We start from the raw sequence: 71,603 nt of genomic DNA on the forward strand, positions 1-71,603 counted from the left end.
ACAATAACGGTGATCACACCAGGCTAGGGCCGCTGAGATCCATGAACTTCAGCTCTTCAGACCTGCCCCCGACAGGAGGGTGGCCGCAGTATCAGCATCACCTGAGCGCTTGTTTGCCATGCAAATTCTCGGACTCTGCCCTAGTCCCACGGAATTGCAATCTGTGTTTTCACAAGCCTTCCAGATGATTCCAATGCCCCTTACGCCTTAGAACCTGAGGGCTCCTCTGTGTGGACGATTCCGGCCTGTGTGTGTCTTTACAACAAACCCCACTGCTAAAGCTAGCATAAGCTCTCCAGCAGATCTTGTTTCCCACACCAAAGCTGCCCAATACAACCTTACCCCACTGGGCAAGCTACCTCCTACTTTTACTTGGAACCTCAGCTCAAGGGCCACCTCCTCCAAGAAGCTTTCCTTGCAGATCTTACCCAGCCTAAGTTAGGTGTTGCTTCATTGTGCAGCCACCCCCGAAACCTCCAGCATAACACTTATCACCATGTCCTATAATCAAAGATCTATTTGTTCCTCTCCCACTCGAGTGGGACTATGTCTTCACCAGCACAGGATTAATATCAGGTATTAATAGCTATTATTATTAAGCACCCAAACAAATAAACATATATATACAGAGAGAGAATGACTATTATTTTCCTTGGATCATAGCAGCTAACTCCTCTCTTGTGAAGTTTCCCAGGAGGGCAAGCCTGCTCAGCCAAGTGGTAATTGTTACTAATGAGCTGTGACAACCCAAGCTGAATTAAAACCCTTTTATCCTTTGCAGGGAATTCCAAGTAGTTGGCAGGTAATCACCAGACAGAAGCAACAGAAGATGGCCAGGAGGCATGGCTGGCTGACTGGGTCCATGCTTGAGGTACATATAAAAGGTCCCTTTCAGGGATCCTGCCTAACAGGGATCATTGCAACACAAACAAAAACTCTCCAAAGATGATATAACAATAAGATAATAAAGAGACAGGAAGAAGGAAGAAAACAAGAAAATAGACAGTATATATACATAACATGTATGAGTGAGCTAACACTGTGAGTGGAAAAGTAAGGATGAGTATGCATAGTTTGCACAGCTGTTACTGCCCTCGTTTCTTTAACGTCACGACTAGAGTTGCTATTTACGGCTTGCTTCTTCCACAGCCCCATTCTATGTTCCACCTGCCCTCAGCCCTTATCTCAGCTACCCGAATTTTTTACTTGGTGAGCTGACCCCAAGTCTTTATTCTGAAAAAATCAGAATCCTCCGTAGGCTTGCCTTTTTAGTGGCTATATTTTCACATTAACTTCTATTTTTGGACATGGAAGTACTAAGACACCCCAGAGAATGCCCAGAGTCCCAGACATAGTCCTCTTTGCCCCAGCTGTGTGGCAGCAACCAAATTCCCCCAGGTAATGGGATCAGCCACTTCAGCGGTAGCTCATAACCAGGTGGCACTCTGGTCTTCCAATTCAGTGGAACCATTATGGGGTCTCCCGGGGGAACCGTTCCTCTCTGTGGGAACCAAGACCTCCACACCAACAGATCCAAAGGTACAAGAACAGCGGGCAAACATTCTGTGAAAGGGTTAGGTGTAATAAGTAGTGGAGCCACTCCCAGTCTACCTCTTGATTCCTAGACCCTACATCCTGTCTGTGGGAAAAGCAGCACCATGTTTTGGCCACTGATTCAAAGCGTGTTCCACACCCTGTAAGCCAAGACCTCAGCACTCAGGTTGTTAATCCCAATTAGTACTGTATCTGCCTTCTGTTCCACCGCTCAGGACAAAAGGGGCCACATGGTAAGAACAGTGATTGCCATGGGCTTGAGCCCATGTTGGTTGCTGAAGTGAGTTCCCCGGCCAACAGCAAGGTTGTATGGGATACGTTACACATCTAAAGCATTCTATAAATTCATAGACGGCAAGGGTGTTGCATGTCAAGACTGGAGAAGGCAAATCCAAATTCCATTCAGAATGCTACCTATTTCAGTGGAACAAAACATTATTCCCCTCCTAATGAAAGGAGCCCAATGTAATCAATCTGCCACCATGTGGCTGGTTGACTCCACCCCCACCCCAGAGAAAAATGCTCCACTGGGGACTTAGTTGGTCCCTGTTGTTAGTAGGTTTGACTCTCAGTAAAAGCAGTATCCATATTAGTTTTGGTGAAGGGAAGACCTTCTCAGAAGTCTGAGCACCAAATTAGCAAAGCCTGCCCTCCAGTCATGAGGTCCCAGAAGGAGCTGGGAAGCCCCCCCTTGTCAGAAGTCTCCATGGGCCCCTCCACTGATACTCTAATCCTGATGCCCCCCACCTCATCTGCTTGGCTCTCACTTCCACCTACTTTCTGCGCTTACAATCTCTGTATTACTCCCATGTTTCCATCTTTGCTCTCTCAGCCAATGGCCAGTGAGCCGTGGGAGAAAGGAAGAAGGCAGGATGGTGGTCCCCCTGCCTCTCTGTCTCTGGTGCTTCTCCAGGGGAGGCAATGTCTCCGCCACAGCTCTAACTGCTGTCCATCAGACCCGCTGTGGTTCCAGTCTCCCTTGGGAGACGCTGGCCCCTGGCTCTGACAACACTACCTCCTTCCTTTGATCTTGGGGTGGTCAGAAGGCGCTTCCTTCTGTTACCAGTCTCCTGACACCTCATCAGCCCCTATCTGGCACCTCAGCTCCTCCATCATCTCTGTAACCAATACCCAGATTAAATTCCTTCTGCTTCACAGACTTCAGTGGTTTCTCTTAAACTGGTTAGCCCCTGACTGATAAAGACATATTGAATTGGTTTTTGAAGGCACTTTCACACCCCCACCATTGCTTACCTGGAAAAGTCTTATTTCATATCTCAATGTTCAGCTTGAAAATTCTTCCCTTTCTAAAGACTTTCTTGTCGCCCTCCTCCCCCTCATCGCATCTCACCCTTGCCCTGAATTCATTGCTCTGCCTCTGGACAATCTCAGCACTTGGATTCTACCATTTGTTCCAGATTATTGTTCCTGTGTCTGTCTTTGACTAGGGTGGGAGTTTTTTGACGGCAGAAACTAAATTTTATGCACCTATTTATATGTTTGAAACATGATAGGCATGGAATAAATGTTTACAGAATGAATGATGGAGTAATAGTGACTTCCTCTACTTAAAACAAGAACAAGAGGCTGGAGGGAGGGGTTAGAGAGGAGTTAGAGTTTCCTTGGGAGAAGATGACAAAGTTTGGGAGAAGGATGGTGGTGATGATGGTTGCACAACAATGTGAATGCACTTAATGCCACTGAACCGCACACTTAAAACTGGTTAAAATGTGTAAATTTTATGCCATGTATATTTTACCACAATTTTAAAAACTAAACTAACAACTAAAATACCCTGTATTCTCAACAATAAAATGAAGTTCTGCACCCTACTTCTGAAATCGACCTCCAAGATCAGTACCTGGGGAATATTTCCACAAGGGAGGAAGCAAATCCACAGAATTTCACTGCAGCCCCACTTACAATAGCTAAAGCAAGGCAGGGAGGATGGACAACTCAAATGTCCAGTTAGGAAAATGGATAAGTAAATTGTACCATTTCATATGATGAGGTACTACATGATAATGAAAATGACTCAATGAGAACTTCATTGATCAACACAGATCAATCTCAGAACCATAGCAAAAAACAAAGGCTGCAAATTTTATCTACAGACTGATTTAGTTAATCTGAAAAAGAAACAAAACAATATAGCACATTGTTTATGGCCACATTCATGTACATAGTAAAAGTATAAAAAGATGCAATTTCAGGTGAGTGATTAACTGGAAGAAAGGGAGCCAGAAGGGATGAGATTATCAGACTTTGATACTATATTTCCTACAAAAGGAGAGAATGCTAAAGTAAATAAGGGAAAATATCACACATTTGTTCAATCAAGTGAATGGACTATGTGGAGGTCAATTCTATTTTTCTGTGCTTTCCTGAATTCTTGAAATATCTCATAATTTTAAAATCTAAAAATCAAATTAAGTTGATAACATAAAGTCAGATTCCTTGGTGACACACACTTGGATTAACCAAATCCTCAGTACACAACCATTTGCAAACCCAGGCATGTGCCCCTTTACTGAAGCATGAGGCAGTGTCAGGAGGTTTGAGTTTGAGGAAACAATTGCAATAGGGGCACATGCACACATGGATGCACACACACACACATACACACACAAGACAACTGGCTGTGGAGTACTAAATGAAAAACCCAGAGTATCCACAGTGGGACGGAAATAGAACAGAAATAGAATGTCCTCTATTTTGTATTAAGAAAGGAACCAATTAGGTCACTGCTTGAAAGTAGAAGGTTCCGCTAATGACAGCCAATGCAAGTTAAGCCAGCTACCCAGAGGCTGGTGACAATGCAGACAGAGGACTATGAACTCATCTACAAAACAGAAACAGACTCACAGACATAGTAAACAATCTTAAGGTTACGGGGGGGAAAGGGGGTAGAAAGGGATAAATTTGGGAGTTTGAGATTTACAAATGTTAGCCACTATATATAAAAATAGGTTTAAATAAAAGTTTATTCTGTATAGCACAAGGAACCATTTTTAATACCTTGTAATAACCTTTAATGAAGAATATGAAAACAAATATATGTATGTATATACATGACTGGAACATTGCACTGTACACCAGAAATTGACACATTGTAACTGTACTTCAAATTTAAAAATATATATTTCCTTGCTCAAAAAAAAAAAAATGCAGGCAGAGGAGCAGGGAAGAATGCTGATTTCTTGTCGGCAGGCCTAACTGGGCCTCCAGGGGGAGCCAGGCTGTCTCAAGGAGGGCAAGCCAGGAAGCGAGGGAGTCAGTGGCCACCTGCCCAAGATCCCAGCGAATCTACTGAACAGAATCCTTAAAAATCTTCTAGACTAACTGCTCACTTACTGCAGAAATCTCTTCTATAGCACCCTGTCCAACCTCTGCTTAAACACCTCCGGAGTTGGGGCACCATGGTTTTTGAGGCAGCCAATTCCATCACCGGATCATTTTGGTTGTTGGAAGATTCTTTTTTGTTTAGTTTTTTTTTGTGTTTTTTTTTTAATTGAAGTATAGTTGATTTACATTGTGTTAATTTCTGGTATAGCATAGTGGTTCATGTATACATATATATATTCCTTTTCATATTCTTTTTCATTATAGGCCATTACAAGGTATTGAATATAGTCCCCTGTGCTATGCAGTAGGACCTTGTAGTTTGTCTATTTTATACATAGTAGATTAAAGAAATTAAATATGATTTAAAGAAACAGAAAGATAGTCTATGCTCCTGGATTGGAAGAATTAATATTGTTAACATGGCCACACTACCCAAAGCAATCTATAGATTTAATGTGATCCCTATCAAATTACCAAGGACATTTTTCACAGAACTAGAACAAATAATCCCAAAATTTATATGAAATCACAAAAGACCCAGAACTGCCAAAGCAATACTGACAAAAATGAATGAAGCTGGAAGAATAATCCTCAGACTTCCGACAGTACTACAAAAACAACAGTAATCAAAACAGCCTGGTATTGGTACAAAAACAGATATATGGATCAGAATAGGGAGCCCAGAAATAAACCCACACACCTACAGTCAATTAATCATCGACAAAGGAGGCAAGAATACACAATGGAGAAAAGACAGTCTCTTTGACAAGTGGTGTTGGGAAAACTGGACAGCTGCATGTAAATTAGAACAGTCTCTCACATCATACACAAAAATGAACTCAAAATGGCTTCAAGATTGTTGGAATATTCTTGTATTTTTAAAGAGGAGTCATCAGAACTGAAGCAGGAGGCATAAGAGTCCAATCACAGTGTGTAAAATGTATGTGGGTGAGATCATATATCAAAATATAAAATATTAACACTCTGATTAAATACTCTGAATGTTGGAATTCTTAGTGATTTTTATTTTATTTATTTGTCTTTATTTTCAAAAGTGAACAAGTTTTACTTTGGTAAAGTGAGAAGAGACAATATTGCATATATTTTAAGTTTGGTGGGGACATACTGTTCTTTCTCACAGAAGTGAAATAGGCCCTTTCCCGTCTTGCACGTATCGGTCCCCATTCTGGGATCTACTCTCAGATGGGCAAATGGGTCCAGGCTGGGCCAGCTGGAGAGAGGCCAGATCAAAACTTGTAGTGTGGCTGGTTCACACTTGGCCCTTGCCATTCAACCTGAAGAGAATGAAGCTTTCCAGTAACTACGGTAAATTTAAGCACATCCACTCTTCAGATCAGTGAGTTGGGAAAACCAATTTCCTCTCAGGAAAGGAGGCTGTACACAGCCCTCACAGTCTAGCCAGCATCTTCCAGAAATGCAATGATTTTAAAGCTAGCCCAGCTAAAGACAGGTTAGTGGAGAAATGTTCTGATCTGAGCACTCCTGGAAAAGACAGTAATGCCTGGCCTTTGTATAGTACCTTGAGAGAAAAAGTTTCTCAGGCATCACCTTAGTTGACTCTTAACTCTGAATACCCTCTTCCTCTACCACTCCAGCCAAAACACACTGTATCCACAATTCTGTGTGTCTATGCATATGTCCACTTTCCTGGGAAGAAGAGCTCAAGCTTTCATCAAATTCTCCAAGGAATTCGTTGACCTCAGGTGTAGGACCACTGGGATAAAGGATGCAGCCCAGAGCTGGTTTTTCGGAGGGCTGACTTTGGGTCCTCGTGTTATAAGGGTTGGGCTGCATGATTTCTGTAATCTCTTCCAGCTCCTACTGCACACTGTCCAGCCCTTTGTGGGCCAGAACATTTCCAGGGCTGGAGGTAGCCTGACCTTCACTGTCTATTGGGGCCTACCACGGGACTGCTTGGGAGCCATAAGGATGTCTGCCTGCCTGGTGACAGGATTTGCAGCCAACAAAATCCTCCGCCAGGCAGGAGGATTGTGCAGCCTGTCTGGCTACTATTTATTCTCCTCGGTCACTTTGACTGCAGCCAAGTGTCAGAAGAAATTTGAATATGAATGCTGCTGCCTCTGAAATAAGCTTAGAAAATATACAGGCTCTCTTCAACAAAGAGCAAGCCTAGCTGAATCTGAAGCACCCATTTGGGGTGGGATAAAGGCATGCAGGCAGACACCGTCCAACTGAGTCGAGTCCCAGGAAACCAGAGGGAGATTAACTTCTTCCTGGAGGAGAGAGCTTGAGCCTGCAGGAGATGCAGTGGCTTTACATACAAAGCTTCATGAAGGCAGGGTGTGACCTGGAGAGATGGGGATATATCAGAAAAACTTGACTGAGCTCACCTGAAAGATGCATTGGGGAAATCATGAGGGGTTTGTAAGGAAAAGGCTACTTCAAGGACAGATGTGCAAGGATGTTTGTTGTAATGTGGTGGCAATAGCAACAGGTTGGAGACATCCTGCATGAGCATCACTAGGAGACCAGGTAAATGCACTAGGGAATATCATCTGGCCCTTAAAAAGAATGTAGTGGGTCAATGCAAGCTGATGTAGGAAAAATTCTGATTTTTCTTGTTAAGTGAAGAAAAAAACAAGGTGGAGATGTGAAGTGTGTACAGTATGTAACTCTATGGGAATATGCTTCTATAGTCATATAATATCTCTGAAAGGATTCTCAAGAAACAGCTTAGAAAGGGGAAGTAGGCTCATTTTTCCCTAGCTACCTTTCTAGGCCTTTCAGATTGTTTTCCATCTGCCTGTATTTCTGTTTGAAAATATAAATAAATACATAAAGTTTTGAAAGAAAAAAAGAAAGAAGCAACAGCCACTTCCCTCCAAAATCAGCTCTTGCCATGAAACCAAATTCCCTTCCCAGGTGTATGGGTTAATTTTATGTGTCAACTGATTGGGCCAAGGTACCCAAAGAACTGGTCAAATATTATTCTAGCTGTTTCTGTGAAGTTTTTTTTCTTTTTAGCTGAGATTAACATTTAAATCAATAAACTTTTAGGAAAGCAGATGACCCTCCACAATGTGGGTGGGCCTCATCCAATCAGGTGAAGTCACTTAGAAGAAAAAAGACTGCGATCCCTGAAGGAAGAGTCAGTTCTGCCAGGAGACTGCTTTCAGACTGCAACTTTTCACTGGATCACCAGCCTGCCAGCCTACCTTGCAGATTTTGGACTTGCCAGCCTCCACAATCACATGAGCCAATTCCTTGAAGTAAATCTCTCCTATATATATCCATGGATGCGGAACCTGTGCATATGAAAGGCAGAGTATATGTGCATATATATATATTACACAATATTATATATTACATTATACATATGTCTGTGTGTATATATATATATATATATATATACACACACACAAACACACACACATATAGTCTGCCTTTCATATGCACAGGTTCTGCATCCATGGATTCAACCAACCACAGATCAAAATTATTTGTTTAAAAAAAAAAAACCCAGAGAGTTCCAAAAAATAAAACTGGAATTTGCCATGTGCCAGCAACTACTTACACATTTACACTGAATTTACCACTATTTACATAGATTTCCTTTCCATTAGGTATTATAAGTAATCTAGAGATGAAACGTATACAGGAGGATGTGTGTAGGTTATATGCAAAATACCATGTTGTTTTGTATAAGGGACTTGAGCATCCTCCGATTTTGGTATCCATGGGGTGGGGGGGGTCCTAGAGCCAATCCCCTGTGAATACTGAAGGACCACTGTGTGGTAGGTTCTGTTCTTCTGGAGTACCCTGACTTGAGGGCTTGAGGGGATCTCTGAGCCCAGACCCCCCTGAAAGGCAGAGGTAAGGGGAAATTTGTTGCCTGCTGGGGAAATGGCGGGTGTGAGAATCATTCAGGCTGGAGATGGCCACTGACATCACCCTGCGGGGCACAGCTGGGAGGAAGGCAACCTAGCTCGTCCTCTGTCAGCATGTGGGGCAAGCCCTGCTGTGATCTTCCCACGGACACTTTGGTTACTCCCTGAGTGTTAACTGGTTGGTTCCTTTGTGTCCTCTTGGCCCTTCCTCACGATCTGACTTTCTTTTCTTTTTCCTCTCCCACTCTCTAAGTCTTTTCTCTTCCATGTCTTCTTTGTGAGCAAGGTTACACCAACAAGGCAAAAATAAAGATGTTGCCAGGTTGCTGTTCCCTCCCTGCTGTGACCCTATTAGCCTCAGTTCAGTTTCTGGCCATGGCTCCGAGACCCGCAAATTCTGCTGAACAGAAAAGACAGTCAATCAGCCAGTTACTTTGTCTCAAAGAATCAAGCGATAAGTTTGACCATTTTCCCCCAGCATTTATTGTTTGACCATATACGACCAGGCAATTCAAATCAAGATGATTGAAAATGACATGTATAGATATTCCCTTTTTTTCTCCCTTTCCAACTCACGACACACTGCATTATTCATTAAGACTGTGTTATTCAGTCTTCATTCCACCATGAAAGGGGCATAAAATGATCTCAAACCTAAGGTTCTTGCATTGGGTGGTCCCTTGAAAATAAATCTCCTTCTGTGGATCACAGCTTCAATTAAGCAGTCAATCTACAGAGACTAAACCAGTTATGACTGGGCATCACATTAGGTATTGAAAGGACCCAAAGGAGCAGAAAAAGAGCTTATGTACAAGAGGAGTAGGTAAAGCACACACATAAACAGATCACAAATTAGCTAAGCAGTACAGGGCTAAATAAGTGACAAATGAGATCAGTCACTGTGGGCTGGAGTCGCTCTGAAGGCTCCGGCTGGGACATCAATGGATAGAAGTCCAGAAAGAATTCTGCTCTCACTTTCTTTTTTTTGAAATAAAATTACTCTTCCTTTTTTTTTGTGGGTGGGGGCAGGGGGTAATTTGGTTTATTTATTTTATTTATTTATTTATTTATTTGTTTTAATGGTGGTACTGGGGATTGAACCCAGGACCTCATGCATGCTAAGCATGCACTTTACCTTCATTACTGAGCTATACCTTCACCCTTGACCCCCAACTTTCTTTATGCCATTTAATCCCTACAGCTACCCAGTAGGTTAGGTGGTTCCCACTGTCCAGGTCTTCCCACTGTCCAGGTGGGTTCAGTCTGAGTCAATAAGTATTTCCTGCCACACATGAGGAATGAATGTCCAAAGAGGTCAAGAGCTCTGAATGACGTTACCCGGCACAGCCACGCCAGACTCCCCAGCACCCTCGGTGGTGCTCCGGTGACTAAATGAGAGAAACAGACAAGCCTTTCCAGGTGAGTGAGGACACAAAGGCCCAGAGACACAAGAAGGGCATGAACAAGCCAGGCTGGCTGGTACAGTGGGAGGAAAGCTGAGCAAGTGGGGCTCCACTCCCAATCTCCATGGGACACACACACTCCCTGTTTTCCTCAAATTACACTTCTGCCTGAGAGAATATGTACAACAAGCAAAGAATTAATTATGCATCCATTGAACCAGGATTCGAAAGGATAGCTTTGACCTATAGGCCCTTGTCCCCCACAGGAACCCAGCTCCAAATCCTTTCAGCAGGACCAACATGATGATAGAAAAGCTTGCACTTGGGTCTATCTGCCTTTATGTCAGAAACTCATAGGGGAAGTAATAGCAATTCTATTCAGCAAGACAAAGAAATAAATGGAAAGAGTTTTATTCCCTATGCAAAGTTATGCATGTTGTCCCAGAACTGATAAACTTTGGCACAATTTCACAAAAGAAGTATCAGCCAGAAAAGGAATTTGCACAAGGGGCAGTAGAGAGTGGGGTGAGGTATTTACTTCAGCTCATTGGTCCAGGACTTCCAGACGGACAAGACTCTGCCCTCGAGTGACCAGTTCAGGTACACTCGAACTGGGAGCTATTGCAACCCCAGCTGATGTGAGCAGGAAAGAACTGAGTGTGACCTGCCAAGAGATATGGCCTGTGGCTCCCACTTTCTCTTCCTGGTTGGTCAATCTTCTTATCAGCATAGTCAGGATAATAAAACCCAGAGAAAAGTTTCTTTGAAACCCACAGAGGGCACTTACACGTGGGAACAACCCCTGCCATCATCTTGACCTTCACTCCCAGGCAGACTGTCAGCAGGAGAAGGGAGAGAAGTCCAGGGGCCTCCTCAAGGTGGCTTCAGACCTGGACAGATTCACAAGCAAGGTGAAATTTAACTTCCCCCAGGATATTTCCTCCACCTGGCTGCTGGGTTCTTCAGTGTCCATCTTTTTTTTTTTTAACACAAATAACTCTAAATTTATTTTAATTTCCACTGAATTATCTTTACTTTCCATGTATCATTTTTACATATGTGCTTTCTCTTTTTTAAATTGATTTGGCTAGCTAATAGTTTATTTTATTGATTTTGTTTTCTACTGGCATTTCTTTTTTTCTATTGAAGTATAGTCAGTTTACAATGCTGTGTTAGTCTCTGGTATGCAGTATGGTGATTCAGTTATACACATATACATATATTCTTTGTCATATTCTTTTTTTTAATTGAAGTATAGTCAGTTTACAAGGTTGTGTCAATTTCTGGTGTTCAGCATAATGTTTCAGTCATACATATACACACATATATTCACTTGCATATTCTTTTTCATTATAAATTATTATAAGATATTGAATATAGTTCCCTGTGCTATGCAGTAGGACCTTGCTGGTTATCTATTTTATATGTAGTAGTCTGTGTCTGCTAATCTCAAACTTCTAGTTTATCTCTCCACCTCTTTTTCTCCCCAGTAACCATAAGTTTCTTTTCTATGCCTGTGAATCTGTTTCTGTTTTGTAAATAAGTTTGTGTCATTTTTTTTAGATTTCACATATAGTATTTCTCTTTCTGGTTTACTTCACTAAGTATGATAATCTCTAGGTCCATCCACTGCAGTGTCCACCTTTGATATCCTCTAAGAAATACAGACTCTCTACTTCTGAGATCTTAAACCCCATCCAGCAGCTCCCCATCCCGTGATAGGACCCCATTCAGCGTCCTAGACAGGGTTCATCCTGCCATGGTTGCTGGTTGAGCCCAGGTGATAAAAGGAAGAGGCCACTTCAGGACGTTCATTCTATTCAGGTCACTGTAAATGCTAGAAGCCCTTTATTTGAGGTTACCTCTATGCCTGACAATTCCCAGTTATTGATTTTAGTTCTGTCCATGCCCTCATCCATGTGGTGACCCAGGTTCCAGAAGACTGTCAACAGGACTCCCACCCCTGAGTCTGCTCTGATCCAGGCCAAACACCCCCAGGTTACCTTAGTGGGACACAATGAGCTTCAGATCTGACAGGCCATGTCTGGAGTCCCTACTTTCCACCTAAGCGCCCTTGGACAAGTTACTTACTATTCCAATCTTCCTTTTCTTCACCTGTAGAGTGAGCCTAGAAATGCCCACTTCAGAGATGGTGATGCAGACTCGAAGACAGCCCTATGATACCCACCCCTGGTCTCAGGACCTTGGGTAATCTCCTCCTCTGAGTATGGGCAAGACTCGTGACAAGCTTCCAACCCACAGAATACATCAAAGGTGACAGGACATCACTGCCATGATTATGTTACATAAGATTCTAATATCCATCTTGCTACCAGACCCTATCCTTCTTGGCTTTGATGAAGTCAGCAACCATGTTGGTGAGGCCCACATGGCAAGGGCCTGAGGGCAGCCTCTGGGCAACAACTGAGTAGGAACTGATCATGGCCTCTCAGCCAGAGGGGAGATGAGGCCCTCAGTCTGACAGCCAGCAAAGACTTGAATCTTGCCAACAACTGTGCAAACTTGGAAGCAGATTCTTTCCCAGTCAAGCCTTCGGATGAGAGCCCAACTCTTGATTGCAATCTTGCAGAGAATCCAACCTTGCCTGGACTCCTGACACACAGAAACTCTAAGATAACACACATGTGTTGTTTTAAGCCACCAGGTTTGTGGTGGTATTATCACACAGCATGAGAAAACTAATATCCTGAGACAATATAAGCAAAATTCTCAGGCAATGCTTGTCAAATGATGAGTCAGTGTCCAATCACTGGTAGATTTCTTTTCTCATTTTATGGCTCCTCATATGACATTTCACCAGCACCAACACCTCCATCCATTGGTCTGCCCTCCTCAGAGCTTTTCTGGTTTGTCACTAAGCTTCAAAACCTATTTGTGACCAAGAATCCTTCATGTTAAGGAATTGCCTTTCCAGATCACTATCAAAACGCACCTGTGTCACTTAGCTGGGATGGGCCCTTCAGGAAAACAGTATTATCTTCACATGCGTGAGCCACCACCCTGGAAAACAAACACAGGGCTCCGGGGGAAGGTGCACAGGTTCGTTTTTGAGGGGTGAAGGGGGTTTGGAGGAGGGAGCAGTACCTGAGAAGGCCAGATCTGGAAATGGCCCTGACTTGGAGGGCTTTAGAGAGGAATGGCACCTAAACAGGTGGCAGGAAGCAGAGGACTAAAGAAAGGGGGGACCAAATTACCCCAGGGGACCTGTTTGAGGAAGCAGCATCAGGATCTTAACATCCCAAGCTCCAGCACCTGGAGGCCCGGCAGTGGTGACTGAGATCCTCGTCTCTAGGAATCACAGCTCCCGCTCTGTGCTCAGCCCAGTGAGACCACAGCTGTATTACTACATGTATCCCAGCGTGTTTCACTTAATTAGGTCTGAGCCACAGAGCCTCAGTGGCAGGGACCACATCTTTTTCTATCTTTGTATCTTCCTCATCTAGCACATAACTCACAGGTCATAAGTGCTCATTCAATTTCAGTGAACTGAACTAACTGGTGAAGAAATCTCAGTGACCAGTCTTTAGAGAACTTTGCTGGGAAAAGGGGGCAAAAAGGGACAGAAACAAAGAGTTGAGAGAAGATAAGGAAGAGTGGGAGGTGTCTGAAGGCAGAGCCAGAGCCCCAGGAATGCTGAGAGCTGGAGCCCTTGGAAGGAGCTGGGTAAGGGGAGGTGGAGGAGCTCTGAAGCGAGGAGGCAGGCTTAGCGTCTCCTGGAGGACACGTGGAGTCAGAAACTAAGCCTTCCTCCAGGAATGAGAGAGCGAGCATCTGGGGACTTGGGAAAGACCAGGAGCGCTGACTAGGTGCGACGACAAGGGCTCCCACGGTTTCCAGGACAGGAGCACCATCTGGGTACAGTTAACTGGTATTTGTCAGTACCACGTCTCAATCTTTTTTATTCCAATAAAGTGTGACCACTAGAGAAATCACCCCTAAAGATAAGTGGGAATGAAAGGGCATCTGGCAGCCAGGGACCAACAGTGGAGAATCCTTTCCCCTAAAGACATAAATAAAAACCTTTCCATTTTTGCACTTGATTGTATTTGCATTAAGAAACTCGAGAAGACTCGAGAAGCAATAAAAATGATGGCTACTCGTGGGTTGAGGAAAGGGAGGATGAGAGAGATGCGGAAAGGGATACAAGTCAGACTTTTTACTGGCTGCCTTTTTATATTGTTTTGATTTTTGAACCAGATGAATGTATTCCCTGGTTTTGTTTTCCATTTAAGTGATAAATGTAAAGACAAAACTTTAAATTTTTGTCTAGAGAATTTCAAATGGACAAAAAGAAAAGAAGTCCCTTCAGAAACAAAGAGAGGGGAGCAAAAGTTGCACCCTTTATCTAGTTGCCTTACAGAGTCAGGAAGGTCCCAAGGCACAAGATGTTAGGCCAACATATATATATATATATATATTTTTTTTTTTTTTTTTTTTTTTTTTTTAGTTAGAGCAGTTGGGTAAGTTAGGGATCACTTGCACAGAAAGAGACAGAAGAATGCCCCTTCGTCTGCATAATGACAGGGTTGTGCTAGAAGACTTCATCAGGCCCTTCCACCTCTCATGCTTCCCTGGCCTTTGAATGACTATCTTACGTGGTTTGGTGTCACAGGTAGGGTACTGCTTCCACCCCACTAACCCTTTGTGAGGCTGCAGCTGCATCATTCCTGAGGCTACATGAGTCTCCCCTCTTCCCCGTTATGCCTCATTCATATTCTCACCTTTCAAAACCTCGAAAAGTCAGCCCAGTTTGGAGGAAACACATAGTTCATTACACTCAAAGTCGTATTTTCAAGTCAAGGCAAACAGAACTTTTTCTAGACACGCCCTTTGCCCACAGAAATGTTACGGGAAAAAGCTTTACCCAGTGCTGAACTGGTGCCATCTAGTGGCCCTTGGTGTTACTGCTTAACAGGAACATGTCCTTTAAGAGAAGTTTTGGTGAACAGTATTGGGGTTTCTTTCCAAGCTAGCCCTTGGCAAAATTGTGACAAAAGCAAATTTCCCCATAGTTCCAGCTTCCCCTTTCTGGAATTCTGCCCCATGACAGCTGGGTGTAATGACAGGAAAGAGCAAATGTTGGAGTTAGGACAACCTAGCTCTATGTCAAATGCATGCAGTGCTGCCTGTTAGCTGCAAGATCAGGGCAAGTTACCGAACTCCCCTGAGCCTCAGGTCCACCCTCCGTGAAGTGTTGGGGGGTACAATCTTCCTCTCAAAGTCGTTGTGTAACAAAGTGTACGTAGCGCTCAACATACAGTAGATATACCCTAAATATAAGTTCCATTCTCAAATACATCATTGTTTTAAGTCAGAGTGAAAAGATAAATATTGAGCTCCAGTCTCCGGAAGTATTCAGAGGGTGGATGATTTTCTGCTTGGATGCCAGCAGTAAATAATTCCATGCAGAGAGTTCATCAGAAGAGGCTTTAAGGAACTCAAGAGATATGGGCAAATATAACAGAACTAACAAGAGACATTGAGGCACCTAGAGAGCAGCAACCACAGAAAGATGCTTCCGTGCCTGCGACTGACTGAATTAGGAGGTACTGAAAGGAAGCCCAGAGAGATCTGAGCTTGGGAGGACAGGCAATCTGGCAGGGGCTGTAGTCTTGAAGAGATGCAGCCACTCAGAACCCAGTGCCAAGGCAGCAAGGGAGCTAGGAAGAAACAGCCCAGCCTTTCTCCTTGACCTTCCAGCTCCTTCTCATGCTCACCATGGGCCACACCCAAAGGGAGGTCTGGGTGGCAGTGGGTAGTCTCAGCCTTACAAGGCACAGACGTCAGAGAATGGATCTGGAAGAGGGTAGCCAGTGCAGGATGTCATAGAGGAAATCCCTGCTTTGGGAAAAGAATCAGATTAAGTGATGTCCAAGAATAAACTCTAAGGAGAAGGAGGGAGAAAGTAGGAATGAGCCAGTATTACTGAATATTTACATTGTGCTGTTCATTGCATCTTTTAACTTTCTCTTATAACATTCCTAGCAACCCAGCACAATTGGTTTATCTTTTTTTTTTTTTTAAAGAAACGAAGGAGCAAAGCTCAGCAAAACCAAAGAGACCCAACTGGGGAAGTAGTGGAATTCCATCCCAGTTACCAGATGTCAGTATCCCGCTACACAACCCTGGCCCCCAGTGCTAGCTCTGGGAGGTTGGGGAAAGACAGACCGGGAGGCAGGAAGGAGATGGCAGCAGTGCACCTGCCTGAGAGGCAAAGAAAAGGACTCTACCTCTGGTGTAAGGAATTACATTTTTCTTATTGTCATGTAAAGAATTCCCCTTTCCTGGTAAAGAAGGCCAATTTCTAAGGAAGACTCAAAGAGCACTGTATGGGAAGCTCAGACTGAGGAGAGCCAAGGAAATCCCTGTTAAAGGATTAAGACTTCCCTCCCCTGGCTCTCCTGGAGACCCAGGAGCCAACTGTCTCAAAAGTATTATAGGAATGGACAGAGGAGGTGGATGATAAAAGCAGAAGATTGAATATTCAGTCATCAGAAAACCCCCAAAGATATTCTTTTCCAAGGACGTGGTCAGACTAATTCATATTGGCCAACTGATTGAACAAACCAGGCAGACAAACCTTTTCCTAAGAGATTTATATCCTCAATGGAAAACAGTTGTTTGGACAAATTGCCAAACTCTTGCAGGGACAACTTGACATCTGTGTTTGTCAGGTCAGCAAGGAGAATGGCTTTGACTCTGAAAGGCTAAGGTTTTGTTGTTCCCTGCTGCTCCCTGGAGATCTATAGTGCAAATGAACCCCCGTGGTCGCCATCAAAGGGAAGCCAAAAGAAGAAGGTCCCAGGGGAGCCCAAAGGCGTTTGCTGTTCTGTTCCTACCTTCTTTGCCCTTGCCAAACTTGTCTTACCTCCTCTGCTACAGCTTTTCTGGTATTTTCCAGAATTTAATCTGACATTGCTGGCTTCACCAATCCACCTAGTGCCTCAGAGCCAGAATAATCCTCCTCACATTGCTTTTATTACATTGATCTTGATGAATGCAGGTAGCCATGGGCTGAGGAAGTGGGACTGTGGACCAGGTAAAAGCTGGAGGGAAGCACCATAGCCAATCAAGAGACGGAGGGCCCCGAGGCAGGGTGGGGAAGTCAGGATAGCCATGGTGAGCTGAGGTTGGAAACGTGGAGGTCACCGGCAAACAGGGAGGCAGGAATGTGCAGAACTGGCAGACAGGATGCTGGGAAAGAATGCAGGCATTGACAGTAAACCTAGGTTCAAACCCTAGCTCTGTCCCTTCTGAACCTTGGTTCTCTTGTCTGTAAAATGAAACAATAATATCTACTGTAGGGGACACTGGGATGTGCTTCCCAGATCCCTCTTCAGGAACAAAGGACTTACTCTCCCTCCATTAAGAATGTTGTCATTCCCCAGCTGTCAGTCCTCTTTAAGGACTGGCTGAAGAACCCCGCTTCACCCAAGGTCACACCCGCTTCCCGGGCAGCCCACCTCCAGTGACTGATCAATGGGCTTATAAGGCCCAGCCCCCTTACCCCTCAACTTGGAACAACTCTAAGGAGCATCCAGCCCCAGGGTTCCCCTGGGTGGGGGCAGGGTACAGGCTGAAGCCTTCATTGGGGACTGCATCCCAGCCTGACTAGGCCTCCTGATCAGTCCTGCTACCTGACCTACCTTTCCACAGCGCTTGTTCACCTGTGTCTCAGACTTTGCTTCCAGGGGAAGCCCAACCTGACTACCCCCTCCTCCTGTCATGAGACTCTATGAACTAGCAAATGTGGAGCATCCAGCCACAATGCCTGTGTAATAAGCGCCAGACCCTTCCCCTTCTCCAAGTTGAGCTCAGCTGACCCAGCATGTGGTCAGCGCAACCCTTAAAGGTTATTGTCGGATTTATTCAATCCGTATTGGCATGTGGTCCCTTCCATGACACCAAACGTTCATTACGCCATAGAAAGCAGTCACCAAAATTACTTAAGATCTGCACAACTCTTCTGGGTGTGAATCCTGTGTTGTTTTATGGCATCACTTGCATTCTTTATAAAATCTTTGCTTCTTTATATAATCTGTCTGTATATGGCTAGTAGATTACCCCTTAGAATTTACTGTACATGGACCCTGAATAGCCCACCTAGTACATGTAATGGCTTCTTAGTTGAATGGATTAGTGATTCAGCGACAAAGAAAGAAAGAAATTGCATGAAATCTGTTGTTTGAGCCAGTCTGTGGTACTTTGTCATGGCAGCCCTAGCAAACTAATGAACATACTGTTACTTAAAAATATCAAAAATTCATATAAATAAAGAATAATACTGAATAATATATATGCGTAACAGAGAGAGAGACAAACACGCAGCATATGTGTACAACTCCATGAATTTCCACAAGCTGGACAAACTTGCAGGCTAAGGAACTGTGAAACCAGCATCGTGATGAAGAAACAGAACATTATCAGCATCTGGAAGCCACCTCGTACCTCCTTCCAGTCATCCTGCTCCCCTCCGAGGGCAACCACCATCCTGACTTCTTATAGAAAAGATTAGTTTTTGTCTTTAGCATAAATGAAATCATATAAATATGGTCACAGTCTTTAATGTGTGACTGCTTTTACCCAAATCTACGTTTGTGAACCCATAAGTGATTTTAGTGATTACAGTGTTGTTCACCGTTATGACTCAGAAGAGTATTTTCTGTATCCTAAAACAAGGTCTTCCACCTAAGAGAGGGTGCCAACACTACTGCTGGAAATGTATCCAAAAATATCGATAACTTTGCAACCGAATTTAGATGTGATGAAATGTTAGAAAAAGGTTTTTGAAAGAAAGAAATTCATGATCTGCCATGCTGTTAATTTAAGAAATCCTTCTCTGAAACACAGTTAATAATTTTTAGTTTAACAAATACTTAATAGCACTTTCTGGGTACCAGGCACCATTCTAAGTGCTCTGTAAGTATTAACTCACTTAATTCTCATAATACCCCTACTGTCGTCATTGTCTTCACTTTACAGACGAGAGAAGATAAGATAAGGAAACTGAGACACAGGTCGCTTAAATAATTTCTCCAGGTCAGGGCAAGTGAAAGGCAGTCCTAGAAGAGGAGAGAGGAGATGAGATTTGAAACTAGGAAATCTGACTCCACTGTCTATGCTCTCAAGCATTACGCTATGAAATCTTAAGAGAGAATGCTGAAAAAAAATGTGTAGACTGTTATGACAGTTGCATATTTAGGTGTATTGGGAATACATTCCCTCTTATTTCATGTTCATTGCTTTGGGAAATTAGTCTTGCATTATGAGATGCCTTAAGAAATTAATCTGTTGCAAAAAATTCTACCACCTTCTACTGCCAGATTCTCTTCATAGAGGCTCTACTTCCATTCCTGCCATTCATAGTAAATCCCTATCCAGATTTTACTACTATTCAATTGGGAGACCCGACAACCCCTCCAAGTGTCTGACTCTGGAACCCACATAAGTAGGTGGGTGTTTGCTGAGATCTCCAAAATCCCTCTTCTGGTTTACGAGAATGTGAACAGTAAGGACACCTGCCTCACAGGGTCTGCGAGAAAACCCTCAAAGTTTTAAAACTTAACATGAAATGCTTAAAACTGTGCCTGTTTGTTTGTTTGTTTTAATTCTAAAATTGGGGGAGTTTTATTGCATATAAAGGATACCTCAATAAAGCTGATTTCTAAAAATCTAAATCAGTATTTTTGGCAGTTATTAGGGAACCAGCTCATTTTTCTGAATGTCAATAAGTTTGAGCCTGCCGTTCCTGTGTGAAATATATTTCAAATATTTGAAAGAGGGAAAGTACTTTTTTATACAAATCCAATTTAAAAATGCTAATGGAATGATAAAATTAGGTGGGGGGAAATTACTGCTTTTCAACATCTAATGAAATCATGCATCTAGGCAATGAATTTCAACAGCTGCTAAAGCCATTAGGTAAAAAGCCCTTCAGTGGTTTTCCATGACAATTAAAACAAATTCCAAGTGCCAAGTCAGGGCCTAGATACCCTAACCAGCCCTAGTGATCTGGCCCCTGACTACCTCCAGGTTCTCTGAGAGGATTAGGGTATCCTGCTGTTCCTCAAATGGCCTTATTCTGCTCCAAACAGTGATATTCTTAGGGTGTGGAGGTATAGCTCAGTGGTAGAGCACTTGCTCAGTATGCCCAAGGTCTTGGGTTCAATCTCCAATACCTCCATTAAAAAAAAGTATGGTGTCCTCTGAGGTTGGCAGGGAAGTGCTCACCTCACTTTAGCAATTTCACTGTATTCTAATTGGCTGTTCATCTCCTTGTCCCCTTTTTATCTCTACTCTCATTCTAAGACTGTGGATTCCTTGACATGTGAGACTTTCCCAGTACTTGTTATACTATAGCATCTAGCATCATGGTGGGCGTATAAGTGTTCAATGAATATTCACTGAATGGATGAATGAACAAATAAATTGATTGCTAAGGATTACTCCTATTTGTAGTTAACTATTGTTTTAGCAATTAAGATTTCTGCACAATAAATATAATAAAATTAAAACAAAGACTCTGTTAAAACAACAGATTGAAGTAAATATATAAATATATATGTATAAATATAATACAATTTAGAGAGTTCATTTAAAATTTTCACTAATTCACTAAGGCTATAAAAGGAAGACCTAAAGCTAAGTGCTAATACAATCAGTGACTGTAAGGGAATAACCAGATGGATGACCTGAATGAGGAAGAAAATGCCCTTTGGTATTTTTGTTCTCAAGGAACAGACATCCTTTCCCAGATGAAGATCTATCAGTTTCAGTGAGGAACAAGACCCCACTCTTGAACCAGACACTTCAGTTAGTACAGCCTTCATACTGTTGCTGTACAATTGATTGAGTGATATTCCCATCCTGAGAATTTTCTGATTACCATAATTACATTTCGTCCTTCGAATCTTTTGTCCATTTACTAACCACTTTCACATAATCACATAATGAAACCTAACGAAAGTTGACGAATGAATGCCTCATCTATACCTAACGATACGTGGTCCTGTTCTAGAACTACAAACCAGTTTTCAATTGATTGATATTTAAAATTCGTAACTTTTTCTGTATACAAAAAAAGAGGAGAATTTTGAGACAGTACCTAAGGAGGCAATTCGTTTTCAGATCTTCTCAAACAAACTCCATACTCCCTTTTCCCTCCGCCCTCCTCCTCTCTTCAAATCTCGTTCCTTCAGCAGGGAATCTCGCGAGATATCGAGATCTCATGAATTCTCCCATGAACCACCGCTCTTCCTTTTCCGGTAGGCGGCCTGAGGTGAGTAGGTCTTCGGCTTCTTCCTCCGACGTTTGACTCCTCCGGTAATCGCTGCCATCCTAGACTTGGGGGCGCCGATTTCGAGACCCTCGGGAGGATGCTGGCGGCTACTGATTACTCGCTGGTGGCGATGGCCCTCTGTGCCGGGCGACGTGTCGGATTCCCCAGCCCGGAGCCCCGGCGCCGTCAGGCCTTGGCAGCAGGCAGAGGGGCCCGTGGGCAGGAATGCGGGTGGCGGGGTTGTACTGGCAGTCTGTGATCGGTGCCGACTCCGGAGGTCATGTGTTTCGTGGTGAGTGGAGGCCGCGTATGCAGCGCGTTTGTAGCCGCATCCAGAGAAAGTTTGAGGGGTATATGGTCAGGTCCGGTCGAGGCTTTACTCTTTTAAGTTTTTTCAACTTCAACGGCGTTTAACGCAAGTAATAACTTTAAAGTGTGGGAAGAGCGGATTATTTGTGAAGCTGTGAGCAAAGGAGGTTTCTATAGAGGGGGAGCACGTAGGGAACTGTAGTTGGCTTGAGTTGCCAGTGCGTCCAGATGTGAATTGAAACAGACTGTGTTTTCTTCCAGAAGGCAAGAGGGCCAACGAGGTCCGTTTCACTAGTCTGATGTCAGCACTGCTGTAGTCACTGGTAGTTACAAAAGGGAAGAAAACTGGACAGAGAAGGATGGCTGCGATGATGTTGTTTCTTAGGACACCTTTGGATTAATCATGAAAACAATTACTCTCTGAGCAGCCGCGGGGGTAGTACTTAATACTTGTATAAACTATATGCCGTTGTAAACATAGATTAACAGAATGGTTCTTGCTCCCTTTCAGGTGACCTCTAAAAATGGTTCGCTATTCACTTGACCCAGAAAACCCCACAAAATGTAAGTGAACAAGAAACATTCCTTATTTTGGAGCAAGACAATAAGATACTCAATGTTAACCAAAACTTGTTTATTTTCTAGCATGCAAATCAAGAGGTTCAAATCTTCGTGTTCACTTTAAGGTATGTGGATCATAGTTATGCTCTAAAAGAGTTCCGCGAGTTCTTAACCATCCTAAAAAAGGTAGCTGCGATGATGTGTTTCTTAGGACGCCTTTGGATTTACCGTGAAAATAAATCAATTCTGAGCAGCCACCTTTTGGTGGGTAATCAACAGTATATAATGAGCACTTTGATTTAGGATTTGTGGAATTGGGTGAAACTACCTGAGAACCTAGTATACAGACCAAGATCTGGGACATGTAATTATTTGCAAGATGATGGAGAGCATGTTAATAGTGAATAAATGGTTTTTGGAATCATTTTTCTCCACCTTCAAACCAAGCGTCCTTGGCTCTTAATCACAGATTTTTTTTTCCTCATTGTTTTACCTCACTTCCAAAGAAAGGTTTTAGCTGTTGCTAAATGTTCATATTTTGAAAATCTGATAATGTTTACTTTTTAAATTGAGGTTTCTGAAAATACAGTTAACTCACAGCTTATGTTATTTATACTTAGAACACTCGTGAAACTGCCCAGGCCATTAAGGGTATGCATATCTGAAAAGCCACCAAGTATTTGAAGGACGTCACTTTACAGAAGCAATGTGTGCCGTTCCGTCGTTACAATGGTGGAGTTGGTAGGTGTGCCCAGGTGAGAATTCGTAGTTGTCGTTTCAAAAGACAAACTGAGGGAAAGTGGATGGAATAAGAATGGCTACGATCTGCCTTTAATCGGGATCTTGCTCCTGTGATGGCAGTTTTGGACACCTTTGTATTAACCATGAAAAAAAACATGTTCTGAGCAACCTTAATATTAAAATAAGTCATCTTGATTATAACATTGATTTAAATCGGGAAATAACTAATAGCGTCTCTTTTTTTTTTTTTCATTTTCTTAGGCAAAACAGTGGGGCTGGACACAGGGTCAATGGCCCAAAAAGAGTGCTGAGTTTTTACTGCACATGCTCAAAAATGCAGAAAGTAATGCAGAACTTAAGGTACCCAAACCATAAACATCTTTATGCATGCAATTTCATTATTCATTTAAAGTTGCTGTTGTCCAGATTTATTTAATGCTACCCATCCTGTAACTCCATTCCTCAGCGACCTTTATGGAGTGCCCTTATAAACAAGGTACATTTCGCACTGAGTTTTGGCAGTTACTTAGATTTAAAGGACACTATCCTACGTGTTTAAAAAATTGCTTGAACAAATAGTTTTAAAAGGTTGCCTTTCAAAATGATTGCATTAAGGCAGGGACTTTAACGGCAGTTTGTGGATTTAAAATAAAGGTATTACCTGGTTTTGTTTCCCCTCCCCTCTTCCCAGGGCTTAGATGTAGATTCACTGGTCATTGAGCACATCCAGGTGAACAAAGCTCCCAAGATGCGGCGCAGGACTTAACAGAGCTCATGGTCGGATCAACCCTTACATGAGCTCTCCCTGCCACATTGAGATGATCCTTACTGAAAAAGAGCAGATTGTTCCTAAACCAGAAGAGGAGGTTGCACAGAAGAAAAAGGTAAATTACTTAGTCTTTGCTGTTTCCTTTGGTGTATTAGAATTAGTGGTTGCTGTGATGACTGACTTAGGACACCTTTGGAATAACCGTGAAAGGAAACTGTTCTGAGCAACCAACTACCTCTTGTAGTCATTTTATTTTGGCTTTCATGGGTCTCCTTTGTTTTGTGACTAATAATGAATAGTAACTTTGTATTATCCAGTTTATTAGAACTACATGATTATCTGATGTTCTACCTCACTTACTCTTTACCTGCATTTGAAGTGTCCATAGTCACTTTGAATGCCACATATCCAAAGGGCCCCTTCCCTGCCTCCCCCCAATCTAATAAGCTTGTTTTCAGTTAATGATTACATTTAGTTCTTTAAGTCCGGAACCTGAGGGTGATAATTCACACCTAATGGATTTGACTTCTGTTGATTTTTATCATTAAACATCCTCCATCCTTGCTGTCGCTTAGTCTTAACCATCTCGGCTCCCTGCGTGCAGTTTTGACTCTCCTGCTTACTATAATTTCCTCCCAGGCTGCCCATCTCATCTCCCCTTGTCTCTACGCCAAAGGACTCTTAACCTTTATGTTGAAATTTTCAGTTGCTCTTTCGTTGAGATACGACCTCCTTTAAGATGTAGTATGGGTTTCTCCTGGAATCTTAAGCCCTTTTATTTTTTTTCTTTTCCACAGATATCCCAGAAGAAACTGAAGAAACAAAAACTTATGGCCCGGGAATAAATTCAGCAAAAAATAAATGCAAATAAAAGTAAAAGCAGAGTCTTGGTTGTCTTAATTAGTAAATATATTTTAAATGTCATCACAAGATTGATCATATGAGTTTTCTTCTTATTAGAATTAGATTATTCTGTTGCTCTGAACCACTAATTTTGGTTCATAGCATGCTGTTTTGCATCTCAGTGAATTTGTGCATAAAATGGAATATTAGAACATGGGGAAATTTCTGAAACTTTAACACCGACGTTATTGAGATTAAACGCACTGTTAAGTGGCATTTAGTATATTTGGTTCCACATCCATCAGCGCAATGAATTTTAGTTATTTTCAACATCCCAAAGAGGAACCTTGGTAGTGGTTGGCTGTCACTACCCCCTACCCACAGTCCAGCAATAGGCAACCAATTTTCTGACTGTACATTTGCCTATTCTGAGCATTTCATAAAAATGAAGTATTAGTATGTGGCCCTTAGTCACTGGCTTTGACTTAGAATAATTTTTTTAGGGTTTATGTTGCAGCATGTACCTGTGTTTCACTGTGGAAGTGTGGAATACCGGTCCTGTTGTTTAGTTTAGCTATTACAAAGTTTGTGTGGCATGTGTTTTCATTTGAGTGTATACCAAGAGTGGCCCTGCTGGATTAGCTATTAAAACATTTGACGGATTTCCAGGCGTTTCTAAAGCAGCGATATTTACAGTCTGACTAGTAGTGTATGAGGGTTCCAACTCCGCCTTCTCGACTGTTGTTTATGCTAGCGGGTGCGAAGTGTTGCTTTTTGTAAGAGAATACCGCTTAAAGTTGACTTCACTGTTAGTATTACTGTAGTAGAATGGTTAGCTTAGCCACAACTGCACTGGAGAACAGCAGGTAGAGTAGGCCTTCCCGAAGGTGGTGAGCCACTGGCACAGGCGTTATCCTCTCCTGGGTCAGCACCCCGGGTCCTGTCCCGGCAACCGGGCGCCGGGGAAGGCCGGCGCTTCCGCCTGGCCCGCAGGTTTTAAGCCAGCGGCTTCCGCGCCGGCCCGGAAGCCGCCCCCAGTCCCAGCCTGGGCGTCACGGTTACGTCCGGCGCGTCCTCGGGCTGACGCAGGCGCACCTTTGTCGGCCCTTGTGCCCATTGGCGCGGCTGCGGCGCGTCCCTCACTCTAGAAGCGCGGACATTTCCGCTGGTGGTGGTCGCGGGGCCCCGGGGGCCGAGGCTGCGGCTGGGGCTTCGGGGCGGACGGGGGCTCGGCGCTGTGGAGACGCGCTAAGCAGCCTGCGGGGTGCGCGGTTCTCCAGCGCTCTGGCCTCGCGGCCCGCCGGCCGTCACAGTCCACCGCTGCCCGCACCCGCGGAGCCCCTGCCCCTGCCCCTGCCCTCCTCGCCGTTTTCCTCCCCTGCGTCCGCGTCCACCCCTCTTCTGCGTCCGATCCGTCTCTCCTTTCCTCAGGATCCGCTCTCTGGCCTGAATTGTCGGTATCACTTCTCTGTTATTGTCACCACCATTTGCCCTTGTTCTATCTTTTCAGCCCTTGTCTTTGACTCAGCCTGTCCCGCTCTCTTCTGTCTCCAGTAAATAATACGCCGGACTGGGTTGCTTAAGGAGGTGGCATTTCCCCCGCTACCCCTGCCCAAGTTTTGATGGAGCCTCTGCCTTTTCCTATTCCATTGTAGTGGACTAAGGCCGATGAAAGAAATTTCTCTCCTCCAGCAGTTTCAATCCATTTTTCTTGCTCTATTGTAATATCCGAGAATTGGCTTGGAGAGAATTTAAAAAATCGTGATTTTTTTTTAATCAATATGTCATAGCCGCCTTCTAGACCTTTCTAAGCCACAATTTGACAAAAGTAATTAGTGATTTTTTTCTTGAGAATTCACTTAAAACACAATTTCAAGTAGCTAAAAACTTAAATCTTTACAATGGAGGGATTGACAGTCTTAATAGTCTAGTGCTCAGTGGTATTGCCTGTTGTATTGAAGGATTTGGTTGGTTTTGAAAGTTTGGTAGAAAGTGGAATGATGATGATCATGGTTTTGGAAGAGAAAAGGCAAGAGCATTGAGCTAGGAAACCAGTTTTAGGAATTCTGGTCTTAGCCAGCTCTAACTACTGGTTGCCTTTGTGTGGGCTTTGAACAGTTTATTACTTTTGGATCCTTGATGATTAGAAATTAATCCTTGGGTTTTTGGGGTTTTTTCCCTTTTAGTAACAACATTTAACATTAACGTATGCACTGTTCTGAGCTTTGTATTCCTATGAATTTATCTAGTCCACACTACATCCCTCTGAGATAGGTACTATTTATTATTGTCTTCACATTAGACATGAGAGCACTACAGCAAAGACTGGTTAAATGATTTGCCCAAGAACACTATGTTGAAAATAGTGAAAGCAGGTCTCAAGTTCAGGCAGCTGCTTGAGTATTAGGCTGTGGTACTCATAAGACCTGAACCAGGCCACCTTTTAAGTCTCTTCTGATCAGATTCTACATGTCCAATAGCCAAGAATAATAATTCTTTGAAAAAGACCCTCCCCCTTCTCCTGCCAGTTTGGCTTATTGTAATCAGAAAATACATTCTTTAAAATTTTGAAACAAAATGCTTTGATAAATTCTTACACTGTTTTATTAAATTTGACTAGAGAACTATTTTTAAAGAATCCAGTTATGAATTCTTTATAAAATAGCTGGTCATCCCTTGATGTACGTTTATATTTGTTTACAGGTCTTGTAATTCATTTTAAAGCCACATTCAGATTGGATTATTTATACCACTCTTCACTTGTAAATAATTTTGAATTGCTTTAGTGTAACAGTGCTTATTCATTTGTCAGCAAATACTACTTAATTTACAGTGTTTTGAAAATAAGAAAATTTAACATTCTTAATTTTTAGCCTTATGCACTGTTCTGAAGCTTCTGAGTTTTTAAGGCCTCTGCTAAGGGATTAAAAATTCTTGTCAATTTAAGAGGTCCATGGTTTGATAGTATATTATGGAAATAATATTTGTTCTTTTTCAAGAAATTGCTGATTTTGAGAAATTCGAAGACAGTTTCTAATCATCAAGGAAATTTAGGTGTTAATGTTTGGAAATGGACAATTTACTTATACAAATAACAATACTAAATTAAAATTTTTTATTACTCAGTATACCTTAATTGCTATTAAAAAAGGAAAAGCAAATATATCAAGGGAGAGTTGTTGCCTGGGAGAGGCCAGCCAGTTTGCAGCCTAGAGGTCTTCCAAAGTGGTATCTCATTGAGTTCCATTCAACAAAATTTTCCCTTGGCATTGTAAGTTGTGTAACGAATATTGTCAGTCCCTGAAGGTGGTTGGGCTTTGCAAGTTAAGTCACACTAAACTGGAGTATGTGAAAATTACCAAGTTCCTTAATGTTTTTGTGCCCTCTTTTATTTATCTGTAAATGGAAATGCCAGGGTACTCAACCTCACTGGGTGTTTTAAATGAGTTGATATGTGTTAAGAGCTTGACTGCCTAGCACCCAGCAAATGTTGGTGCTATTCCTTCATGTTATCATATTTATGATTGGGGAGCAGTGATTGGAGAGGTTTGGAGGCAGACACCTCACTATTATTTTCCGGTAGACCACTTATTATTCCTTTACCTTGCAGATAGCAGCATTTTGATTTAATAGACTTGATTTAAGCTAATACTTGTAGTATGATTTAAGTTTTTCCTTCAGTGTAGAAAGTCATTTCAAATATCTTAATCTAGGTGAATTCCTTCAGTCATTTGATCTAATTTGTTTTTTCTTCACGTTTATTGGCAGTCCAAGAGCTCAAGCCTGGGACAATGGTGTACATTCCCTGCATTGTCATTCCAGTTTTGCCCTGGGTCTACAAAAAATTTCTGGAGCCATATATATACACCCGCTGATTTCCCCTTTTGTTAGTTGTATATGGCCTAGGAAAGCTGTACGAGAATCCAACGATAAAAGCAAAGGCAAAGTAGACTATAAGGTAAGAACGTTAAAATGCCTTGAATGAGCGGGGGGTTGCAGGGGCTGGGGTACAGGGTAAAATACTTGGCTTTTGGGAATGCAAGTTCTTCAGACAAAACCTTCATTAATGTGTCTACATTTCCTTCTTTTTTAAAATAGAGATTTGGGGTTTTTTATTTAAACAGTTAACATTTGTTTAAACTAAGGTTTTAAACTAGACCTCTGATTTATGAGTTTGCTCTTTGCTTTATAGCCAAGATAATAACCAGTATTTCCTGGCTGGTAAGAGTAATGCTAAATAGTTAATAGAAGACAAGAGATGATACTAAAATAAGCCAGTTTCACTGATTGATAACTTTAATGAGATACTTAATTGGTAGGATCATAGAGTATTTTTTTTAAACAATAAGTTATTTTTTTTAATGAATAGGCAATTTAGTTGTCTTTTAGCAATGGTGCTTGCCAAATTCAACTTTGGTTTTGTTCAGCTGCACAAATTTAGCCATCCTGCACGTTTCTGGAAGTTCTATCATTCTGGACTTCGTTGTCTGTTTTTAAAGAGAATATCTCTTATAGTGTCTGTCTTTTAAATATTATTACATTATTACAACTAATATCTAAAATGATTTTTCATTTCAGGGTGCAGACATAAATGGGTTACCAACAAGAGGACCAACAGAAATCTCTGAGAAAAAGAAAGACTAAAGTGATTGTCCTAAAGGATCTCATTGTTTTAAAAATGGACCTGATGATATGAAGCACCTTCCTTGTAATTGTCTCCGATCTTTTTCTCAGACCAGAATTCAGGGTAGATAATTTAGATATTTACCTGACACTACTCTGGTATTTGTATTTGAAATGTAGTTAATTATATTTAATTATCTCATTCCTGAGTTCCTTTTTCATTAAAGTAGCTTTCATTGCTTTTATTGCAGTTATTAAAATATGAATAAATAGAACGTTTGTGCCCGTAGACATTGTTACTTAATCAATGCCTAAAAATCCTTGGGCCTCTACCTTTTATTCAAGTTCTTCAAATTTGAGGAGTACAGTTTTACTGTGAAACAGTGCAGTGAGACTGTGCTATGAAATGAAAGGTAGTTTTTGGAGATAATGAAACATAAAGATGTAATTACTGTCCAAGTCAGTGGAGCAGCTTATCTGAGAGAGTAGTAATTACTGTTTATTGCTCTGAGGAAGACAGAAAAGACAGGGAACTAGGGGAAACTTCTCTGAAAAATGGAACATCTTTTACATAAATGTTTAGTGTATATTATAAAATTCTAATCCTTGTCACATTCCTTTCCTCCTACAAATGTATTAAACATTCAGTTTAGCTTGTGGTTCTTTTTCCTTTTAATATTTAAATGTTTAAAAGGAAGGGTTTTCTTGTTTTTTGTTTTTTGTTTTTACCACATCAGAAAGCAATATTATAATGGTGTGATGGCACTCAGGTAGTTATAGGACAACAATATTTTCTTTTTTTTTAAAGAGTAGATTATATCAATTATTTTGTATCAATTATTTTGTTGCATAACAAGATGCTCTAAAATTAGTGGTTCTCAACCAGAGTGACGTGACTGAGCAGTTCTCGCCTGGTCTGGGCCTCTCTACTTGGTCTTTCACCCCTAGGCTTCTTCAATATGTAAATATTCAAAGATGATGAGACATACCTTTATATAATATTTATTCTCTCTGAAGCAAAGAGAGATTAGAAGGGACTCCTCCCCTTGGGTCCCCAGTGAAGTCCTAGGTCCTAACCAAGGCTTTGTTAAGCTATGTATGTGTCTGGTCAAGTCATTGATCCAACTAGGACTTCATTTGATTCAAATGAATGTGTTTCAGCTTCTCTGCCCTAGCCCACCTGAGGGATAAATTCCCTTTAGCGACTAAATCCAGTTGATCTAGTTCTTTTATTTAAGATATAAATACTATTATGAAAATAGCAGACGTTCATAGTAAAACAATATAAGAGCAAGTGAAGTGAAAAGTTAATGTTTTTTTCCTACTCTCATTCCCTTATTCTAGCTCCACAGGTATAACCAGTGTTAGCTTTCTTTTTTACCCCAGTGTTAGCTTTTCATACAGCCTTCTAGCAACTTTTTTAAAATTAGTTTTTATTAAATACATCATTTTAAAAAATCAAATAATATTGCAAGGTTTATAATGTCCCTAATCCCTTAGTTTCCAAAGGCTTTCCTCTGGGGAAGGCACAGCTCAAGTGGTAGAGCACATGTTCATGCATAAGGTCTTGGGTTCAATCCCCAGTGCCTCCTCCAAGAATAAATAAATAAACCTAATTACCTCCCCCCACCAAAAAAAAAAATACCAAAGGCTTTACTCACTCAGCTATTGTTTTTGTCTTATGATTTATCTCCATATTTCTAAATGATACATAGATAGCTGTAGTTTTTAGAGATACCAACTTTAAATATTATTGACTTCTGCCATGATTGAGATACAGCTGTCTTACAGTATTTCCCTCTCCTTCTCCCATACGTCTTCCAAATGTTTTTGTAAATTTTGGTTAAGTCCTTGATCATTGTGTATATATATCATCATGAGTGTTCCAGAAGTCTTTCATTTGCCCCTCCAGATCTCTGCTCCCTTCACCCTGCTCTCCTGCTCAAGAAAGATGTATGGACTACTACAGCTGGGACCTCTGGGTTCTGTTGGGTTTGGCCAGTGAGATCTGCAGCAGGAGATGGGAGGGAGGGAAGGAGCCAGGTCAAGGTATTTATTCCCTTGGCTCCTTCCCTTCAAGGCCTCTTCAGGCCAGGTGTGTTCCTGAGCCAAAAGTCACTACCTCCAGGTGGCCAAGTCCACATGACTCCTTTCAGTTTCCACTAACCTCTCCCTCTCCTTGCCCTTCTGGGGCTCAGGGTGATAGCATCTATGACTACTTGCTCGGCGCCACGTCTTTATCTCAAGGGTGCCATCTGCGTCTTGCTGGGACACTGGTAGGATGAGCATGTGAACACTGGTCACTGCATAGATTGTGAGTATAGTGCTTTTGAGTTTCCCTTCACATAAAGCATTGCTTCCTGCAGTTACTCCGCTTTCTCCTGGTACACTCCCTCCGTTGGCTAGTTGTCGCCCAGGCCTGGTGCACAGCGACAGTCTTGGGGACTTTCCTCTCCCTCTCCCCTGTAGGATCTCCTGTATCCTGGATCTCACGTCTTCCTCTTTCTTAGTTTACTTCCTCAGTTTTTCTAATTCAATACTCTTAAGTGGTTAAAATGGATGTTTTTGCTAAGTGATCCCCCAGATCATTCCAGTTCACTTAAACCTACTTTCTGAGAATTACTGGTCTTCTAAGGCCTTTTCTACTTCTAGCAGTCTCCCACTGGAGCACTGGTTCCCAGTCTTGTATTTTACGTACTGGGAAAAAAATATTTTTTTTTAGTTGAGGGGACTGATACACAGTTGTCGACTTTTTGTTTTGCCAAACAAGAATATATTTAAAGCTGTGATTTATTATCACCATTATTTCATTTAAAAAAAGCCATTTTTGATACCAAGAGTGAAGAGGAACATAGAATAGGGGATAACAATAGCCCATCAGTGTGAATACGTTTATAAAAGTTAGCTATTTTTATGAAAAATTCAGTTTTCTCCATGTTTTTCTTTTTATGGTTGGTGAAAACTTTTATCACCTGTCCTTGGACCCGATTTGGTAACCACTATTCTATACCACACAAGTGTTCTCTTGCCTCATAATACCAATCCTAACAGATACAGATAATCTATATTTCAGGGTTGCTTTCCTAGTAGAGAACAAGAAGAGATGGAGTCTGGAATTGAACAGGAAGAGAGATGCTTGAGCCCCAGGGAGTATCTTTCTGTGCTCTGACTGGACAACAAACAAATACCTAAGTAGTTCCTCTCTACCTGTGATTCTAAATCTCCATCAATTAATCAAAATATCTCATACTGACCCATGACTTTTGTAACATGCTTTTTAGTCACATTGCTTATTATTATTGTTGACCCCAAACTGCTATCTATGCCTCTTAAGTAGCTTTTAGTTCTTTCTTCTCCTCTCCATTTCTATGTCCTCAGTTTCAATTTTTTAACTGTTTATCTTAACTACTTCAGTGATTATTTTTTCTCTTCCTTATCTCACATCTAGATTTTGAAGTAGCAAATGGGAGTGGACATGTCCAAATCATGCTTGTGATGATGATGGGAACCAGTTTGGATCCCACTGTCTACATGTCCTGAAGGTGTTGATCAATTTTTGCTGATTTCTTTGGCCTATTTAGTGTTCATTATGTCTCTTTTCTATCCTCTATTTTATATCTCGATTGCTTTTATTTTTTATGTGCAAAAATGTATTTAATTGTTATTCTTTAATAAGCATGGACTGCTGCTCTCACCCTCAAACAGAACATGTCTTTGTGGACTGATGCTGTGCCTCATCCCAGAATTCATCTTTTTCACTTAATAAGTACACAGGCTTTTCACCCCACTTCTGCTAAGGCACTATATTCAGTCCCAGTTCACACAGTTTTCAGTTTCTGAATATGAAGGCAAGTGAAAGCATCTTCAAATAGAAGACCAGGAGAAGTCAAAAAAGAAAAAAGAAAAAAATCTCTGATTGGGAGCATAAAAAGTTTACAAACACCTGAACAAGTCAAACCACAGACTGCATCTTGGAAAAATGTAATGATGGGAAATTTCCAAGCCCTGAGGGGAACTGAGAGGCAATTCTGCAGGTTTATGGCCTCTTGGGAATTTCCAATTAGAAGTCAAGGAGGAAACTTTTGCTTCTTTATTTATTTTTTCCTGGAGACCATGTTGAAGACAGTGCTTGAGAAGCAGCAGGGAAAATTCTCAACCTCATCTGCCAGAGTTGCCCTTCCTCCCGCTCTTAGTTGTAGAAGTAAGACTTGGGCCCATACTTCATATTTTGGCCAGCTAGAGGATGGACTTTCCTATAGAGAATAAGAGATTGTCATTACCAGAATTCTCAAGGAACAGAGACATGATGAGATTTGTAACTCACATTTTTGCATATTCAGAAAGGATTTTAAATTGGGATGTAGTACTTGAAAGTACGGGTATCGTGATGCAGGCTACCAGGTTTAAGGCAGGCTAGGGTCTGTCATGTAACTGTGCACACGTGGGCCAGCTGTACAAATTTGTTTGCGCTCAGAGGGTTTATTTTTTAATGGAGATTATATGTTAACAAGGCCAAAGGATTTGGAAACAATACATACGGAGTTAATTGGACAACACTTGATGCAACTTAAGTGCTCAATAATTAGCAGCTATTTGAATGCAAACATTTTTTGGAGGGCTAGGAGTACCTTTTCAAGTCTAAAAATTAGACCTATCTTCAGTTTTTCATCTTCAAATTAAACCCACATAACTATGAAATGCAGCAAATGAATCATTGTGTCATAGGTAGTCAATAGCATGTTTTTGTTACTTTATATATTCTCATTTATCCTTCATCCTCTAACATGGTCCTTTGTCTTGGTGTTTTAGGTTAAAAAGTGGAATTTTTGAGGCTATATGAATAATATCATCATAGAAGCAATGTAACTCAAGTGCCGTTTACCATTTAGACTTATTGATATGCAATATAGCACTTAATATTCCCACAAAAAACTGCTAAAAGTGGCCCAGGGAAGGACATGAAAGGTAAGATGGAGTGTCTTACTCAAGTCCCAGAGTGTAGTCTTCTGATTTTAAATTTGCCCATTTAATTTTCCCCACGTGCACTTGATATCACAAATAGCATTTGACTTCTGCTTCAGAACTGTTCAGGCTATTTAAACGGGTGAAGTTCTCAACTGCTTTAGTGCTAGTTGTCATGGTTTTGTCTCTCCTGAAATGAGCTAAGTCACTAAGACAACAGATGGAAAGAAGGCTCAGGCATCCATCAGGAAGGACACAGGTGGAAACCTAGACAATTAGTTTTTTTCCAAATTCCAGAAATAGAGTATAAAAGTTGAGACATTTAGATAAATCAGCAGAGCAATACTGAGGGGAGAGAAAGGGTCTGAAATCTGAAGAGAACATATTTCTCAGACTATGAAGGAAAGGAATATGCTTAGCTAGACAGAAGAAGAATAAATCTTTTATGAAATAATAATCCTGGATCAAATGTACAGAGGATTTAAGGAACTTATCAGGGAGAGTAATCAGAATGGAGTTTTAAATCTATTCATTTAAAGTTAAAATATAATGAAAAAACACTGCTTATGATGACAACTGTACTACTAATTTCTCATACAATTTTGAATATTATACTTACCATTTAATACTGTATAATTACTATGTAACATACTACATAGTACTATGTAATAGTACAATTACTATGTATATTACATAATATATCAACTTCAAAGTTGAAAGAGGAATTTCTCTGTCATTTTCAGAATGATCAATGCTGCAATAGGGTTGTTGCTGAAACAAATGGGAAGGAAACAGTGAGCAGTGGTAAGAGTCAGGAGGCAAAATTTCCAGGGTCACAGATCCAAGACATGGCCCAGAGCCCACAGTTTCTGGTTTGAGGGGACCTGAGCGATCTCCTGTGCAGCTCCAGCATTTAAAGAATATGACTATCAAGAAAGGAAAGACCATGGGGTCTTCAATGAGAGGTACAGACAGAACAAGCTGTTCCATGTAGGAGTATATGAAGTGAAAACTGGTATCAGAGTCAGTACAGAGGATGGGAGGGCTGGGCCCACGGTGCAGCTGTCTGTGGATGGTTTACAGAAGGTAAGCCCTTTCAGTATTAGACTCCGTGTTACGTTAGCATGTTGGCTCCACCTATGCAAATTAATTGCCCTGGGTGGATAATAAAATTACCCTCAAACCTCATCTTTTTCTGAACAAATATTTAGATCGTGAAAAATATGGTGTTGTGTGTTTTAAACTTGATTTTTCATGTTAAATTTTTTATAATTATACCAAAATATCTTTTGAAAATTTAAAAATCCCTACCATTTTTACATGTTTACTTCTGATTTTAAAATAATATTAAAATGTCTGAGCAGGGTTATCACAATGTTTTTGTTGTTTTTCTCATTTAGCACGTAAAAATGTCTCACCATCTTTGTCCTTTTATTACTAGTGTCTTACTCATAGCATATTTTGCTACTAGTCTGTAGTAGACTGATTTACATAAACATTTTATCATTCAACATTTTAGATATTTCTGAATTTTTACTATTATAAATGACATCATCTTTCACTAAAAAACTTACACCACCTCATTTTACTTTTAGAACAATTTTTAGGGTTAAGGCTACTAGTATAAGGAATATAAACATGTTTATGATTCTGAAAATAACTGCTAAAACATTTCCTAATAAGATTAAATAAATGAAGCAGCTTCATTACAATTTAGGTTTGATATAATTAAAAATATGATTTAGAAACATACTTTTTTCATATGATAGATTCAATTCTCCAGCTCACTTTGTGTGTATAAACATCCCTGTAAAATCATGCCTATATCAACATTTCACATCTTCCACTCAAATTGTACTTTGCAAACAATGTTCGTAAGAAGTGTCTTGTTTGACTCTCAGGGGCCAGCAGCCTGGACAAGCGTTACTTGCCTATTCTTATTTTATGAGCGAGGACTCAGAGGCTTTGTGGTTTCTTCAATGACACGTAATCACTACATTTTTGGTATCAGGAACTGAACAATTATGATATTATTTTAAATTAGCTTTTTATTTGGGAGTAATTTTAGATTAATAGAAAAGTTGCAAGCTATTATAGAGGGTTCTGATTTCGCCTCCTCAGTTATTTTCCCCTCATATTCATCACCCAACATTACCAGGAGTATATTTATGAAAACTATGACATGAACGTTGATACATTACTCTTAATGAAACACCAGATTTTATTCATATTTTACTAATCTTTCCACTACTGTCCCTTTTCTGTTCTAGGATTCAATCCAGGACAACAAAATGCATTTAGGATAATTACCTTTTAAATTATTCCAAATCAATAGACTTACCATATGACCCAGGAATCCCACTCCTGGGCTTGTATCCAGAAGGAAATCTACTTCAGGATGACACCTGCACCCCAATGTTCATAGCAGCACTATTTACAATAGCCAAAACATGGAAACAGCCTAAATGTCCATCAACAGGTGACTGGATAAAGAAGATGTGGTATATTTATACAATGGAATACTACTCAGCCATAAAAACTGACAACATAATGCCATTTGCAGCAACATGGATGCTCCTAGAGAATGTCATTCTAAGTGAAGTAAGCCAGAAAGAGAAAGAAAAATACCATATGAGATCGCTCATATGTGGAATCTAAAAAACAAAAACAAAAACAAACAAACAAACAAAAACAAAGCATAAATACAGGACAGAAATAGACTCATGGACAGAGAATACAGATTTGTGGTTACCGGGGTGGGGGTAGAGGGTGGGAAGGGATAGACTGGGATTTCAAAATTGTAGACTAGATAAACAAGATTACACTGTATAGCACAGGGAAATATACACAAAACGTTATGATAAATCACAGAGAAAAAAATGTGACAATGAGTGTGTATATGTCTATGAATGACTGAAAAATTGTGCTGAACACTGGAATTTGACACAACATTGTAAAGTGATTATAAATCAATAAAAAATGTTAAATAAATAAATAAATAAATAAATAAATAAATAAATAAATAAATAATTCCAAATCAAAACCCTTGTGATCATAAACTCTGAGGACACCATACTCTCCATTGTCAAAGCTTTAACAATAATGTTAGAAATTTCTTTTATCTGAAAAAAAAGAGAGGCTTGATTTGTTTATATTTAATGAGCATTTTGATTCTAAAATAGTGTTTCTCTGAGAAACCCCCCAAGTAAGGAAGTAGAGAGCCTAAGAATTATTTAACTGTTAGATTAATATAGAATCTTGGTTTTCATTTCCAGCCTTCATTCTATTTGATTTTATTTGTAAAATGAAGCTGCCTGAAAAAGAGGTGGACACATGAGGGTCTGAAGGCCACAATCATTTATTTCAGAGATTATTAAAGATATTCAAAAGTGTTGCAGATTTAAACAGTACCATTTATGCATTCTGACCAATAAAATATTTTATATTTGTGAATAAGTCAAAAATGAGTAAAGCTATTTTTCAGCCCTGGCATGGTAAAGCAGAAATTAGGAATAAAAGCATTCTCATTTCCACTCTGTGTCAATTGCTTTGGGGGCTTGTTCTTACCGTTTATAATTTTCTCCAGTGCATCTAAATGCATAAATGGTTTTATGAGCACAGCCTTATCTGATTTTCGCAAGGACTCTCTCAGGAGGCACTATTATTATACCCAGTTCCAGAATAGAATCTGAGTCCTTGAGAATTTTAAGTAACTTTTCTTATCACATACTCTACCTTAGTAGAAGAGCCTGGATTTGTACCGAGGTCTCTGTGCACCTGGAGCTGGTGCTCTTCATCATTTCATTCCATCGTCTCTCTTGTTTTGATCTGAGGATAAACTGATAACTGTTGTAACATAGGGTTTGTTTTATAGTCTTGTTTTCTTGACGGCAGTCTGTAGCTGGATATGGAGTTTGTAATGCAAGCACTGTTTAGGAATGTCTGGTGCCCTGGAAACATAATGAAGATGGTTATTTCAAAGTAAACAAATGGACAGATAGTACTATACACACTTCTATATTTGTTAGTTTTATTAAAATTTTCAATTATTTTTGTTAGCTGTCATTCATAAAAAACAACTTATTTTTTAATTTTTACAGAAAGCCTAATTATTCTTTTACTTGCCTATTTGTACACACATACATGTCGTTTGATGAATGTCTCTTAAGTGTACAAGTAAGGACACAATCATTCTTCAAAGATGTGTCTTGCTATGAAAAATGAAGTCAAAATTTGGAGTAATAACCTGGATAACTCATGGGAAAACTTTCTGTGGGTAAGGTGTCAGGATTTTTAAGTGAGAGAAAAGTAACTAAAACTGATATGGACATTTTATCAAAAGCAACAGTTTCACATTTTTCAATTTGACCCTCATTATAATCCTGTGAGATGAACAGAAAGGTTATCTATGAACCTCCCTACATTACAATAGTCATAGAAATTTGAGAAACACATTTATCTTGCCAAGCTGTACTTGATCAGACTGGGACATATAATATAAATAATTAGCAAATAATGGAAGCCTCAAGGCTCTGACTTATATTCACCATATAATTTATATTCCTTACCTATGTGGTTGTTGCCAGTTTGTGTCTGTAAGTAACTGGACCATTACCTTCTGATTCTACATCATTTGCTCAGTGTCCTTCATCAAGAGGCATCATTCAAACGTGAACAAAGGAATCAGAAGTTTTCACCTCTAAAGTGGACGGCAACCCTCCAAAGGCCACCTCTGTTCTAAAGTTCTTGCTAGAAAAAATGTTTGCTTCTTTCCCTGTAGATCCAGTGGAAAGGACTTGGACGTTGGAGCCAGGGGTCTGGGTTAAAATTTGAGACTCAGCACCTGTTATTTCTTTGATTTTTATCTCTTTTAAAAGGCATGAATTTTCTACCAGTAAAATAAAGTACTAAGACCTAACATGGACTGTTTCTTACCCACTAGACCCTGAACAAATGCTTCCTTGCATTATTTAACTTAGTTATAATAACAATACTCATAAGTAGGTATTATTATTTTTTATCAACTTCTCTTTTTGTTTTCAATGAGTGGGAAAAAAACCAACTCAAAGCACGCATCCTTGTGATGTGTTAGGCTATGGCAGAGTGACTTCCCATTGATCTTTCTCTTTTATAAAGAATTGATTAATTAATCTTAAAGGCTCAATTCACTTCAGACTTTTAAAAGTCATGGGGGAATAGCCATGATTTCTAAGCATGTCCTAAACTGGGTGCTATTTCTTCTTCTATTTGCAGATAAGGACGTTTCCTGGTCAGGGAGGGCGTGCAGGTCATCCCCGCTCCCATTCCAAGCACATGGCAGCTGTAATTAATAAACTGCCTTCCTCCTTTCCAGAAAAGTTGGATGTGATTTCAGAATCCTTCTTCCAGTTCACTCCAGGAAACCACTACTACATGATCAGAGTTAACAGTTGAGATAAAAAAAATACATTTCTCATCCCTACCGCATTGGATCGCCATCCTTCCCCTATTCTGAAGCTCTGACGATCTTAAAGTATTTAATAATTCATCCCTATCCTTCCTGACATCCCATTGCTGCCTTAAAACTTTCTTTTGTTGTTGTTGTTGTCAATGACAAGAGAAGCACAAGTACATTAGATAATCTTTCAAATGGATGAACAAACTCATTGACTATGGTAATTCCATGAACTGGTATAAGACATTTTTCTTTCTCATAATTGTAGGTTCTACATGCTCACTGTAGTAGCTTTCACCCTCTTCTTGAAAATCATGCAAAACCAAAGCTTTGTAACTGAGTTTGTCCTCCTGGGGCTTTCACAGAATCCAAATATACAGAAACTAATATTTGTTGTGTTTTTGTTTGGCTACATCACAACTATCGGGGGCAACTTGCTAATGGTGGTGACCATCAGTTGCAGCCCAGCACTCCTGGGCTCCCCCATGTACTTCTTCTTGGCTTTTCTGTCCGTCGTGGGTGCATGCTTCTCCTCCGCCATTGCCCCAAAGATGATCGTGGACTCTCTCTCTGAGAGGAAAACCATCTCCTTTGAAGGATGCATGACCCACCTCTTTGCTGAGCACTTCTTTGCTGGAGCAGAGGTGACTGTCCTCACGGCCATGGCCTATGACCGCTATGTGGCCATCTGCAAACCCCTGCACTACTCTTCTATCATGAGCCAGAGGCTCTGCGGCATTCTGACTTGGGCAGCCTGGACAGGGGGCTTCCTGCATTCCATGATACAAATTCTCTTCACTTTCCAGCTGCCCTTCTGTGGCCCCAATGTCATTGATCACTTCATGTGTGACTTATACCCATTACTGGAGCTAGCCTGCACTGACACTCACATCTTTGGCCTTTTGGTGGTTGCCAACAGTGGGTTCATCTGCATCCTTATCTTCTCCTTGTTGCTCGTCTCCTATGGGGTCTTCTTGCTCTCTCTGAGAACCCGTAGTACTGAAGGGCAGCAGAGAGCTCTCTCTACCTGTGGATCTCACATTGCTGTTGTGGTTTTGTTCTTTGTCCCATGCATTTGTGTATGCACAACCTCCATCTGCTTTCTCCTTTGACAAAATAGTAGCCATATTTTACACCATCCTAACTCCCTTGCTCAATCCTTTGATTTACACATTCAGGAATAAGGAAGTGAAAAATGCCATGAGGAAAGTGTGGAACAGAATAATAGTGGCTAATGAAAAATAAAATGTTGATCTTTGAAAAAATTTAAAGTCAAGATTGAAAATTCAAGTTTTCTTATTAGATAAACACTCTATGTGGGTGAGTCTTGTTTGGCAGGTGGTAAAGCAATGTAATGTAAAAAGCACTAACATAAGGGTCAGGAAATAATGTTTTCCCCCTTAGATTACTTATGAACTCTGATCTGGCAGCTCAGCATCCTCAAATGTAAATTGAAAAGAGTTGAATTCTATGCTTACTTGGAATTGAAATGTCAAAAAAGAATGAAATGAGAAATTGTCTCCCAGACTTCTTGCCACTCAGTAGATGCTTTGGAAAACCTTTGTGCAGGGAAGACAAAACTACCTTAGAGATTAGAAATGGGAACTTACTCAAACTATTTCACATGGGAAAACCTGTATATTTAGGATGCGGATTTCTGCGACTGATGAAAAAAAAAATCACGACTCAGGAGTGGAAGAGATTGGAGCATTCACAGAACCTCAGCTGTAGGTGTTCTTGTATCACGTCTCTATTTCAAGTGTTTAAAGATAGCAACTTGCCCCTTGGATTTTATGAGCCCCCTCTCTAACTACTTGTATTTTTTGAGAGACCTCATCACTTTCTAATATACCATGTACTTTGTTTACTTATTATTATTATTATTTTTGTCTGCCTTCTGTCATGTAATGTAAGCTATGAAGCAAGGAATTATTTTTTTTCATTTGTTGATTGATGTAAAATTAGTAATTAGTGTCTAGAACAGGCTGATATAGGAGCTCAGTAATTATCTGTTGAAAAAATGAATAAGTGAGATATCTTCCCATATTTAAATGTAAGCCTATCTTTAACATTAACACACTAATATTTCAATTTGGCAAAGTGATATAGTTATTGCTTCTATTAGCATTTTGATATTGATGAAACTATAAATCATGCTATGATATAACACAGACCAGAGTATTTAAAATAACTCTGTATTCTAGTTAATTTCCCCAGATCTAAATCTGAATATAAGGTCTAAAAGTTCTAATAGAAAATAAAGGCACTTTTTGTCTATCTACTATTTTTCTCATTTTATTCTCAATTTTGTCTCCTACAAAATTAAATTTTGCTTTTAGTGATTTGACTTTAATTCTGAAAATATTTCTTATTTCAATAACATTGTCTACTACCTCAAGTTTGGATGTTAGAGTGGGTTTAATCTGGCCAGAGGGTCTGTATTATTCATTGGAAACCTCACCTTAGTAAGCTACAACTTCCATTGAACAGAGTTTAAATTAGGGCCCTAATTTATCCCGAGACTACATGTGAGGCAGGGGTGGACAAACTGAAGATAGTAGAAACCTCAGTGGTGATTTATCCCTATTTTCACAGTTTCTGTGACGGAATAACCATTATCAACTGCATTCAATAAAGTTCTGGTCTTGATATAACAGAACCAGGATGCCAGTTGGATAATCTAATCATTCAGTCTGCAATGAATTTTAATGCCCTCAGAGTCAATTCACTCAGATTGAAGGAACTTCCAGAGACCACTGACTCACCTTCTTGCCTTTGTCCAGCTCAGTGCTCTCCTCTGAAACTGCCCTTTGAAACATTTTCTGCCCCCAGAACTGAACAGCTTAGCCATCCCCTCAAAGGCGGGTGTTCATTCAGGGCTCTGGGCCTGGGGAGTGTAATGCAGGAGCCCTTCCCAGGGCTGTTCTTACTCATCCAGCTGGGAAATTTTATAAAATCACTGTGTATGTCATATTAAAATTAACAAGATTTAGATTCATAAGACTTGTTAGAATAATTGGATTCCAGGCTCAGTTCTGTTGCTGATTTACTGTGTGGCATGGGTGATTTATTTCACTTTCTCTATTTGAAATCTTTAAGGAGAACTGATAAAAATACATAAATATTTTTTCTGTACTATTTCTGAGTTAGGCATTCTTTCTTTTCATATGTTATACATTTTAGTATTTATAAAAAGTTTTTAAAACTAAGTCTTCATATTCGCATTTAATTGATGGCGAAGCTGAGACTCAAATACGTTAAGTGACACACCAAAAACCCGTCCTCAGATTCTTCCCATACATTTGCAACAAATAAAGGCCAGGCATTGGAATGTTACTTTCTCTACAATGTTTCTCTGAGACACCTGGGCTTGCTAGCTGCCACTAGCCCTGCAGCAACTGTGCAGAGCATGGTGCAATCCATCCATGGCATACTCCAACCTCAGTGTCTGTCCCCAGCTCTCCCCTTCCACCTAAACATACCCTGGACCTCTCACTTCACCGTCATTGAAGGCCATGTCACACCTTGCAGGCAGTTCTTAGACCAGAGTGCTGGGTTGTAACATGGTCTCCTGGGTAAGAAAGCACTTTTGTAATGTAATCTCTCTCACCTTGAATAGCTTGTAACCATCCAAAAGCAAAGATCTAATTCTTTTTCCTGCAAGTGGAAGGACATATCTTTAAAAAAAAAAAGAAAAAAAGAAAAAGAAAAAGCAGGGGTGGGTCAGTGGGGCAGGACATAACCCAGCGGTAGAGTGTGTGCTCGGCGTGCATGAGGTCCTGGGTTCAATCCTCTGAATTAAGGGAAAATAGTAAAATAAAATAAAATAGAATACTCTTTAAAGAAAGAAAAATACGTAAGACAAAGTATTCAAGAATTCCATTCATTTTCCTTCCTTCTTGTCTTACTCTCTACATTGCTTTAAAAACATAGATAAGAAATGTAAAAATGGAACATTAATAATATAAAATAAATATTGATTATTACTATATGTTTCTTACAAACAGAAAATAGGAAATTCAAGAGGTTGAGAAACTGGCTTAAATTCACATAGCAGTGGTGAGGCCAGGACTCAAGTCTACCACACATTTCATTTATCTGAGTCTTTAAGTGGCTTCAAAGGCTTCCATGCCTCTAGAAGAGATGGGCTTAAGGAAATCCTACAGAGAAGGGAGCATTTTCCTCATATCAAGTCATAGGGGTTGGAGTTTAGCTAATTGACCCAAAGTTTGCTTTTGCGCTTGGACTGTCTGAACTAGGTAGCTCATGGAATATCCTTTGGGACTGGGCTGGGAGAAATAGTTTACTTGGAGCTCCTGAGGCTGAAGCCCTGTCTTAGGAAATGTAAACCTTTGTGGGAGTTACAATTAATGTCCAATGTAGCAAAAAGAAAACACTTAAACTCATGATTTTCCAAAAACAGGTATTGTGGGAAGACAGATGGCTTGATAAACATTTTTTTCTCAGAACACAGAAATAGTTTTCTCCATAAAGTATGCAAGAACCAAATTAAGAAATTTGCTCCATTTTACATGACCCTTCTGTCTACTCCAGTACAGACACTGTTGTTCTCTGACCCAGGGCTTCTGGGGAGACACCTGAGAAGTATGGCCACGTGCAGAGTTTCTTTCCCCAAAACTCCATACGTCCCATAACCTCTTGTGGTAGAAGGCACTGATAAATCTCAGTGAAGTGTAGTTTGTGTATTTCATTCAGACTTCATATAATTCACCATGTAAGTCAATTAAAGTTGAAGATATGAAAAATACACTTGATTGGAAGTCATCTATTTGGTCCTCAGAAAAGAAGTGAGTGATTCAATCTGTCTGAAATTCTTCCAATTGTCTTCTCAAGATTTCTGCCTTAGAATCTTTGCTCAGGGTGTCTTCTGACAAACAGAGGAGCTCCTGGGCGGTATTGTCACCAGTGAAGGGTCATGGTGGTCCAGCGTTCCTAAGAACCCCGACCTCCGTGTAAAAGTACACTGTTTCCCAAGCATCTCTGCTCAAAAGCAAGGCAATGATTGCACCATGGCATTGAGGCCAGTGTGGCAGAAGTTTCTATCCTGGGAATCCTCCCATATGAAGTTCTAAGTCAGTGGTGATGTTTCTGGGACAAAGTCCATGATAGTACTGTACTTTCTACACACTTGGGTTTTCAGGACTTTTGACAACCTTTCTCTTATGACCACATTCCTGGCTTGGTTTTTGGGAAAGTGATGGTGTGGTGGGTCAGGGAGAAAGAAGCTGAACTTTGTGATGAAATCTTGGGTCAAACTACTGGCTCTTCCATTTTTTGCTCACCTCCCCTCACTATATCTTTCTGTATCCTGTCCCCTGGCTCTTCTTTCCTTCGTGTCTGCTCACTCTCCTCTCTCTTGTTCTGACTTTATCTAATCTTTGTTTCTTTCTTCCTCTTCAGTATGATTTATTTAGGCATTTATTTTCTGCTTTGATATTGGCCCCAACATGCAGTTTAAAGAACTTGATTTTGAAGTCAGGACAGAAATTTAAGGTATCAATTATCATCCTTTTTTGAAGGCTCAGGATTTCTTTTCTAAGATGCAATCTATGTGATGATTTGTATTTAATATTTTACATGACATGTAGCACGAATGCTAGAGAGGAAGGCTATCTAGTCACATCCTTTTCTAGTTCTCACCTGTCTTAGGTAAAACTCCTGCAGCACAAATCAGACTTTGTACTTAGAAAAGGACAAAGCAAATGGCCACACTTACCTTGCAAAAAAATTAAATGTGCAGGTCAAATGAAATAACACAAGCGAAAACTTGTTTAAATGATCAGATTACAGAGCAGGAATAATATATAATCCAGGATTGCCTTATTCAATTAATTATGTGTATATGAAAATCCACATAGTAATATAGGAGCATAAGAGAGAGATGCAGATGTTTATTTATCCAGAGAAAAAAAATTGGAAGGCTTTTGGCACCAAATATATTTCCAAATGTATTTGAAGTGGTTAAAATTTGAACAGGTGAAAGTAAAACTTAAGGATTTATAAACGGAAATAGCTTCCTCTACTGTGATGTACCCCTTAATCAAAGAGGTAGGATGGTCCAGGAGGGTCTGGAAACAACGGATGAAAATGATAAACCTCCGAGGCGACGATCTGATCTAATGAATATATCTTGTCAAGTGCTGCTTTCCTGTCTTTAAGTCCCCAAATCTTTACTCTCTCTTTTTTTTTTTCCAAACCTTCTCTTTGTTTACTTAAAATGAAACAAAATAATATTACACGACCTCTTTTATGGCTGTCCACCTGCCAACAAAACTATCTTTTGCTACTTTTTGGTTTATTGAAAGTGTGGTTTTTAAGGAGAGGATATCTATGTTACCTGAAGCAATTCATGCTCTTCCCCTTCAATTATTAAACTTGAATAAGAAATATGAAAAAGAAAAATCCAAAGCAAATTAATACAAAAATCAAAAACGCAAACTATGGAGACAACAGGATCTGGCTCACAAGCTTCAAAAGAGCAGCGCTATCGACGCAAACCGCAGACGCGCAGGAAAGGGTTGTGCTTTCACAAACATGACTGCGCTTAACGGTCTGTCACGCTGGCTTTGCTCTGCGCTCAGTCTGCCTGCTCCCCCGAAGCTCCCACTGGAAGAGGATTCCATTGTCCACATCGGAGTGAGAACATTTTGTCTTTTCTATCAATCCATTTTATTTAAACTGTGACAGAATTAGCAATTGGCTTCTTCTGCTCTTTGCCATCTCAAGTCAGAGTTTGTTGCACCATAACTTTCTCATTGAAGTTTTGACTTCTGCTTTCCTCAGAGTATAAATCAGACGGTTGAGTTAGGGTGTCCCAATAGTGTAAACACAGCCACTATCTTGTCCATTGGAAATACAGATAGAGGTCAAGTGCATGTGAATACACACGGTTCAAAGCACAAGATGATAACAATACTGTGGGAGGTGCAGGTGGAGAGGGCTTTCCTTCTTCCTTCTGCAGTCTGATTACTCAGAGAAGTAAGATGAAAACATAGGAGATAAGCAGCACTGTGAAACTCACCATGCACATGGCCCCGCTGTTAAACAAAATGAGTAGATTGATGACATAAGTGTTGGTGCAGGCAAGTTTCAACAAAGGCTGCATATCACAGAAATAGTGACTGATAACATTGGGCCCACAGAAGGGTAATTTCAGAGCCAAGAGGATCTGTGTTGAAGAATGGATACAAGACCCCACCCAATGCAGCACAGACGCATTGGATCATGATGGTTGTGTATCTCAGGAGCTTAAAATGACCACATAGTGATCAAAGGACATAAGAGTGAGCACCAAGATCTCCATGCACCCAAACACGTGACTTGCGAAGATCTGGGTCATGCATTCATTGTAGGAGATGAATTTCTTTTCAGGTATAGAATCTACAATCAATCTAGGAGCAGTGGTTGTTGACAAACAAGAATCAGCAAAGAATAAACAGAAAAGGAGGAAGTACATGGGGCTCCCAAGTGTCTGGCTATGTCTTATGGTCATCACAATTAGGAAGCTCACCAACAGAGTTGTGAGGTATACAAGCAAGATCACGAATACTACTTTCTCCCTTAATATATCTCGTGTTAACTCATATAGAATGAACTCATTCACACGGCTGTTCATCTCCATGGTTACACTGAATATAAGGCAGACATGGCTGAGAAATGATTCATCTGCAAAGAAAACTGGGGATATGGTGACTTGCAACAACAGTGTATTTGGACTCTGAATTACAACTTTCATATTTCTAATTCCATCAACACTGTAACTCTGTTTCTCAAAGTTTTCATAATTACACTAACGTGGGAAACATTTTTTTTTTAATGTTGACATTTATGCTTTAACCATGTGCATTGATTCAAGGTCTTCCTATGTGGACCAAGACATTTTTTGGCAAAAAAAAAAAAAAAAAAGCCCACAAGTGATTGTTCCCTCTGCAAAGGTCTGAGAACTAATGACTTGGCTTTACAATCTTGATCAGGTCACTTTAATGTCTTGAAGCTCTTTCCTCATATGACAGTTAGAGATTCTAATAGATATTTTAGTAAGCATATACATGTGTATAGGATATATATGTGCATATAATGTATATGCATCTCAATTATTGAAAAATAATATCTCTATATAATTTAGAAATGACACTTTTGGAGATTCTCTCCTAAGCAAATACATTTCTTGATTTGGACACCAGTTTGCAGTCATGATTCCTGACTTCCTCAGTATCTTAGTTGAATTATGCCTTAAGAAAAAAATATTTTTTCCATCTTTAGGCTTATTGTGGCTGTAATTTTACCTCCATTGCCAGTTAGGGCACGTAAGCTATTTGGGTAAATCACTGAGGCAGCAATGTTGAGGAAAACCGCTCTGTGTTTGAAAAAACCCGTTACTTATAAAAGGTGCGTGGTATGAAGCTTCACCTCCTATCGATCTAGCCTGTTGTGCTACTTCTTGCATTTCTATAACTTCTGTCATGTCCTCTCTCATAGCCAATTCTCCTACCACTGGCTTCAGAAGTTTGTGTTCTTCCAGTTTTTCTCTCTGAAACATATTTTAAAAGCATATTTCAGAATTTCAACCTACAAATAGTTCTCATTGTTTTACTTTATTCTCTGCTTATATACAAACATATCTATATAATTTCAATCATCCTATAATATTATTATATTTTCTGATTTTCCTTTTTAACTTTAAAGCCTTTTCCATGTAGTTAAAGAGCATCCATAATGAAATTACCTATTTAGCAAGTATAAATAACAAATCAAAATTTCATAAGTTACTTGGAGTGACTTTATGCTTTTGACTCTTGATCCAGAAAATATATAACACAGATTCAGTAAGGCCAGAACTGATTTATCATCAAAATGGGTATCAGAAATCAGGGACAAATTATTAAATAAAATTAAAAACAAAATAAATTAAATCACCAGATTTCCCCTGACACCCGCATGATTGCATCAAAGAAGAAAACACAGCTCCGGGTTTGCCCTGACTCTTACCAGGCGCATTGCTCCTTGGCCTTTCACCAAAAAGCCCTCAGCCACCTTCTCCACGTTGGGCTCACAGTCTTAAAGGCACCAGCCGACTGTCACCTCCTTTGCCTGGTATGGAAATAAAGCTGTTTTGCCAGCTTTATCCAAACTCTGTCTCTGAGTTTCAATTTGCGAATGGGGGCTCAGAGGCTGAAGTTCAGCAACAATCCCACCAAATGGCTTCCTTCACCACATCTCCACTCGTGTCATCTCATTCTATAGGGTTCGGCTCTAACAATTGTTTGTGACACTTACACCATTGTTCCTGTAACTTTCTACCGGACATCAGGCATCCTCCTGCCTGAGAACCTTTGGAAGGTTGTTTTCTGTGTCTTAACTGTTCTTCCTCCTTAAATAGGCATGGCCACCTCCTCACTTACTTCTGCTTATTATTGAAATGTGTCTTCTCAGTAACGACTTTTCTGACTTCCCAGAATTGCAGCTCCCACCCACCAGCATTCTGTGACTCCTACTCCTCCATCTCTGCTTAACTTTTACCCTTAGCACTTGCCATTCTCTAACATGGCGCACAGCTGGGTTACTCATTCTGTTTTCTGGTGTAGGCACTAGAAGACAATTTATAAAGACACAGGGATTTGTGTCTTCAAAAAAATCCCGTTAAATCTCCAGGGCCTAGGATAGCATCAGGCATATTTTAAGTGGTTGATAAACATTTGTTGAATTAATAAATAAATAATTATAGAAATATATGAACCATACTTACAACTTCAGAAGGAACCACATAATGATGCCAAATAATAAAGAACAGAAGGTAAAAAAATAGAATATAAATATGAAGAGAATACACAAAAAAGCCAAAATCTGGTCCTTTGAGTAGAAGAATAAAGTTAGCAACCTCCTACCATGTGGTGGCATTTATATGAGTGTGTACCTCTGTCAAAAGTGATCTACTGTACGTTTTAAAATGGTGCATTCTACTGTATGTAAATTATACCTTAAGAAGTGGATTTAAAAATAAAAATATGTTTATATTAATTTGCTTTGGATTTTTCTTTTTCATATTTCTTATTCAAGTTTAATAATTGAAGGGGACCCTTCCAGTGCGAACTGGAAGTAGGAGAGAACTCCCTGACGAAGCCAGAGGGGCTTCAGTCCGGCCAGGGCCCCGAGAACAGGGCCTCGCACCTAATGTGATAACATCATGACCAAGTGGGATTTATCCCAGGAATGCAAGATGGTTCAACACATGCAAATCAATTAATGTAATAAACCATATTAACAGAATGAAGGGGAAAAAACCCATATGATTATAATTTATGCAGAAAAGTATCTGAAAAAATGCAATAATACTCTTTCATAACAAAAACATCCACAAGCAGCTGTAGAAGATAACGTTGTCCACCTGGCCCTCACCAGGCTTCTATGGAACAGCCAAGGCTAACACCACACTCAACGGTAGAAGATCGAAATCCTTCCCCTGGTATCAGTAACAAAGCAAGAAGCAAGAATGTCTGTTCTTGTCTGCTCTCCTTGAGCTGTGAGCTCCCTGAGCTTTCCGGCCCTTGGCCTTGGCTCTGGAAGCCCCTCCCCATCTCTGCCAGTCAGATCTCAAAAGTTGAATTCAGCCTCAGAAATCTGGGGTTGGCCCTCTGAGTCCCACTGCCCTGCCTCCCCCAGGACCTTCTCTCTGGGCCCTGGATCTTGGTCTGGTCTCCTCTCTGGGCAGCTCAATCAGGCAGGACCAAGCCTTTCTCACCCAGCAGGGTCCAACCAAGAGGACTGGGGTCACGGTGATGTTGGCTGGTGGGCTGCACCATTGCCCTCCTGAGATCCACCAACCACGAGGCTCCCCCATGGGGCACAGGTGGACTCGCCGACTTGCCTGGCTCTGTCTGGACCTCCCCCCTCCACATGGCAACAGAGCACCAGGCCTCCCGGGAAACAGCAGGTGGATCACCCCCATCACCCCAGGTGAGCCAGCCTGCACCCAGCAACAAAGCTGCCTTGTGCCGCCCGCCCCGACCCGCGACCTCAGTGGCTAATTCACACGCCTAGATGCTCTCGAAGCATTTCTGGGGCTTGTCTTTCACGTGAGTTGCAAGTAGGAACCTTGGAGCACAGAACCTCCTGGTTTTGGCTCTCGGCAGGGACTTCCGTCTGGGTCCCAGGCCAAGTGCAGGCTGATGGGACGGGTGCTGGGCTGCTCCGTACCAGGCCACCCCATGGGTTTGCAGAAGCTAAGAGCCCAGCTTCAGGGAGCCTTTGTTTGGGGGGAGCCCAGGGGCCAGGGGACCCGTGCAGACTGTCTGGCCCGGGGCAGACGATGTCCCTCTCTGAGCCTCACGCGTGAATCGTGGAGTAGGACTCCCTTCATGGTGTTCCAACATTCTGAGTAGCAGAGCCCTTTTGTCAAACTAAGCCTTCTGTGGAACCCCAGCTTGTAAAACCCATCACAGCAGTGCTGCTCCGCAGAGGTGGGTCGGAGGGTCAGGAGCCCCTGCCCTGAGCCCAGGGCTACAGGGGACACATCCCGATGTCCTCCCTTCTCTGCCCCAACCTGGAAAAAATGTGTGAGTGGGAAAGCACTGCTGGTCTGTGGCTGCCCCTCGAGTCGGCCACACCAGTGGTTCAGGCCCCACACACTCCTCCCTGCAAACACGCTGGCTGTCGGGGGAAGAGGGTTTGGGATTCAAACACTCCCTGGAGTTCTGTGTGGCGAGATCTCACCTGAATATTCTGTTTGATTTGACTCAAAAGTAATCGCTGAGCCCTAGGCTGTGCTTGGCTCCTGGACGTGACAGAAGGATGTCCAGCCTCGTTTCCTCTCCCAGAAAGACCTCGTGGACCCTGAGGACGGGCTGAGGGCCTCGCCAGGGTCCCCCAGCCCGGAGAGTCCCTGGAGCCAGCACTTACTGCTCTGTTCACAGGGCAGCCGGGCAACAGCGGGAGCCCAGCAGATGCACTCGCCGGACAAAAGCTCCGCCCGAACTCCTAGTCTTGTAACAACCTGAACCCAGCCAGGGCCTGGGCCCAGGGGGAGGGGCGGACCGTGTCCCAGCGTCGCTGGAACGGTCTGGCTGGATTCGTCCCGCTCGCCGGTTTGCTTTTGCTGTTGGGTGTTGTTTTCTGTTATTTGCGGCATTTTCTCATTGAACCAACGTCTGGAAAATATCCATCCATTGACTGGGTCAGCAAACATCACTGTATCCTGGGCTGTGGTGGTGACAAGCCAGCGGTGGTCCCCTCCCTGGGGCGTACGTGCCAGAGGAACCAACCAAAAGCCTGGGGGACAAGCGAGGTCTGGCGATGGGACGGACAGTGACTGGGTGGCCGCTGCAATTTAGAGCCTGGGAGGGTCTCTCTGAGCTGGTGACCGCCAAGCTGAGACTCAAAGCAACAGGGCAGCCACTCGGAGGTCTTCAGGAGACTGTCCCAGGCAGAGGGCATGTCCCCCGCCCCAGAGGCAGATCGGAGGACAGGAGGGATTCCAGGGGTCTTGGGCAGCCCCTGAGGAAGACGGAGGTGAACCAGACAGTCCTGGGCAGGAAGGGCTGGGCAGGGACAGAGCAGAGTCAGGAGACTGATAAGAGCCACGGCTTACTGGACGTTCACGCCTCACCAAGGCTCTGCTGGCGCTCAGGATGGAGGGCCCTTGGAGCCGGGGACCATGCTGACCCCGACCAGCCTCAGACAAGTGCTTCTTGGTTGGTGCACAGCCCGCAAGTGTGAACCGAGGTGCCAGGCCCACTCCACCCCAGGGTGGTCCTCACCAGCCAGCCAGCAGTCACATCTGGTGGCCTGGGACACAGTCGTCACCTCTGCAGTTCTCCCCCAAAACCCAAATTCTGGCTGCAGCAGCCATGCTCCGCCTTGTGCGCCCCAACACCCTGCCCTCTCCTCAGAAGGAGCTGCCTCTGGGGAGCGTTGAGAAGTCCGGTGTAGCGGGATGAATAGAGGCCTCAGAGATGTCCAGGTCCTAGTGCCGAGCTCATAAGTGTTTCCTTAAACAGTACGTGTGATTAAGGGAAGGATCTCGAGATGGGAGACTACCCTGGATTGACTGTGGGCCCTAAACGCCATCACAGGTGTCCTTCTGAGAGGGAGCAGAGGGGCTGGGACACACACAGGGGAGCAGGCCACCTGAAGACGTATCAGAGAGAGGTGGGAAGATGCTGGCCTACAAGGCCAGTGTGATGTGGCCACAAGCCAGGGATGCGGGCAGCCACCAGGCACAGGAACAGCCAGGAAGCATCCTCCCCTAGACCCTGCGAGGGAGGCAGCCCTGCCCACACCTCAACTTTGAACTTCAGGCCTCAGAAGTGTGAGGGGCTAAATGTCTGTTGGGTGAAGCCACCCAACTGTGGTCATTCAAGCGGCCCCAGGAGAAAGGGCCCTGCCCCCTTCCCAGCCGCCAAGGAAGCCTGGGCGGCATCCTCAGTGCAGTGCAGACGTCCCTGCACCTCCCCTAGGGTGTGAGCACCTCGAAGTGTGTTCCTCATGCCCGGGACGCAGCGCAGGAGCTGACCAGACCAGAGTGGAACCCCCATATGAGGATGTCTGCCCCCGACCTGGCTGATGGAGGGCCAGCCTGAGGGTGCCAGGTGATCCTGAGCAGGGGAGACGTCCACAGAGGAGGTGCTCCCAGGGTCCTGCGGCTGCAGCAGGGAGAGTGGTGTGGTGCCTGGACAGGAGGCTGGAGGTGGGAAGCTGCGCGCTCCCCGGTTCCGGCTCCGGAGGGGACCGCGCTGGTGGGTGGGGACCTGGGAGGTCCGGATCTCAGGGTGGGGGCCACGGAAGGGAGTGCTGGCTGGGGTGTGTGGGGACATGCAAGGCTTCCGCTGAGCTGGAGTGGCTCAGCCCAGCGTGTGCGGCGGGCCCCAAACCCACCAGCCGAGCCCTCTGAGGAATAAAAACAGATGTTTGTGTTGCCTGTTGTGTGTGTTGGGGTTTAGTTTTCTCCCAGAGGCTAAAAATAGGAGCATCTCATGTCCCCAAGGGGATTCCTGCCCCACCCGCCTGGTTGTGCCAGGCTTAGTCTGGCACTCCAGGTCTCCTGACAAATTCTGACTTAACTGCTGGGGATGGGAGCACAGAGGTATCAGAAAGTGATGATAGAACTGATGCCAATTACAGGTGCCTGGGAGGAAGGTCAGCGCTGGGCTGGCCAGGCAAGGGGCCACATCAGGGGTGGGGGTACCCAGAGAGGCTTGGACACCGTCCCAGCCCCCCTTTACCCAGTGGTGATAATAACCCCCCTTCACCAACGCACAGACAACATTAAGACAACCAGGGGTCCTAGAAGAAGCCACGTCCCAGCTGAGGGGTGACAGAGGCCAGTGGGGGAGGGGGAGAAACAGAGGGAGCTGGGCCTCAAAGGAGGGGTGAGGGAGGGGCTGGAGGTGGGCGAGGGTGGAGGGCAAATCTGGGAAATATGATCGGTGGGTTCAAGGGGTCTGTGAAGTTACGAGGCGTGCCGCCAGGTGGCCTGGTGCCCTGGTGCCCTGGCAGCACCGGGTGCCCTGGGCAGCGTTCCAGGGGAAGAGTTGGGATGTAAACTTGGGGGTCCGCAGGGAGGGGGGCCTGCCAGACTGTGAGGAGGAGCCCAGTGGCCCTGGGGAGTCAGTGGGGAGGGGAAGTTTGGGGGAGATACTGGGTGCCACCTGCAGGAGCCGGGGGATGAAGGAGGTGGATGGCCACCCTGGCCAGGGAGACAGAGATTCAGAATCACAGACACCTTGTAAGCATGAGAACCCAGAGGAGGGAGACAGAAAGGACCCCCGGGGCCCCTGAGGCCCAGCCTCAGTCAGGGGCCAGCAAGGGGTGAGGAGCTCCCTAGTAGGAACCAGAGAGGGGGAAGGGCCCCAGCTGAGGGGGACCCCAAAGGTGAGGAGGAGATGGGGACGGGGGCTCCTGAGGCCTGAGCTGAGCCAGGTAATGGTCACAGGGAAATCTGTACACTGTAAGGAGCTGTGGGCACACCAGGGTGGGGCTTGTTATCTTTCCAGGGCCACTGGGGCCTGCTCTGGTCGGGGCTGGCAGGGGTCGGTCGGCAGGGAGAATTCCCCAGGGAGATGACTGCCTTCATGAGGGGGAGGGTGGCGGGGAGGGGCCCACCCACCCCTACAGCATCCCCTAACCTTCCCGTGAGCCTCCCCAGCAAGGAGGGGGCTAGCAGGGCGAGTGTCAGAGGGGTGTCCCAGGGCCCTTGTTTGGCTGCCAGCCTGGGGGGCACATCCACCCTCTGCCCCTCACTTGGACTGGATGGTGGGGGTGAGGAGGAGGGAAAGGCTGACAATGTCTTCTGAGCATCACAGGCCGTCTCCCCGGACCCTCCTCTCAGCCCCTAGACAGGCACTCTTGCCTTGTCTTCCAGAGGCGCAGAGGGCCAGGGTCACAAAGCAAAGGATCAGCCAGCCACCCACTCCACCCACAGGCCACAGGGGTGAAGAAGTGCCAGGCCCACTAAGCAGGAGGCAGGCCTGTGCCCTGGTCCCTCCCCAACCCTGTGTGCCCTGGGGCAAGTCCCTGCCCCCTGCACCTGACGGGAAGCTGGGTACCCAGCCTGGCCAGGCAATCCTGGGCCTTCTCCGGCCCTCCCCTCCCCAGGGTTCCTGTCTAGGGCCTGATCAACTACAAAAATACACCCAGAATCCACGGCTTCTCCCACGACTGCAGCTCTCCCGGATGGATGCAGTAGCCTCTTGACCTGTCTCCTTGCTTCCACCCCCATCCCATTCCACCCTGCACAGCAGCAGAGAGATCCTATTCAATCCTGTCAGAGATGAAGGCAGACCACGGCAATGTCTGCAGAAAACCTCTAGTGCCTGTCACCGGGGGGATGCCCAAGTCCTCACGGTGGCCCATGGGCGCCCCAGCCTGCTGCCTGTCTTCCCACTTGTCCTCTGCCCTCCCACCCTCATTCTGTTCCGGCCTCTTGCAGCTCCTCTAACCCACCATTCTCTCCCCTCCGGGCCTCTGGCCTGGCTGGTCCCTCTGCCTGGAACATCCTCAATGTCTTCCTCCCTTGTCTCCTTCAAGTGGTAGCTCAACCGTCTCACTGTGGTCCACCCTGATCACCCACCCAGCTTACATAACCTGCCCTGGCTCTTCCTTAGCCCTGATTACCTTCTTCCATGCCAAACACTTTATGGTTTATGGGGTTTATTGCACTTCTAATAGATGTTTGTTTTGTTATGCCCCTCCAAACTGTCGTCTCCACGTGGGCAAGACTTTTGCTAGATCCCTGGTGCCTAACATGGGAGGTGTCCAATAATATGGAGTAAATGAATAAGGGTGAGACAAAGTGCTTCTCGCCTCGGGAGGAAACTCCAGGGTCAGGCACAGGAGAAGAGGGCCTGGGTGAGGCAGCCTCCCCAGAGCCCAACACCACCCATCCCCACCCCACCCAGGACCCTGGCCCAGAACTGAGAACCTTTTCCAACCACAGAACCAAGACTTCCAGAACCCTAGACAGAGAGCACAGACTCTCAGCATCTGAGAATCATGGAATCAGAACGCTATGGGGGCTACACATCTCCTTCTTTATCACATAGGGATTAAACCATGCTTGAATTCCCCCAGTGACAGCGAACTCCCTCCTTCCAGGGGCTGAGGCAGTGAGAAAATCCTTCTAACGTGGCCCAAGGCCTGCCCGGCACTGGACCTCCTAGAGCTGCCCTAAAGTCTCCTCAGGGGGCCGCACTGCAGACCCCGATGGCCCGCAGTCCCTTCCACTGGGGTGAGACGAGGGAGTGCCCCTCCCAGCAGTGGGCGCACTCCCACCGCCTGGAGATGGTCCTGGTGACTCAGATCGGTCGTTGCCAGCTGCCCTCCCTCTCCCAGTGTGTTTGTGTTGTGATTTAACCAATCCTTCTTCCCTGGGAACCCAGGAGGGGAAGCTGGCGTCAGTCACCCCTTCTGTGTCAGGACCCTTCGACAAGGTAATCCCCACTTCCTCAGTGGGCAGGGCGACTCCTCCCCAGTCCAGTTGACCAGGAGATGAATGTCCTGGCATTGGCCTTGGGAGCTCAAAGGAGGACCTGTGGGGAACCCGGGTGGCCGGCTCAGTGCCCACCAGGCCAGGCCCATCTGGGTCTGATGAGCACCTTAGGAGCAGCCAGCCGAGTAGGACAACTGACCACCCTGGCCACCAGGCCCAGTGGAGGGGTGGAGACGGGGAGGAGCAGCCTCAGGAGGGGCCCCAGGGCCCAGCCCTCCTCCCCACACCCCTCCCAGCCTGATGACTCTTGTTTGAGAGACTTTCCTACCAGGCTCCAGTGCAAAGTTCCCTTCTGTCCTTCCAGAACCTTCTGGAACCTGTCAGACATGGGGCAGGTCTCCAAGCTCCTCTCTCCCCAAGACGCACAAGCCAGTGCCCTGCGAACTCCGTGTCCCTCCAGCGGACCCCCAGTCCAAGCCCAGACCCCCACTCTCTTCCATTCCTGAGCCTGAGGCAGCGCTTTCCCTCCTGCTTCCTTCCCCACCCTACTCTTTCCTTCCTTTTCTTTAACTCCTCAGCCTAGGTGCCAGCTCCTCCAGGAAGCTTTGCTGACAGCCCCGTGTTCCCCCAAGGTCGGTTCCCTGCCTTTCTGAGGTCCCAGCCCCTTCTCCCTCCATGGCAGCCTTGGGTATGACAGGGGTAGGGGGACGCGAAGGGACTTGTTATTCATCCTTCTGTTCCCCATCCTGGCCTGGGGCTATGAAGGGAGGACCACACTGCAAACTCAGCTCTGGGGCTCCGCCACGCCCAGCCAAGCTCTGGGCCCTGAGGAGATCAGTGGTGATGGACAAGGGAACAAAGGAATGTGGGGATGGTCGGATGTGCTCTCCCATCCTGCTGGGTGGGAAAGCAGGTTCAGTAGCCTGAAGTGAGGGTTTGAGCCAGAAACCAGGGGAGGGACTTGGGCAAAGCCCCCCACCCACTCTGGGGCTGCGGGGTGCAGCACACGGCAGGGCAGCAGAATGGCCCCAGCAGCAGCCCGGCCCCAGCAGCTCGGGCAGGGGGCTTCCAGAGCTGCAGACAGTGGAGACGCATCCACAGGGATCCTGCCCAGTGTTGCCCGCAAGAGGCTCCCTCCCACTGGGCCAGTCCAGAAGGACTGGGGTCCTAGAGGCCACCCTCGGGCTGCAGGGTGGGTGGGCTGGCCACCTATGGGGGACCAGCAAGGCCACCTATGTCCAGCCCCTGGAGAGTGGCCCAGCCCTGGCCGCCCTGCTGGCCACCAGCCTCTGCCTGCAGGTGGAGGAAGAGGACTCCTGATACTGGGCCGGCATTGCCTACATCTGAGCTGCTTCCTCGCGAGGCTGCGAGGGCTTTCCATTCTCCAGCATCCCAGGAGACTGAGGATTGCAGCTGTGCTCAGGGGGGCATGGAGTCCAGACCAGAAGAGGACAAGCCAGCCAGGGGAACGGGGCACACAGTTCTGGCCCGAGCGCTGCTCACCCCGATACCCTAGAAGCAGTGTTCCCCCAGGGCAAGCTGCAGGCGGGCCCTGAGCTCCCCTCACCAAGGACTTCTGTGGACCAGCTGCCCACCTCTCAGGCCTCTGCTGGGCACCGCCATGGATGCCAGGCCTGTGACACCCCCGGCCCTCCAAGACCTATGAGTTCTGATTCCCAAGGGTCCGGGATGCCCAGGCAGGCAGCTCTGAGTCCCCAGGTCATGCAAGCCCAGGGGCCTGCTGAGCAGGGAGGTGGCATCACAGAGAAGGAAGGTGGGCACAAGGTCAGAGGGAGAGGAGGGAAGGACAGGGCCGGTGGTGGGGGAGATCCAAGCTGATGTCCAGCTGAGCGTCCTGGCTCCCGGATGTCCTGCTCCAGGGCTGCCTCCCACAAGCTGCACTGGCTATTCTGCCCAGGGGACCACTTTCACCGTTTGCCTGGGGGCCAGCAGCTCCAGCCCCCACTCGCCTCTCCTCCCCATCCTGGGCCCCTCAGGCCCCCTGAACCACAGCTCCACCTGCCCCTGGTGCGCCCAAACCAGACCACAGTCCCCTCTTCCCTCTACCAGGCCCACAACCCCGTCCTCCTGACCCCTCCCCACCTTCCAGCTCTGGGAGTCATGAAGTTCACCCAGGTGTCTGACCCAGACCCCACCTGCCGACGTTTAACCCCGTCTTCCCTGTTCTGCCTTTGGTAGAAGATAAGTGTTGCTATCACCCCTCCCCAAGACCCACCTTGGCGGCCTCTGCCCACTCACCTCTGTGCGGCCTCGGACAGAGCCCCGGGGCATCATTTCCCCTTGGGGAGGAGGCCTCTGACTTGGGTAGAAGGAAGACACCAGAAGGCCTGAATTCAAATCCTGGTTCTGCTTCTCACCAGCTGTGTGACCTTGAACAGAATCCTTTCTTCTCTGTGCCTGCATTTCCCATCTATAAATTAGAGTTAGCCCTGACCTATCTGAGGAAGGGGTGTTGTGCAGGTTGTGGGTGCCCGTGGACCAGACCCGGTGACTGGCGTGGTGAGGAGCAGTGCTCCCTGCTCTCTTCCGGGGGCCCTCAGCCTGCTGGAGGCAGGGGCAGGGCAGTCACAGCAGTGAGACTTCTGCCCGTGAGGATGAGAGCCAGGACAGAGGGTGAGGGAGGGCAGGATCCCTGGTGAGCTTGCTGGGGAAGGTGGGCATTAGGGGAAAGAGGGGGGAGGACAGGGCATCCCAGGCAGAGGGCGCAGCAGGAGCAGAGGCTGTGGGGGGGGTGAGATGGGCTGCTCGGGAGAGGGGAGGCTTGCCGGCAGGGCCGGGGGCTGAGCGTGGGGGCTCGGTAGAGGTTGGCTGTAGGAGATGAGGCAGAGGGTCGGGAAGGACTTTGAAGGCCACAGCAAGGAGAGAGCTTCTGCCCACCACAGCCACAGGGCCCCCTGTAAGCTCTGGCCACGAGGCAGCAACTGAGTGGTCTGCCTGGGTAGCCCTGTGTAGGGACAGGGTGGGACCCCCCGCGATGCAAAACTCAGCCTGACAGCAGAGTGTGGGCAGGGGTGTCCTCCAGACTGAGAAAGAGGGAACCTGGGCCTGGCCAGACAGAGCTTACTCCCCTGTGTCCATTCTACAGAGGGGGATGTTGAGGCTCAGAGGTCCGGAAGAGCAGGTCCAAAGCCCTCTCTTGTCTCCCAGGCTGCCTCAGTCAGCAGTTGCACCCCCAGAAGGGACTGCCTTCTTAGGGCAGGAGTGGGACAAAGATCTGGAGCCCCTGGAGGTGCCATGAACACCCCTTGTCCCCAGGGGCCAGACCAGGGCCTGGCCTCCAGCAAGGCTGAATGAGTGAATAAACAAGTCAATGAATGAACGGGTGACAGAGACGCACTCCCAGAACACCAGACTCTCCGTGCTAGTGTCCCCACATCCTACCGGGGAAGCCCTCGTGACCCTTCCTGCCTCAGTGATCCTATGCTGTCTTGGAGCACAGTGGGAAGGCGAGTCTGGAGGAGGTACATCCTGGGCAAACTCAAGAGGTTGGAAGGCACCTGGCGTGCCTGGGGCCAGCTGAGAGCCGAGGGGCCCAGGTGACACTCTGGAAGAATGAGCCAGCGTTTTGGGGGTGCAGTGCCGCCTGGGGAAATGCTTCATTAGCCTCAGAGGGCTGGGGGTCGGGTGGGCCCCCAGGATGGGCCAGGCAGTGTAGACTCAACATCTCAGGGTGGACCCCTTGGAGGATGGGCTAGGCGGCCCCAGGAGGCCGGGGCTGGGGTTGAACTGAAGCCAAAAATAAGTGCAGCCTGGGCACAGGGGCTGGGGCATTCTCGGAGCTCCTTCCTCAGTCCTGGCCCTGCGGGAGTGGCCGGATCCCGGTGTTCCGCTGCAGCCACCACCGCGGGTTTGCTCACCATCTCGTGGGGAATAGGGGCCTCCTGCCAAACTACCGGCCCCCGCCTGGCTCAGGCCCCACCAACCCTGTCGACCACCGAGTCCTGGCCCCAGCCACCTCCCGCTCCCAGACGGGAAACTGAGGCCACACGTGGGGAGGGCCGCAGCAGAGGCTGTGGTGCCTGGTGTCAGGGCAGGGCAGGGCAGGACCTGGTCTCCAAGCCCTGGGCTCTCGTCCATCTCCCCCGCACCGCAGCCTGGAAAGGTGCGACTTCCTCCAAAAGCCTGCCTGGTGGCCCCTCTGCTGAGACCTGGGTTTGAGGCCAGGCTCCATGGGTGCCCAGGCAGGCAGGGGCTGTTTGATCAGCGGTTCTGCCTGATGCCAGGCTGCCTGGACAGTGGGCAGTGGCCAAACAGGCCCCACCACAAGCCTTCCGGCCCCCGGCTGGACTGCCATTCATCCTTCCTGCTCACACGGTTACTGCAGGCAGAGGCCGGGCCTCTGGGGAGAAGCACCTAGGCCTGGTGGTCAGCTAGGGGCCGCTGAGTTCCCAGGAGCCTCTGGCTGCCTTCCCACACCTGGAGAGGACAAGGGGCACCCCTCAGGGGGCACTTGAGTCAAAACCCACAAGCCTCAATGGGACAGACCCACAGGGACCCTGAGGCCAGAGCCCAGCTGGGGGCAGAAGGGGAAGGGAGGCACAGAGGGAGACAGCTGGGGCTGGGGCCTCCTGGCTGTGGGTTGCCCACCCCCGGGCTTCCCCTTCTTCTGAGAGCAGCCCCCATCCAGCCCCACGGCACCAGGCCAAGGGCCTCCCGTCCCTGCAGCTTGACCCAGGCTGTCTAAGGCGGCCTCAGTGTCTGGGCCTAGCCCCCACGAGTCGCTGGAGGCAGGTGGGATAAGATTTCCCTGTGTCCCCCAAGACCACCCTCACCCATGGGACCTGGGAAAGGTGTGAGGAGTGGGGGAGGGTGGAGCAGAAAGGACCATCAGCATGGCCCAGCCCAGCCCAGCCCACAGAGGGGTGAGGAAGTTAGAAGGGCGGGAGCCACATGAGGGCTGGGGGGGTTGGGGGTATGTCCTGGAGGGAGATAGCTCCTGTGTCCCCCCTCCCAGGGGCGAGATATCGCAGGGGCTCCACACACACTCAGTCCTCTGATTCCAGCTTTACTGGAGCTGAGCACTCCCCTCCCAGGGAGGCCAGACACAGCCTGTCAGAAACCCGCCAGCTCTCCTGGTGTGGGACACTGCAGGGACACGCAGCGCCTCGGCCACCACCATCCCGCCTGGACCACAGTGCCACCCCCACCCCCACCCAAGGGAAAGGCCACTGCTGACACACTCTGCAGGGAGGGTGGGGTCTTGGCAGGGGCACCTGGTGGCCGAGGGACAGTGGGATGACTTGGTGGCATCAGGGGCCCCAAGGGTCCAAGGGTCTGTTTCAGGCAGAAGGAGGGGCCTGGCTCAGGAACAGGGTGTCCATCGCCCCCGCCCCCAGTACCCAGTGTAGGTCACAATGATATAAAAGACACTTAGACATTCCGACACTATATAATAACATAAGTTAACCATGTTCCTTGGCAGAGGACTCTAGTTGGGGGTGTCCTAGGAGGCAGGGTTGGGGGAAAGAGGGCCCAGGGGGCATTCACAGTGGCCCAGAAGCTCCCAGGACAGCAGCTTGTGGAGTGTCCTGGCATCATCAGGGCAGGCAGGGTGGACGCCAGGTCCAAGGCCCAGTGTCACTCATGCAGGCTAACGTCCAGCCCACCTGATTGATCAGTAGCCTGAGAACACATTTCCATGGGCTTCCATGAGAAAATACCCTAAATTCAGGGTGGGGACGAGTGTGTGGGCAGTGCAGGGTGCACCATAAGCCGGCTGCACACCATCGTTTCTGGCCCCAGACATGTGGCCCCCACCTCCACCTGACCTGGAGCCCACTCCCCTCTTCCCACTGGATGACCGCACATCAGTGCTTCCTCCTCCCTGAGCCTATATCCTTACCCGTTCAATGGGGCTCCTTTCCATAAGGCCCAACACAGAGGGCCACATGAGGGTCAGTGAGAAGCCAGTACTTGGCAGAGCCTGGTGTACATTTATCAAATGTTTCACTCCATTCTCACCACCCTTCAGGGACCTGCGGGTTGATGCACTAATAAGGAAACTGAGGCTCAGGGGGCAGTGGAACTTGCTGCAGGTCACAGGGCAGCAGGTGGCAAAGTCAGTGTGTGCACCCATTCTGGCTCAGGGAGGCACCTCTCCATGGCACCCAGCCCAGCAACAGCAGGTGTTTAATACGTGCACATGCCCCACCCATCTCTCCCACTCCTCACCCTCATGCCTGGTGTAGGCCCTGGCATGCAGTCGGCACTTAATAAATGGCCGCTCAGTGAAAGCCCAGTATGCACGTGGAGCTCTGTGCACCTTTGCTGAAGGACAGAGAGGGGGCAAGTGGGAGGTGAGGGCACGGGTCGGTGAGGCCCGGGCGTGCCATCTGCCGGGAAGCCAGCCTCCAACCAGTGTTTTTCTTTCTCCCCAGCTCCCTGGGGGCCCAGGATGCGTGCAGAAGCCATGTATTTTCCTTGAGCCTCCCTCCTTGGCCCCGGAAAGACGATTCCCAGAGCCAGCCCTGGCCCCAGGCACTCATTTTCCCGGATCGAAAGGGCCCTGCCAGCTAGGCCTGACTGAAGCTGCACGAGGACCATTTGTCAGCTGTCCAGGCTTCCGCTGGTGTCACTTTGACAGCCCAGCTCTACAGGGGCTTGGATATCCTCTGCCTCCTTGCCCAGAACCCCAGCCCTGACCCTTGGTGAATGGGTGAATGAATGAATGAATGAATGAACAAATGAAACGAAAAGAGAGAGAAACATGCCAGGGGGTCGACAAACTGCCCCAATCACTTTCCCAGCCCCAACTGCATGGGGCCCTGGACCAAGGCAAGGATCTCTGGGGCTCACAGTCCAAGTGGGAAACAGAGAAGGAAACTGGCAAAGTGCTGGGTTTGTGGAAGCCCAGGAGAGCCTGACCCTGACCAGGGGGAGGCTGCCTGGGGTGGGCGGCTTCCTGGAGGAGGTGATCCCTGCACTAGGTGTTGATGGAGGAATAGGAGCTCATTAGAAAAAAGGGGGGTGTACCAGGAGGGGTACAGCATGAGCAAGGTCCAGAGAGCTGTCCCCATCATCACGAAGGGAAGACTCGGCCCAAATGAACATGATGTGGGTGCTGGGTGGGCCCTGAGGCTGGCGGCCTGGAGTTTGGGCGGGTGAGGCTCTCTGCACCTGCGTGGATGATGTCCTGGGGTGAAGACAAGAGAAGCTGGGGAGGAGGGAGGACAGAGAGAAGAAAGGCTAAGACTTCACCACTGGGGGGCCAAGGTGTGTGGGCCCCAATGTCCGGAGGAGGGAAAGGGGGTCAGATTTGGGGAATATTCAGAGTTGGAACTGCAGGGCTTGGTGACCGCGCTGCGGGGTAGTTGGGTCAAGGGCCTTGGCCAGAAGCCTGGTCTGTGGGTAAGGGTGAAGGGTAGGGCCCCCACCCCCACCCCAGAAAAGCATATCTGGGCCTCTTCTCTGCCTCCTGCCCCTCTCCCCATTCCTGCTCATCCCAGTTAGATGTCTCTGTCCTCCCTAAACCCTGTCCCGTATTCATCTTTGCTTGGACCATCCTCTCCCCCGAAAGCCCCTCCCTCCACGAATCTGCCCAGGCTTGGGAGCCATTCTTTCCTGCCTCCCTCACCCCCCAGCCACCATCCAGGTGGCTTCAGACTGCAGTTCTGTGCCCTGCGCAGCCCCCACACACATTTTCCCTCACTCTCCTCCTCCTGAGCTGGAAAGGGGAGGCCTGCAGTCCAAGCCTGAAGTCCATGCCTGGCTCGACCCCTCAGCCCACTGACCCCATCCTCCACCCAAAACAACTCAAATTCCAGTGCTTCTCACATGTTCCTGGGTTTCCTGATCTTTTTGGTGGACTTTTCTTCCCCTCTATGCCCAAATTTGAACAACCTTCCAAGGCCAGTTCCAATGTCTCCTCCAGGCAGCCTGCCCAGACCACCAGCCAGATGGAAGATCGGCCTACCTGACCTCCCTCAATGGCAGATCTAACTCTCTTGTTGCTCTTGACACTGTCCACCTGGTAACCCCTACCCCTGGAACTTCCTGGCTCCACCTGGGTCAGAGGCCCCTTAGATGGATGAGTCCAGCTCTCATTCTTTATTTTCCACAGCCCCCATCCTGCCATCCTGGCCCTTGTCTCTCAGGTCCCTCTTGCCTTGCCCATGAGCACAGAGGCTTCCTGCAGACCACGGCTATGTCTGTGTGGTTCCCAGCACCTGCCACCGTGGGTACAGAGCACAGAGATGTCGGCAGGACCAAAGCCAAGCTCTGGTGAGGGAATCCCACCGCCCTCAGCAATAGCAGGACATGGCCCCATCAGTCTCAGGAGGGGCCGCTAGAAACCCAAGACCCTATCCTTGCACAAGCTCTGTGCTTGTGCCCTGCAAATGCCAACGGGCCCTTCTGTGTACTTGGCTATTTTTCCCTGTTACTGGGGACCAGTGTGATTCCCCCAGATTGCGAGGTGGTTGAGGGTCAAGTCAGGTCCATTCCACAAATATGCATTGAGTACCAACTGCATGCCCAGCCCTGTGCTGGGCTCTGATTGTGTTCTAGGGTCCACCTCCTCACCCACCAGTTGGCTGAAGGGGGCTCACCTTGATGGAGTCCCCATTCCCTGGGGTTGAGGGCTGGGGAGGGTCTTGGCGACCATCCTGTGTCACCCTACTAGGAGTCTGAGGCCCAGAGAGGGACAGCATGCTGCCTAAGGTCACACAGCAGCCCAGGAAGTGGGGGAGCCCAGGCCTGACATTCTGAAATGATTGACGTGAGATCATAGGTCTGGGGGCCACACAGAGTCCCAGAGATGGGGCTCAGAGACTGAGACCAAGTCAAGTCCAGACTCTAAAACTGGCCAGTGGGGTGACCTTGGACCAGTCAAGGGGACTTTCCGTGTCTCAGTGTCCCCACTTTGCAAAATGAGGATAATTGCTCTGATATGGCCATGCTCCTGGGAGGCAGGCCTGGCCCCAGTACACGGGGTCGCTGAACTGTGCTTTATGCCCACATATGTGACACACACCACACACAGGCTCTTTGCGGGTGTATGCAGGTTTGGTCATCCATGAGTCCCTATGCCTGTGTCCCTGGGCATGTACCTGGACTTATGTAGAAATGCGGTTCCCATGAGTGTGAGCATGTGTGTGCACCTGTGTGTGTGTCCGGACTTGTGGCCAACGCAGCTCATGCTTTCAAACCTGCCTCTCTACCAACCTGGACTTGCCCCTCTTTTAAAAAACACACAGTTTTTCCTACAATTCATCAGTAAAAATTAAAAGTACAGACGTTTCTCTGAAGAAGGTATAAAAATGGCCCCTGAGCACACCAAAAGATGCTCAACATCACTGACCCCCAAGAAAACGCAGATCAAAACCACGATGAGACAGCACTTCATTCCCACTAAAATGGTGGCTAAACTAAAAACGGACAATAGCAAGTAAACTGTTTCATAAAGTTCTTTAGGACAAAATGTCTAAATGTGTTAGAAGAGACGGGAGAGAAGAACTAGCTGTTTCAGCCATTAATCTGTGCTCTGCCCTCTGCTACAGCACTCTATTTCATTCAGAGGAGATTTCAAATCCCCTCTTTTCAGCTGCATCCTCCGGGCCTCAAGTTCCTCGCTGTCTCCGCGTGATCCGCCGCTCCCCGAGCAACAGTTAGTGGGCCGGCAGGTGCGCGCGCTGCCCGAGTCCTGCCTGCCGAGCTGGGTGGACTGCCAAGGTCAAGGAGCCTTACATGTATTCCAGAAATCAAAATAATTAGTTCATTTGTGTCCTTTTTATTGCCATTATTTTTGAGATTCTTCATGTAAGTGATGTCCTATGGCATTTTTCTGTCTCTTTCCAGTCCACTTTACTTAGACTGACAATCTTCAGGTCCATCCATATTGCTGCAAATGGCATTATTTAATTATTTTGTATGGCTTGAGTAGTGTTCCACTGTACATGTGTATCCTACCTTCTTTATCCAGTCATCTGTTGATGGATATTTGGGTTATTTCCATGTCTTGGCCGTTATAAATAGTGTTCTGTAAACATTGGGGTGCATGTATCTTTTTGAATTTTAATTTTCTCCGGATATATGCCCAGGAGTGGAATTGCTGGATCACCTGGTAAGTCTATTTTCAGTTTTTTAAGGAACTTCTATACTGTCCTCTGTAGTGACTGCACCAATTTACACTCCCACCAACAGTGTAGGAGAGTTCCCTTTTCTCCACACCCTCTCCAGCATCTATGTGTTTGTAGACTCTTCAGTGATGGCCATTCTGGTTGGTGTGAGGTGATACGTCATTGTAGTTTTGATCTGCATTTCTCTGACAATTAGGGATGCTGAGCATTTTTTGATGTGCCTGTTGGCCATTTGTATGTCTTCATTGGAGAATTGCTTGTTTAGGTCTTCTGCCCAGTTTTGGATTGGATTGCTTGTTTCTTTGATACTAAGGTGTGTGAGCTGTTTGTATATTTTGGAAGTTAGTCCCCTGTCAGTCACATGATTTGCAAATATTTTCTCCCATTCTGTAGGTTGTCTTTTCATTTTGTTGATGGTATCATTAGCTGTGCAAAAGCTTTTAAGTTTAATTAGATCCCATTTATTTATTTTTGCTTTTATTTCTAATAGTCCAGGAGCTGGTTTAAGAAATATGTTGCTGTAATGTACGTCCACGAGTGTTCTGCCTATGTTTTCTCCTAGGAGTCTTAAGGTATCTGTTACGTTTAGGTCTTTAACCCAGTTTGAATTTATTTTTGTATATGGTGTTACAGAATGTTCCAATTTCATTCTTTTACATGTAGTTGTCCAGTTTTCCCAGCACCACTTATTGAAGAGACTGTCTTTTCTCCCTTGTGCATTCTTGCCTCGTTTGTCATAGATTAATTGGCCATAGGTGTCATACGGTGCCACTGGCTTTTATGGAGCAATAATAAAGTGATGGGCACTGATTCCTTCCTGTGATGAATCCTGCCAGCGGAGGCTGTGGGTGGTTTTGAAGCGGGAAATGTAAAGCTCACTTGTTTCTCTAGTGCTGAGTTGTAAAAGGTGCTCTCATGGTAGACTTAGTGTAAAAGGCTCTGTTTACGTAACATACATCAGTTGTAGAAATACAGTTTTTTTTTTTTGTGGTTGTATGTTACAGCAGACTTGAAAGAAAACCAAAAGCAAAACGTGTGTAGACAGCCCACGAGAAGGTATAATGACCTTTTCCTCGTACTTCAGGGATGTCTGCAGGACCAGATGGGAAACTGTGTTCAGGAGCCAGTCTTTGGACTCTTGCTCTCCCCCAGTCTCCTTCAGCTTAGTGTTTGTGTGTGTCCAGTGGACAACTCGAATTTCTGGGTCTTGTGTTCCTTCTTATTTCCCATGGTGCTTTCAGGGAGGTGCCCTGGAACGTGTCTCAGCTGGAGACTGGGCCTCTTGTCCTGAGTGTGACTGTTGTCCCCCCGCTGCTGCTTCCTCCCAGTCCCCCCACCCCACACCTTCGGGAGGGCGGTCCCGGTCCCCACTCCCCTGCGATGGTGCCTGCCTGCTGTGAGCCCTTTGCCTGTCTGTCTTCCCCTTCTGGAAGGATGGTTGGAGGGAGGGTGCCTGGCTGTGTCATCCCTGGGACTCCCTAACCATCCTTGGCTGAGAAGGAACCATGAGCCAGGGAAGGGTGGGCTCCTCCATGTGGGCTCCACGTCCCACACTGACCACTGTCTCTCCTCGCTGGTCCCTGCTGCCCCTGCCCGGTGGAAAGACTCCCTGTGTCCTGATTCGGACATGCATTGGCTGGACCCTGTGCGTTCGCTCACTTGTCACCATTTCTCTTTTCTGTGTTTTCCCTCCCAGACCTGGTTGAAGGGCAAGTTCCCTGTGGCATGAGAATGGATGCTTCAGCTTGGTCACCCCGGGGTCCTTTGTGCCTCTGAAGGACACTTTTGGGGAGATCCTGCTCCTGCTCTTTCCATGGAGAAACAGGAAACCGGACAGACTTGCCAACCTCTCCCCCCGCCCCCCCGTTTCCCCCAGAGTGTTTTAGATCCTATCACTGGATAGTGTTTGAGTGAATAAGCAAATCCCAAACCAGGTGACCCTCCACCCCCCTCCAGAGGTTCCTCAGCCACATGCCTTTCCTTTTGCTTCTCTGACTTGTGTGAGTCTCAGCGAGATAGGAGACCAAGGAGCACACGAATGGATTTGCCTGTTTTATGAAGCTTTGGGCTCTTTAAGGATAATTTCTATTTTCTTGTGTACTTTGTAATATTTTCACAGTTTCTGAACAACTTTCTAATACCTGTTTGCTGATTCTATGAAAAACTTAATATAGAACGTAAGTTACAGTTAATGTAGAAATTTCCATAAGTAGCTGAGTGGTGTACCTTGGAACTTCTGTTGTAGCCCCTGTATCACATTCCTGAGTCTCTCGCTTAATTGACTAGAAATTTGCATGGTTAGGCTTGAAGTTTTATTCTGGCTGTGAAAGGTGGGTCTGCACCTCTTTAAAGCAGCTGAACAGCTCATCTAAGTCTTCAGTTCATCTGCTTGCTTGTTTCTCTAATGCTGTTTTATTAAGAGTCATGACAGGCGCTCAATTTGAAAAAAAAAATGCCGTCTTCTTTTGTATATAACCAGTCCCAGCGATTTCACTCCTGGAAATGTATCCTAAGGAAATTATCATGAATTTACAGGAAATTAGCTAAGCAGATGTTCACTCCAGCTTTATTTCAGAGTAAACTGTTGGAAACCAGCAGTAACTGAAGATTGGATAAATTCGTTATGATAGAGCAGTTTGTAAAAGAAATACACATCCATTAAATTCTTTATGATACAACAGTTTGTAAAAAAACAACATCTGTTAGAAAGATGATAGTTGAATATTTAATGCTATAGAAAGGTGTTACTATTATGTCAGATGGAGGGAGCAGGTTGTAAGACAGGATGCACTGTGTGGTCCTTGTTCCCTGAAGCTGCTGAGCAGAGGGCAGTCTGGAAAGACCCTGAGCAGCCAGGGAGGAACAGGCTTTTCACCCAGCGGCATCTGTACCTCACTGGGGCAGGGGGGAGCCTCTTTTTAGGGGCTCCCTTTGGGCCGTTTCCTGAGCTGCCTCCTTGAAGGCCCAGTGTCAGGGCCTTTGTTCGGGCCTTGCCGGGTCCACGGACATCGAGGGTCACTCCCCACGCAGCACTTCCTCAGTGACTGGGCTCCATCACTCCCCTACCGCCCTACCTTCCTGTTGCCAGATAGTGTATCACAGGGTTTACTCCTTACATGTGGGTGTCTGGCCCCTACTTGTGCTGGTGTGACTGGCATTTCCTGGGGTCTTACTCTGTGCCATATGGCCTGTGGAGTGTGGTATGTATGCTGGCTTGTTCATGGCACCAGCCCTGTGAGGCCAGCCCCTTAGAAGAGGGGCCAGACTAGCAGGAGGGTCAGTCCTGCGTGGGGTCTGGCCAAGCCAGGTGTGTCCCCGCGGCCCCTAGGGCCTCTGGCTGCAGAGTGGTGTGTCTGGGTCAGGGCAGTGTGGGCCCGGGAACCTGGGTGCAGTGTTTGCTGAGCTAGAGGAGGTGATCAGAGTGCTAACACTCTTATCTGGGGATGCTAAGCCTGGAGGTGGTTTTGGTTTCTTTTTCCTTTTTTTCTATTTGCATCAGAAAGTGGTCTTAGGTCATGGAAAGTCTTGCACAGAGTGGGTTAAGCAAGACTGTTGGCTCCTAGTGAGGCTGGGGCAGAGCTTGCCAGGAACCCTGGTTCTGTTCACCTTCCTGCTCTGTGTCCTTTGTTGTGGTGGCTTGACCCCCCCATGTTACAGAGAGACGTCACCATTCAGGACCACCACTGTCAGGTGTGACATAGCCTATGGAATAGGGGGACTTGTCCCTCCCTGAGGTCCCCGAGCTGCCATATCCAAGACCCTCTGCAGCTCATGTGCGGAAACAGGGCACAAGTTTTTCTCGAGCTCAGGTGAAGTCGGGAGGTTTTCTTGGTCCCCCGAGTGGTGGTTCTGTAAGCAGGCTCTTCCTGCCATGTGTCTTCGCCACTGTCACCCTCATCCACCCGGAGGGGAACCAGCTGGGGGCCACGTGGGCTCTTCTGCTCCAGCTCCCTTGGCGTCTGTCAGGTGCTCGCTGGCCTCAAGGCCTCAAGAGGCGGGCAAGAAGCGGAAGGGGGTTGCGATCAGCTATTTCTGTGAAGCCTTCCTGGTTTCATATTTGGAGTGATGATACTTCTTGGAAGTTCTTCAGAAGGCTTTCCCTCCTGTCCCATCATGCCGGACCAGGTGTAGCAGAAAGGACGGGACACTTGTTGGGGTTTAGATTACTTGTAAGGCACCTTTGGGCTGAGCTGTGCCTGGTGCCCCCAGGCCACGCAGAGGAGGCCCAGCCGGGGGCCAAGCCCACTACTCTTAGAAATCAGGAGTGGGTGGCTGTTGGTTTTTTACCAACAGTGTTTAGTACGCAGCTGTTCTGGTTTTATAAATTGCCTAGTGCATGTAACACATATGTAATTGGATGTCTTGAAGGAACCTTTATGCATCCGTCTCATGAAGATTTCAAAGATGCTGTAAAGTGAATAGGGCAGAGAAACACTTTCTGAGGACCCACTGAACCCAGGGTTGGGAGTTCCCCTTTGATCCGTCAGTCACAAGGTCGTCATCCGATGGATAGACGTTCACATATGTGTTCGTCAGGGTTCTTCATTCACAAGTCCCAGAAAGTCTGGCTAATGCTAGCACCACGGATCCACAAAATCCACTGGAAGGAGCTGGACCAGCCTCCTTCCTGAGGGAAGGTGGGAGCCCTGTGGCAGGTCCTGCATGAGCCTCTCCACACTCAGTCCCAGCCTTGTTCTGCCAGGTCGAGCATCCACAGGCTGCTCGTTTCTACCCTGAGTTGCGCAGGGCACCTGGGTTGGGGTGGCGCTGGGCCAAGCAGACCTACCCAGTCTTGTTCTGTGGGTCCCGGGGTCAACCCATACCTGGCCTTGCCCCAGGAGAACACTGGTGT

At 45.4% G+C, this 71,603-nt stretch overlaps 1 long non-coding RNA gene, 4 other non-coding genes and 3 pseudogenes across 6 annotated transcripts; 7 read left to right on the forward strand and 1 right to left on the reverse strand.

The window, feature by feature from the left end:
• Positions 1 to 21,747: 21,747 nt before the first annotated feature.
• LOC102540811 (uncharacterized) lies at positions 21,748 to 24,780 on the forward strand. 2 transcript variants are annotated; one of them, XR_012079148.1, is made up of 7 exons: positions 21,748 to 21,762; positions 22,291 to 22,343; positions 22,425 to 22,465; positions 22,961 to 23,095; positions 23,343 to 23,441; positions 23,773 to 23,965; positions 24,648 to 24,780. It is a non-coding gene; the product is annotated as an uncharacterized lncRNA (long non-coding RNA). The 2 variants fall into 2 exon arrangements; XR_012079147.1 differs by lacking the exon at positions 21,748 to 21,762 and having other exon boundaries at positions 22,162 to 22,343.
• LOC140688866 (small nucleolar RNA SNORD58) lies at positions 22,143 to 22,208 on the forward strand. The gene has a single exon (XR_012063710.1). It is a non-coding gene; the product is annotated as a small nucleolar RNA SNORD58 (small nucleolar RNA).
• On the forward strand, positions 22,531 to 22,595 carry LOC140688858 (small nucleolar RNA SNORD58). The gene has a single exon (XR_012063705.1). It is a non-coding gene; the product is annotated as a small nucleolar RNA SNORD58 (small nucleolar RNA).
• On the forward strand, positions 23,184 to 23,250 carry LOC140688881 (small nucleolar RNA SNORD58). The gene has a single exon (XR_012063730.1). It is a non-coding gene; the product is annotated as a small nucleolar RNA SNORD58 (small nucleolar RNA).
• Positions 24,015 to 24,078, forward strand: LOC140688850 (small nucleolar RNA SNORD58). The gene has a single exon (XR_012063696.1). It is a non-coding gene; the product is annotated as a small nucleolar RNA SNORD58 (small nucleolar RNA).
• Positions 24,781 to 25,884: 1,104 nt separating the features above from the next.
• Positions 25,885 to 36,683, forward strand: LOC140688515 (UPF0729 protein C18orf32 homolog; annotated as a pseudogene).
• A 3,343-nt stretch (positions 36,684 to 40,026) lies between these two features.
• Positions 40,027 to 40,957, forward strand: LOC140700667 (olfactory receptor 4C15-like; annotated as a pseudogene).
• A 5,502-nt stretch (positions 40,958 to 46,459) lies between these two features.
• Positions 46,460 to 47,354, reverse strand: LOC116278240 (olfactory receptor 4C11-like; annotated as a pseudogene).
• Positions 47,355 to 71,603: the final 24,249 nt, after the last annotated feature.

Source organism: Vicugna pacos, chromosome 2 (assembly GCF_048564905.1).
Source record: "Vicugna pacos chromosome 2, VicPac4, whole genome shotgun sequence".
In the NCBI taxonomy this organism is placed as follows: Eukaryota; Metazoa; Chordata; class Mammalia; order Artiodactyla; family Camelidae; genus Vicugna; species Vicugna pacos.